General features: G+C 45.4%; 1 protein-coding gene across 2 annotated transcripts; it reads right to left on the bottom strand.

Annotated features, from left to right (window-relative positions):
- Positions 1–17,435: 17,435 nt before the first annotated feature.
- PRRX2 (paired related homeobox 2) lies at positions 17,436–66,320 on the bottom strand. 2 transcript variants are annotated; one of them, XM_088453471.1, is made up of 5 exons: positions 65,725–66,320; positions 25,212–25,399; positions 24,339–24,514; positions 20,495–20,559; positions 18,445–18,530 (listed from the first exon to the last, which is right to left on the bottom strand). In XM_088453471.1, exons 1-4 carry the CDS (start codon positions 65,957–65,959, stop codon positions 20,526–20,528), a joined length of 633 nt encoding a protein of 210 aa, XP_088309597.1. In that variant the 5' UTR covers positions 65,960–66,320; the 3' UTR covers positions 18,445–18,530; positions 20,495–20,525. The 2 variants fall into 2 exon arrangements, with proteins under 2 accessions (XP_088309596.1, XP_088309597.1); XM_088453470.1 differs by lacking the exon at positions 20,495–20,559 and having other exon boundaries at positions 17,436–18,530.
- Between the last annotated feature and the right edge of the window lie 5,769 nt (positions 66,321–72,089).

The raw sequence follows: 72,089 nt of genomic DNA, 5'->3' as shown, positions 1-72,089 counted from the left end.
AGTGTAAGACGGTGGGTGCTGCTGGAGTGTTGGTAGCAAATGAGGAGGGGGGTGTCTGGGCTGTGCGTTGGTGGTGAATGTGGGAGGGCAATTGGGTGCCGTTGGGGTGTTGTTGGTGAATGAGGAAGAAGGGGAGTCATTGGTGAATGAGGGGAGTGTCTGGGTGCTGCTGGGGTGTTGGTAATGCGTTGGTGGTGAATGTGGGAGGGCAATTGGGTGCCGTTGGGATGTTGTTGGTGAATGAGGAAGAAGGGGAGTCATTGGTGAATGAGGGGAGTGTCTGGGTGCTGCTGGGGTGTTGGTAATGAATTAATGTGCACGCTGGCTGGGGGGCACCAGCCACTATTTCGCCTCCATGAGCCTCTTATGAACTTACGCCTCTGACACTTGTCATCTCTTATTTAATCAGGAACAGAATGTCACCTCAAGCCAGTGCATTCGTTGCCTCTCTTCTCTGACAACTGTGCTGTGCTGCAACTGACCTATAGATTACTATGTAAGTACAGGTCCTATTTATACTTTGTGACAATCACAAATATATGCATGTTACACTGTCCTTTTGGTGTTGCAACATGTTAATATTCAGCAATAAAATGTGCATATGATTAACATGTTGAAGGTGACTGTGAGGCTTCCCAGCCATAGTTTCACACTCATATAGTTGAAACATATGGGTTACTTTGCAAGGTAATAAAATGACATTTGTGCTGCATTTGGCACCGTGTCCATGTTATATACAGTAAAGTATACACTATAAGAGAGACTGTTCATGCATTTGACTGGCAAGCTACCAAACAATCAGCCACATCAACATACATATACTGAGTAGTGTGACTGCAGAAGCGCTCTCTGACACTGACCGAGCCACCACTGTGAGGGAAGGAGGAGGATGATGAGGAAGAGGATGTGGCCGGCCCATGAGTGAAGGAAGATGATGGAGGAGAGAATGTGGTGGGGGTGTGAGGGAAGGTGGATGATAGAGGAAAGGATGTGGTCAGGATGTGAGGGAAGGAGGATGATGGAGGAGAGGATGTGGCCGGCCCATGAGTGAAGAATGATGGAGGAGAGGATGTGGCCGGGGTATGAGTGAAGGAGGATGATGGAGGAGAGGATGTGGCCGGCCCATGAGTGAAGAATGATGGAGAGAATGTGGCTGGCCCATGAGTGAAGGAGGATGATGGAGGAGAGGATGTGGCCAGGGTATGAGTGAAGGAGGATGATGGAGGAGAGGATGTGGCCGGGGTATGAGTGAAGGAGGATGATGGAGGAGAGGATGTGGCCGGGGTATGAGTGAAGGAGGATGATGGAGAAGAGGATGTGGCCAGGGTATGAGTGAAGGATGATGATGCAGGAGAGGATGTGGCCAGGGTATGAGTGAAGGAGGATGATGGAGGAGAGGATGTGGCCAGGGTATGAGTGAAGGAGGATGATGGAGGAGAGGATGTGGCCGGGGTATGAGTGAAGGAGGATGATGGAGGAAAGGATGTGGCCAGGGTATGAGTGAAGGAGGATGATGGAGGAGAGGATGTGGCCAGGGTATGAGTGAAGGAGGATGATGGAGGAGAGGATGTGGCCAGGGTATGAGTGAAGGAGGATGATGGAGGAGAGGATGTGGCCAGGGTATGAGTGAAGGAGGATGATGGAGGAGAGGATGTGGCTGGGGTATGAGTGAAGGAGGATGATGGAGGAGAGGATGTGGCCGGGGTATGAGTGAAGGAGGATGATGGAGGAGAGGATGTGGCCGGGGTATGAGTGAAGGAGGATGATGGAGGAGAGGATGTGGCCAGGGTATGAGTAAAGGAGGATGGAGGAGAGGCTGTGGTTGGGCTAAGAGGGAAGGAGGATGATGGAGGAGAGATATGATGGAAGGAGGATGATGAAGAAGAGGATGTGGCTGTGGTTTGAGGGAAGGAGGAAGATAGAGGAGAGGATGTGGTGGGGTGTGATAGAGGAGAGGATGTGGCCATGATAATAGGGATTGTGGATGATGGAGGAGAGGCTATGGGTGGGATATGAGGGTAGGAGGATGATGGAGGAGAGTTGTGGCTGGAGTATGTGGGAATATGGATGATAGAGAAGAGGATGTGACTGGGGTATGAGGGAAGGAGGATGAAGGACCTTGCCTCCTCCACAGACTCCACCCCCCCATTTAGGGCTGCTTCAGAAATTTCCTGGGCTGGTGTTCCATCCCAAACCACCCCTGGTGGCGCTAATAAAGAAACAACTGGGCATGAACAATTTATACATACTGGGAGAAGCTGTATGCTGACATATGAGAGCATGTGGTGCAAGACTATCAATGGTGGTAGAGGAAGATCGATGGTGAACCCCCATGCTCTATTTATATATGGACTCTCTGCAGAGAGCAAGACATGAGTAGGAGCAAAACTAACTCCTGCCCACAGTGCTGTCATCAGAATTTCAAAAAGAGTAGGAAAACCAGGAGAAAGAAAAACATTTGTATATAATTAGCAATAACCAATTTATAACAACAAAAAGTAAGTGTATGTGATGTATGCAGACAGACACGCATCTTGCAATTTTTGCTAATTTGTATTTACAAGCAATCGTGTTTATTTAGTTAACGCATTTTACCATTCGGAAATTGTGACGCAAAGGTGATATAACTCCTCATAGTGTTATACATTTATTGGTATTGATCAACATAAAACCGTAAGAAGTTGCTAATACTGTTCACAAGTTCTATTTCTTACTAAATGTAATTAAATCTTGTGTATCATAAGGTGCAATATACACCCCCTACCTTACATTACTATGGATATCAGAAGTCACCGCAGAGTTCTATGACCTGTATAATAGACTTGGCCGGCAACCCTGTACATCTATATGGTCACTCATCAACATAGATGGGCTTCCCAAAGGCAAAATCTGCAAATTTATCATCCGTAGGGTTTCAACTTCGAATTGAAGATGAAACCCTACGGATGATAAATATGCAAATTTTATTTGCATATCTCCCATTCCGGGAGAGAAAGGTAAGCAGGAGATATCTGTGATACTAGTGTATGGGGACAGCGGGCCATTCCGGGAGAGAAAGGTAAGCAGGAGATATCTGTGATACTAGTGTATGGGGACAGCGGGCCATTCCGGGAGACAAAGGTAAGCAGGAGATATCTGTGATACTAGTGTATGGGGACAGCGGGCCATTGCGGGAGAGAAAGGTAAGCAGGAGATATCTGTGATACTAGTGTATGGGGTGTATATCTGTGTATGGGGTGTATATCTGTGATATCACCTGCTTTACCTTCGTGATGAATGGCCCGATAACTTCATTTTTACAATTGCAGGTGAAAATGTTAATTATAACCTGCTTTTGTAAATATTAAGTGAAGATCACTAGGCCCCATGTGTGGCATAAAAACAGATAAAAGCAGCTAGTAAGAGGCCTGAGGGTCTGATTCAGACCCGCTCGCTAAAATGCATACTCTCACTGCTGCCGATGGTATGCATTGTGTGCATGCGGATACCTTAGTGAAAGTTCACAATGCATTCGCTCGCTGCACATAGACAGCCCAGCAGAGTGAGTGACAGGGGAAGCCGTTTATAGGTGGTATTAGGGGCTGGCCATTAAAAATGGGGGATTGAAGGTACAAACGCAGGCGTGCCTGAGCATCTCAACGGCGTGTTAGAGGTGTGCATAATTATAAGAGCATCATAGTACCCGTCACCTGGCTTGTTTTTACACTGAGGTCCTCGCACTGCTTGCGGCAGGGTATGGTCAACCTCAAGCGCTGCGATAGCATCCGATGTTACCCGATGGTTGCATACACTTCCTGGACATGACGTGCACAAGTGGGCTACTCCAGCCGACATGGGACTTCAGAGAGGTAAGTATTAAAAAGTATGTTTGCAGGGTGTGCCATGTGGGCCTACCCTGGACACAGGTGCCCGTGTGCACCGCACACCCTGCACCCATAATAAATACGCCCCTGCTCCATCCCTCCTTCCTTCTGCTCTGTCCAAGAGCCGGATTAAGTGTCTGATTCAGCAGAGGACGCTAATGCAATCTCAGCTGCGATTCCACATGCGATATGCTGCTGCGAAAATATGCTAATGCTTCCAAAGCTTACCCGAGCATAGGGACGCCCACTGCTGCCTTCCCATATCCGCCCAACGATGCGCAACAGCGTAAACATCTGTACCAGCATTTAAAACGGTGACACATCTGCGTTTTTCTAACCAACCCCATTACCACCCCCAAACGCTGACTACCTGTCACTCTCTTCGTGAATGGTTCTTATTTATGAATGTAATCACAATGCAATTGCTGCCCATGCACAGTGCAGTGTTCACACATGCGCAATAGCTAACAATCGCTCGGTCTGTGAAAATATCGACATTGCGTCTGCTATGGGGCGTTTCTAGAGAGTAGGGGGCCCATATGCAGTCTCCGACACGAGCCCCCTCCTCTTTATCCGGTGGCCAGCGCCACACTTATAGACTCTGGGCACTAGGGTGTGCTCAGAGACCATAGCCCATGCGCAGGTTACTGGGAAAAATGGCCGTGGCGGCAACTTTCCCTGTACTGCGCATGCACAAACGATGGAAAAATGGGCGTGGTGACCATTTCCAGCCGTTTTTATAGCCGCAGACAATGGGCCCATTTAGCATTGCATATTGGCGGATTAATCCCAGAAAACACCAGTTTTCAGGGGTGAATCACAAATATTAGGTTCCCCCAGATGTATAACAGAGGGACCGTGGCAGATATCTCCAAAACCTGCTGCAATCCCTCCATTCCCACTGGCAGCCGCATCCCTCATATCAGATTTACAAATTTACGGAATGTGATTGGGCCCCTGTTGTAGCCTATGGGCTACACTTCGCATAATTAGCCAGGAAAGGGTTCATGCGCAGTAGCCTCGTCTGCACTCCTTTCGCAGCCCCTGTCTCTGCTTGTGCTGGTTAATATATTCCACTGGTATGATCACATCTTGCAATGCGATCATGGGCCGTAATATCTTACCCAGATCACATTGCAAATGTGATTATTAATAAATGGCCCCGCTAGACACAAGGTAGCAGAAATGTATGGGAAATGTATGAGGCGTTACTGGGTGGTGACTGGGAGGTAACAGCAGGGAGATGTTGCATTCAATGGGAGTGTCACGGGTATGTCACTGACAGTGGTTGGCCCTATCCAGATGGATACTCTGCCCCTGCCATAGGGCTGGTGGAAGATCAATGGGGCGTCCAATGGTGCGACTAAGACACCTGAGGCATATAATTGAGTTCTGGAACCTGACACCTAGTGGAGGGGAATGGGTCCACAGGCAGTAGGGCCCACAGGAAGTAGGACCCACCGGATATTTCCCCTGTACCACTGTGGGCCAGTCCAACCCTGATCACAACAGAGACAGTAAACATATGCCTATATACACTGTATAGTAGCATAGACAATACCATATGCTACTATATATCACAGCAGGGACAATACCATAAGCTAGAGTCATTGAAACTAGGCCGTAACAGGGCTTTTCTGCACCCTGTGAAAATGTGGAGGGGGTGGGGCCGGCAGCCCTGGTCATCACAGCTCTGACTGGAGCATGGTCAGGATGTTCCGGGTGCACTGTAAGAGCTGCAGGGTGCCTGTCTGGAGCATCCAGAAGACACCCTGGTGGCACTGCAGTAGCGATTCTGGCTACAGGGTGCCATTCCTGGCAAATGCAGGGGCTGTGGGCATAGTTGCCTACCTTTAATACTCTCTTCCCGGGAGAAGCCCGGGTAAGAGAAGTAGCAGGGGGCCGACGGGGGCGGGGCTTGACGATTCACATCATTAAGCCCCGCCCCCTCGCAGTAAAATTGCCGTGATTGGGTACAATTTACATAGGGGGCGTGGCCAAATGCTGTGATTCATGCAGAATCACGGCTTAAGCCCCGCCCCCTTCACGGAGACCCACGATCGCCGCGGGTATTCTCCTCATCCTGCCCACTTCACTAGGAAGTGGGCAGAATGCGGGAGAAATGCCTACCCTTCCGGGGGTGCGGGGGGTTACCCGAAAAATCGGGAGCCTCCCGCGAAAACCGGGACGGTAGGCATGTATGGCTGTGGGTGAGTGGCACCGCTTGCACACCCCTATTTACTGCACTGGTGGCATCTATACAAATGTTAAATGTATGCATTTCCCCTACATGGGAGAATATAATAATTTGCCCACTTGCATCACTTCATTGTTTGTCCAGATGCAGGTTCTACCCTGTCACCCGGATATGCGTCTAACAGATGTGATTGGTTTCTATCCTGTGTGGTAATGAGGTCTCTGACTTTCTCACTTCTAGATCAGGGTGACCGACTCCAGCTACTTCACCACTATCTATGCGGGGGAAGACCTGCACATTGTAATTGACCCTACTTGCTCCTTCCACCAGGGGACGTACGCCTGTGAGATACTGGACGAGGACAAGGACATTATAGCCGTGACCTTTTATTATCTGAAAGGTAATAAAAAGAGCAAATACTTCTAAAAGTTACATAACTGTTAAGAAAGTTTTTCACTAATCCTCTTCCAAATTAAATTTGCAGATAAATCTACAAAATGTACCACTATTTAGATATATGGCAAAAAGTACATTGCAGTGAAAGAATGCATTTGCTGCAGTACAATTACCTAGCTTCACCTTATAGTTTAACACAAATAGTAATTATCATATATTTCAACCGGGATGCAGTCATGTGACCGGAGGCCGCAAGGCAGCTGGTCACAATCCCAACGACAGAATGCCGGCTAGGGATTATTGATAGGCGTCGAAATACCGACGTTTATCTTAATCCCGACTCCGGAATCTAGAATGACGCGGGACAGAATGATGTAAGTACGGTCCGCGTGTCCTCATAGCCGCAGGGTGGGGGAGGTTAGGTTTAGGGCATCCCAGGGGGATTTAGGGCTAGGCACCCCCCCCGGGATGGTTAGGCTAGGGGAAGGGCGTGTTGGGTTAGGCACCCCAGTGGGTTAGGCACCCCCCTCGGGAGGGTTAGGGTGCAGGGACTGGGGTTAGGTTAGGCACCCCAGGGGGAGGTTAGGGTTAGGCACTAAGGGGGAGGTTAGGGTTAGGCACCCCTAAAGGAGGGTTAGGGTTAGGGGGGGGAGGAGAGGGTTAGGTAGTTATTCACCTCCGTCGGGATCTCCGCAGTTTGGCCTGCCGGGGTCGGGATTTAGACCGCCATGCTCTCATCCGGCGATCATTCATACCGATCCCCTTTCAACCATGTGTTGTAAGATTCAATGGGAAATCCATTAAAGACTTAGTGCCCCATTTTATCAAATGATACATAACCCCTTTATCACTGGCTAACGGGGTTATGTCTTTCTTTCAATATTTAAAAAACAGCGACATTCTAAGATTAACACTGCATCGCTCTCGCCATCTTTAGACGACGAGAGCGATGCGGCTCCCATTCCCGGCAATGGGGACCGCAAAGCTGGAAATGCTGGGGACCCGCTGGGTGAAAGTGTGAAGCGCACAGGAACCAGTCACTGGCAGCAATAGATGGACGCTGGACAGATAAGTAATGATGAATACCAGCGGCATATACGTTAGTATCACTGTGATAATAAATAAAATATAATAAGTCCCTTAGTACCAGATTTACTCAGGATTCTAAAAGAGACAAGTTTTGGTGTTGAACATAGAAGTTAGCAGATTCTATTATTGTCTAGAATGCAATAGAGAAATGATAGACAGAGGGCCTGATTCAGAGCCGGACGCTATTTGCGGACGCTAGTTCTAAACAAGGGGCCGGATATTTAAATGGAGCGCTCGCTTTTTGCGGTGTGTTGACGCCTCTATGTCTGAGCGAGTGTCCGAAAAATGCGCTCGCAAACACATGACCGGTAGAGGGACACAAATACAAGATAATTGCCTTAGACAACATACAGATGTGTCCTCGTACATCTATCCCCAATACGCCACACATCGCGACATGCCCGGTTGTAAGTGAGCCGCCAAGTGCCATGCAGCTCTGCTAATGTCGGGCCGTTTTTGCTGTTTCGTAATGACAAATCGTATACATCGCTAAGTGTGTACCGGCGATTGAGCACTCCTGCGGTCGGTAGCGACGGACACTAGGTTTTATGTGCTGCACATGAAACCTAGCAATATCGCTAGCGACCTGTAGTAAGTGCATGCAGGATGGAACAGTGGGCCTGATTCAGACCCGGACGATATTTGCCGACGCTCGGTCTTAAAAAGGGGCGGGATATTTAAATTGAGCGCTCGCTCTTTGCGGTGTGTTGACGCCTCTATGTCTGAGCGAGCGTACGAAAAATGCGCTCGCTATTTTGTAAAGACGCCCCTTTGCCGTTCGCATCACACGTCATCTCCGGTATTTATTAATCGGAAACATCGATAGGCATCTGAACTGCTCGCAGTGCTTGTGGTAGGATTTTCTTCCCGCTATCACTGCAAGCAGTTCAGGCTAAAAGACAACCAAGTGACATGGTCGATGACGCTCCTTTACTAATTATGCACTCCCATTAAACGCCCTTTTGACCGTTAGGCATGCCTGCGTTCGGATCTCCACTCCCCCCGTTTTCAAGCACCTTCCCGTTACCACCCACAAACGGTACATTCTGTCAATCAAATTAGCAGCACCTCGCTGTTTTACGAGCGCACGATTTCCGACCGGAATGACTAGTTTGTGCATGCGCAGTTGTGCGAACATCGCTCAGAGCGAACAAGCGGCCGCTTACGAGCGGCTCTGAATTAGGCCCAGAATCTGATTGGTTGCTATATGGGTAACATCACCTCTTGCCTGGTTTAGAAGTTTTAGTAAATCTACCCCTTAGAGCCCTTTAGAATGGCAATGAAGGTGGGCAACCTATTATTTATAAGATAGATGTTCTCTAGCTGAAGACTGATCTGAGGTACAGTGTCAAATGCTTGTTGTTTTGAATTGCAGTATTTGCGAAGAAAGCAATCCTTCATTGCACTCCTAATTGTGCCATATTTTAAATGGGAGCTTATGTTGCCTAACGGATGACCCAGCAATATGTGGATTATTATATAACTTAGTTCCTGTGACTTTAGAACCAATGATTATCTTATTAGGTATCACGCCAAATATTTAGTCATAAGCATGTAAGGAAGTCATAGGATTTATGTTTTTACATTAACTTTCTTGTAACTGTCTTACAGAGATGGATTTCGCTATGCAACTGTTTATGGATAAAGAACATCTATAACATCAAAGCAGTTCTGGTCATTCATTCATTCTCAGTTGGAAAAGATACACCGCCAAAGTGGTGCCCCTACAACTTCACGCGGAATAACAACAAGGCGGAACCAGACCCCTCCAACCAACAGCCATGCCCCCAGTAATGGGGAGTAACATTTATCAAGGCTGATGCAAAAACCTAAATGTTAAAACATCCAAACATTCATCTACAACATTAAATCTCATATTTACATCAAACTAAAGCAACAATTCTGTCATTTTTTAGATTTAGAAATACTCATAAACCAGAACACAAACCGGTGGACGTCGACAGCTTCATCCTGTCAACAAACGAACAACTTCCAAGGCATACATGCCGACATGTTAATTCTCCTCTCTGTGAATAGACTGGACAGGAGATGCAGCTGGCCATTTATGGGATAGGGCTCTTTTTACCCCCGTTCTCTCTTCACAGACCTGTGATTCCCTGTATTATCTCCCCATCCTGCCCACTTCATTAGGAAGTGGGCAGGATGCGGGAGATCCACCCACATTTCTGGGAGTGCAGGGGAGATGTCAGAGAGAAACACGCTCGGATACCTCTTCGCAACCCTGGAAGGAGCGGGGCTACGAGAACAAGCGCCATCTGAAGAACTCCTTCCCATAGGAAAGAGCGGGGCTACGAGAACAAGCGCCATCTGAAGAACTCCTTCCCATAGGAAAGAGCAGGGCTACGAGAACAAACGCCATCTGAAGAACTCCTTCCCATAGGAAAGAGCAGGGCTACCAGAACAAACGCCATCTGAAGAACTCCTTCCCATAGGAAAGAGCAGGGCTACCAGAACAAACGCCATCTGAAGAACTCCTTCCCATAGGAAAGAGCGGGGCTACGAGAACAAACGCCATCTGAAGAACTCCTTCCCATAGGAAAGAGCGGGACTACGGGAACAAGCACCATCTGAAGAACTCCTTCCCGAGGAAGGAGCGGGGCTACGAGAACAAACGCCATCTGAAGAACTCCTTCCCATAGGAAAGAGCGGGGCTACGAGAACAAACGCCATCTGAAGAACTCCTTCCCATAGGAAAGAGCAGGGCTACGAGAACAAAGGCTTTCCCTATAGATTGTAAGCTTGCAAGCAGGGTACCTCTTACCTCTATGTCTGTCTGTTATTACCCTGTTTTGTTCTATCAATGTTTCCAATTGTGAAGCGCAATGGAATATGCTGCGCTATATAAGAAACTGTTAATAAATAAATAAAATAAATCTGAAGAACTCCTTCCCATAGGAAAGAGCGGGGCTACGAGAACAAACGCCATTTGAAGAACTCCTTCCCATAGGAAAGAGAGGGGCTACGGGAACAAGCGCCATCTGAAGAACTCCTTCCCATAGGAAAGAGAGGGGCTACGAGAACAAACGCCATCTGAAGAACTCCTTCCCATAGGAAAGAGCGGGGCTACGAGAGCAAGCGCCATCTGAAGAACTCCTTCCCGAGGAAGGAGCGGGGCTACGAGAACAAGCGCCATCTAAAGATGGCGTTTGTTCTAACGATCAAACATTGAAACCTTTACGTTTTCGGAGATTGCTAAATATATGATATCCCATTACACGCCCATGAGATGGACATTTTTTTGTGTTCACTTCTAGCCACCTCCCCGTCACCAGCCAGGAACACCCGTCACTCTGCCACCCCATGTCTCTTACTGTCTGTCCCTATTGCAGCAGTTCCTTTATGTATGTAACTCATGTAGTGTAGGGGTCTTCAGGACTTTCCGCACATGCACAGTTGCAAATAATCACTGGACTACATGAACATTGGTATTGTGTTCAAATTGTGTGCACCTCATCAGGCCTCATATGTGATGTGAATTTCCAGGGAGTTCTCAGTCCGTCACCCCCTACCTGACATACCTGGTTGGACAGGCAGCTGCAGAGCTGTCCTCTTCCCTCTGCTCCCCTTCCCTCTCAACCTGTCACTCCGCACTCAGGCAAGGAGGGAGGAGCTAAAACTCAATGGAGCCTGGTAAGTAGGGATGGGCATCGGTAGCCCACCATCAAATGATAGCTGGGTTTCAGCCATCGGAAAGCTGCCATCAAATGGTGGAAACACTACTATAGAAAGGAAAACATCAATGGTAGTGAGACATCGGAAGGCGATGTCCATCACTCTGGTAAGTAAAAGAATATGGCTACTCTCTGAGCTATATCTCAATATTTCCCTTTTGCATTTGCAGTCATTAAGTTTTATAATGAAAGTAATCTAAGAGCAGTTTTAAATAAATGTAAATAATTTACCCTAAAAGATGTAAAATAAAGAAGAGACTAGGACAGGACTATAACATGGCAATATATGGATGAATTATAATGAATAATAAATGACAATGAATAATGGTAGCGCAGCATTACACAAAAACAAACAAAAACATCTATACAAAACAAATCATTCAAACTTTGTAACTAAATACAATTACAAAAGTATAATGTTGATTCAGGCTCGGATGCATTTCCAAGGGTGGACACTTTCAGCTCTTGCGGGATATCTGCAGTCTGTGCGCACGCTGTAGAATGTAATCGCAGGCTGCTTATGCATCACATAATGCCAGCAAAGATGTGTAAGGTGTCATGGGGCAGATGTATGAAGCTCTGGAAAGTGATAAAGTGCAGAGTGATAAACGACCAACCAATCAGCTCCCAACTGTCATGTTACAGGCTGTGTTTGAAAAGTGACAGTTGGGAGCTGATTGGTTGGTCGTTTATCACTCTGCACTTTATCACTTTCCAGAGCATCATACATCTGCCCCATGTATATGGGTAAAAAACAATCATGGGACTTTGGCTGTGCCACCTGTTCCCATATGGTGTAATTCATCAGCTATTACCGCTAGTATATGGGTTATACCCATGTGGATAGAATATAACTAGTGGCGCACGCTGGGGGGAAAGGAGGTTGCTGAGTACTCAAAGAACCTCCTCCCCCACCAAACTAACAGTCTCTACTGTTTGCATGGAGCCCCACAGCCTTGAGCAGAGATTGACGGATCCATGGGGAGGGAGCAGACCTTACATGATGTGCCTGGTCTTCACGCCGCATCTCCCCCTTACAAATCCTGAATTTGCCCCATAGAACAGTAGCATATATATGTATTTTGCATTTAACAAATGGCTAGTGATGCACGTTACTGAATATATACAAAATACACAATGGTATCCGCATAGTTATAACTAATGTGTAACGTGTACCAATCCATTATTTTCAGCAATATTTATCAAACCATACATAATTCCGGGACCCTTCCTATTAAGAAACAGCTGTAATACACAAGAAAATAATCATACAATTAGTAATCCCTATTATTGTTTAATAAAACAAGTTGTGTTTGGAAACAATAAAAATGAATGTGGGAGCAGGAATATAATTTATGGATATACAGAATCATTCCTCACATGCATTGTCGGCAGCATTACCTCTCATAGAGGCCTATTCATTAATTTCTACAAGATCAGGTGAAAATGAACAATTGTAGAAATTAAGTTATCGGGCCATTCTTTAAGAAGGTAAAGCAGGAGATATCACAGATACAGTATCTCCTGGTTACCTTCCTCTGGCGGAATGGCCCGCTGTCCTCATACACTAGTATCACAGATATCTCCTGCTTACCTTCCTCTCGCTGAATGGCCCGCTGTCCCCATACACTAGTATCACAGATATCTCCTGCTTACCTTCCTCTCCCGGAATGGCCCGCTGTCCCCATACACTAGTATCACAGATATCTCCTGCTTACCTTCCTCTCGTGGAATGGCCTGCTGTCCCCATACACTAGTATCACAGATATCTCCTGCTTACCTTCCTCTCGTGGAATGGCCTGCTGTCCCCATACACTAGTATCACAGATATCTCCTGCTTACCTTCCTCTCGTGGAATGGCCCGCTGTCCCCATACACTAGTATCACAGATATCTCCTGCTTACCTTACTCTCGTGGAATGGCCTGCTGTCCTCATACACTAGTATCACAGATATCTCCTGCTTACCTTCCTCTTGTGGAATGGCCCGCTGTCCCCATACCCTAGTATCACAGATATCTCCTGCTTACCTTCCTCTCGTGGAATGGCCCGCTGTTCCCATACACTAGTATCACAGATATCTCCTACTTACCTTCCTCTTGTGGAATGGCCTGCTATCCCCATACACTAGTATCACAGATATCTCCTGCTTACCTTCCTCTCGTGGAATGGCCCGCTGTCCCCATACACTAGTATCACAGATATCTCCTACTTACCTTCCTCTTGTGGAATGGCCTGCTATCCCCATATACTAGTATCACAGATATCTCCTGCTTACCTTCCTCTCGTGGAATGGCTCGCTGTCCCCATACACTAGTAGGCGGACAGAATGCATCAAACTAAAATACAATATTTTCGGCGCTTGATTGCAGGAGCATACGCCATCTTCAGATGGCAAGTGCTCCCGCAAACCGCTCCTTCCCTTTCGGATTCCTCCGCCCCTGTCTGGCTCCTTCCGCCGGACATCGGTGCTCTTGTGCGCATGCTTGACCTGTAGGTCACGCATGCGCACTAGTGTCACTGCTTCCAAAGAAGCAGTGAAACACTTCGGGGAGACGGCTGATTTTCGGATCATGAATTGATGAATTGCTCAGACACTCGCATCGAGTTAGAATGTTAGTTATCAGGGTCCAAATAGACCCCATAATTAACATCATGAGTAGACCCCATAGTATTTCCATTTTGTAAAGATGCTACATATTTTTTTAATCAATCACTGGCCACAATTTTAGAAAGTTATTTACATTAAAGGGACATCTTGCTGAAACATCATTTTAAATATGAAATTATATAACACATTTTATTTTGTAAATCAGCCCAATCTCCATTATACAAGCAATCCTCCACTTAGTCTAACACTTATTGGTGGGTAACAGATTAGATAATTTGGGACATATTTGCCTGGGCTCTATGTGGGAGGAATTCAATTCTCGGCGTTGTCTCACTACAGTGGATATTCCCGAGAATTACAGTAGCCCAATATCGCTAATTGCCCTACACACCTCTATGGTGCGCGATTTATGTGGCGATGTCGGTGGCTGTGAGGTACCTGCGTTCCGACTAGGCATTTTGTGTCTGGCAGATTGGTTTTACCTACTGAGAAATCAATATGAGAGCTTCCACAGAAATATTTAATAAATGTAAATATGTAGGGAAATTAATGTTTATGTTCAAAATGACTTACTCTTATGTTTTCCTAAATATTTATACAAAAACATTAAAATAATCTAAAAATATAATTTATGTAGGATTCCGGTACTTGTGTACTTTACGGACTCATTGCAGAGAGAAGCCAATGAATGTTTTAAATGGTACTTGTGTACTTTACGCGTACACAAGTACCAAAAGTTGCCCCCACCTAAAGAAGAAAGTAGTCCCCTCGCAGGCTCGCTGCGCTCACCACGCTTCGGGCTCGGTGGCTCGCCACAAGGTTATATTCCCCCTCTATGCCCACTTGGATGGTAGGGAATGATGCTGGACACTGGGAATGACGCTGGACACTGGCTCATGACGTCAGGGTTCTCTCCGTGATGATAATCATAACCATGATTGATAATAACGAGTGTAGGACCCTTGGGTTCTCTCTGCAATGAGTCCGTAAAGAACACAAGTACCAGGATTTCCTTTCGGAATATGTGTTAAAAAATAATCAAGAATAAATTGGTAAACGCACATCCCACTAATACCATGTAGCATTGTTTAACATACCGAAATTATGGTTTTGTCAGATAATCTATTCACCAAAGCAGACAAATAGATTAGGGTTTATGTAATAACATTGCAGGATGTACACGTGTGCTGTAATTTATAGCACCCAATTAGATTGTAGCTGTTTATTGTCTAGCACAGGTGAGAGGGATGCAGTCATAGGGGTATATTTACTAAAGAGAAGGGGAGAAGTTACCCATAGCAACCAATTATATTCTACTTAACATTTATCTAGTATCTTCTAGAAAATAATAGCTACAATTTGATTGGTTGCTATGGGCAACATCTCCATTTCTAAAAACCCCCAATATAGTAAATATACCCCTCAATGTCAACACCAACGCAGGATCGCCGGTCCCAGAAGACACCGCTGGAGCTGCCGGAACAGGTAAGTCACCACTAGACCACCATCAACATTTGGTCTACATTCTAATCATGTCAACATTTCATTAGTGCCGATGTGCTCAATGTAGACATGCTACATGTCGACATTCTTAAATCGACATTACGAATAAATGTCAACATAATATGCTACACCCTGGTCAAGACTATTAAACTCACATAGGGCTGCGATCAGTTACAGAATAGTTGGCACATATGGGGCCATACTTGCCGACATTTCTGCAGGGGGATCCGGGAGGGGGATGGCAGGTCCGTCTAGCAGGGAGGGTGGGGGCAGTTCAAGTAGGCGGAGCGTGGGCGTTCCGACGCGATCGCATCATAGTGCCCCCCCCCGCTTTATAATGCCACTATTTCTGCCATTATAAGGCAGGGGGCGGGGCTACGATAACGCGATTCAGCACGAATCGCTTCATCGCACCCCCAGACCGCCCACTTTTGCGACTGGCGCGGGGGTTTGTGGGGTGACGGCAGCCAGTCCGAGGGATTTGCCCAGTCTTGCGGGGTGTCGGGAGCAGCACCCGAATTTCAGGAGGCTCCCGACAGTCCCAGGAGAGTAGGCATGTATGCTCTGAAGTGAATCAAATCATTAGAATTATACACTACTTCACATTTGAGAGGGAAAATAGTTTCCTGTATATCATCTGTATACTGTAATGAGAGCACAGTGGCATGGGAGCTGTACAAATGACACAATACCAAACAAGGCCAATGCTAAACTGCTAATTCAAAAGAGATTTGCAATTATTACCATCATACCCTTGAAATGGGACGCAATACAGTTTCAGTGCGAGTACCCTCACTGAAATCAATTTTTTAGAAAAACCCTTTAAACATTAATGTTTCTGTTGCAAAAATATATATTTTAAAAAATGTCAGTTATGATTGTAAACTTTGTTTATTTGCTTTGTTATATTTAAAAACACAACAACATTTTTTTTAGGAATGAAAAGTAATACCTAACAGTGTAGAAGATGTATAGAGTAGCCGTAAATATGTCAATGATTTTATGTATAATTTGTCACAGTAAAATCTCATTAAGTGCCTGATGATAAGGATTTGCTTTATATAGAAAGGGTTGGGTACGGGATGCCGGCACACGTGATCGCGGAGGTCAGTATCCAGATGCCGGCATCCAGACAGGGTTAGGATATCGACACCTGTGGGTAAGTTTCCTAAAACTCCCCTTACCCATATCCCTCCCTCCCCACTGCCTAAATCTAACCCTCATCCACTAGTGCCTAAACCTAACCACCCCCTCTGCAACCTAAACCTAACCTTCCCCCCCGCATCCTAAACCTAACCTCCCCCCTAGTTCCTAAACCTAACCTTCCCCCCAGCAGCCTAAACCTAACCTCCCCCCTAGTTCCTAAACCTAACCTCCCCCCGCAGCCTAAACCTAACCTTCCCCCCTAGTACCTAACCCTACCCCTCTCCCCTAGTGTCTAAACCTAACCTCCCCCCCGCAGGCTAAACCTAAACTCCCCCCCGCAGCCAAAACCTATCCTTCCTCCCTAGTAGCTAACCCTACCCTCCCCCTAGTGCCTAAACTTAATCTCCCCCTCCGCAGCCTAAACCTAACCTTCCCCCCTAGTGCCAAATCCTCCCCCCTAGTGCCTAACCTCTAACCCTCCCCCTAACCCCACTACTTTCTGTCGACGCCGGGATTCTGACTGGTGTTGGGATTCAGGCATCGGCATTCTGAGGGCTGGCATCTCAACAGCCGGGATTATGACTACATACCCTTAGAAAAGTTCTACTCCATTATTATGAAGTAATCAATTGTACCGATTGTATATTCGACTGACACGGCTCTCCCAAGGCCAAACGCTTAAATTATACCCACCAACTAAGCACAGTGCAGGCAGCCATTTTATATTCCAATCATATATTCAGAAGAATACTGCCAGCATGAGGCACCAAGTACACTAAAGTGTACCACTAAACGATATTCAGGATGTGCCTCATGTCTACCTGATGTTACTAGTTCCTAGTACATTAATTGTCTATATTCTCCTAAGCAGTGGTTGTGCTTACAAAATGGCGGATTTTTTTGAGCAGGGGTCACTGAAACACTTTAATGTGCAACCATAAACAAATATGAAAACATTTATTTTAATTCTCCATGTAAGAGTTAACGTGATAAATGATTAAAATAAAGAAACTTACATCAGTATATAAGTCCTAGTCACATAGACGGCTTGCCATAATGATTTGAGAAACAGTGGTATGTACTGTGCTGTATATATGAAGGGTCTAGATTAATAACAAAGTTCTGGTCTGATTCCCAATTGTGTAAAATGTATGTTCTGTAAACAGGTAAAATAGGTACATTACAACTTACAGCGTACATTGCTTCTAACAGGGCAGTAAGACAGTACAGTTTCCCTATTCTATAAAACATTATTCCTAAGATTTAGTTTAGAAATTGAACATAGGTCATATAATAATCATATTATTAGATTTTTTTTTTTTTTATCATCATTGCTGTCTGACTGCTGGAAAATGGGGAAAAGTACTTCTACCCAATCCAAATCTGCATACATTTCTGCCCCAAAGAGAGGGAGTATTGTATAAAAGGATATATTTACAAAGCACAGTATGTACATATATACAGTGCATACCGGTGACACAGAGACACGGGGGAAGCACAGATAAGTGATGAGAAAGGAAATGAGGACGGGCAGGACAAATTGGGTAAAACATACAGATTAATGATAAAAAAAGTCTAAGTACCAAATATCTACAGTCACAAAATATGTCTCCAGAGTCCCGTCCACTGGATCAATGTTCGGACCTTGGACGTTGCCCACCTCATACATATCATGTCCTGGCATGTCACCAGTTGGGGGCGACCATTTTGTGGCTGCATGCTCTGGACGCCTGTCCAATTGTCAGATACATCACAGCATCTTCTTGCAGTAAAAGGAGCTCGGAATTGGAGCCAGTTTTTTTTGCTGGTGGCCATGGGCTCACCTGTGGCGTGTCCAGCACACCCTGGCTTGAAATGAGTCTTCTTTTTTTGTTCAATCAGGGCTCAGTTAACAGTAGACACCTGGCTGTGGTGCAGGCTGAACTCCTTGGCTTTGAGGCGCAGGCTGGCGATACTGTCGGCCATGTTGACTCCCTGGGTGGGCAGCGTGTTAGGAGCAGAGGTGGTGTTTGGGTTATAAGGTGGCAAACTGGCGCTGTTGGAATGAGAAGAATGACAAGGTTCAGTCAGAATGTAGAAAATAATTTAATGTACCATCTGCATATTTTTATAATAATTTAATGAAGGACATGTCATGCCTAATGCTGGCCATACACTGTCAGATAAAATGTTTCTCAGACCGACAGACATTTTATCTGACAGCCTGAAATCAGCAGATAACGTGACCATACACTGTGAGATATCTCACAGTGTGTGGCACCCAATATTTGCTTTCCCCCCCCGGGGAGGAGACATTTCCCTGTTTCTCCCCAGTGAAGGAAATGGGGAGTGTTTTGGGCAGTCGGCCCGCGGCGGTTCATACATTGTCAGATACAGCTGGCTAATGAGTGGATCATTCGGGCATGTTCGAAGATTTTTCATGTCCAACTGTCCAATCATCGATGATTGGTCACAGCAGTACACTATGGAATTATCTGCCTGATCTGTCAATAGTGATGTAGTAAAGATGCCGGCGGTCTGGATGCCTGCAGTCGATATCCCGACAGCTGGCATCCCGAACATAAGTATAGCGGGGCGGGCTAGGTTTATGCTGCGGGGATGTTAGGTTTAGGCACCACCAGGAGGATTAGGGTTAGGCTGCGGGGGGGAGATTTAGGCACAAACGGGGGTGGGTTAGGGTTTGGCACTAAGGGGTGGTGGATCCGGGCCCCCGCTGGGCTATACTTATGTATGTACTGTAAGTTGTATCAGTACCCGCCCCCCTCTCGGCAACCCTTAGAATAAGTAAATAGGTACAGGCAACGAGAGGTGCTACTAAATGTTATAAATGGGTCATTTACACAAACAGCATAGTAACTTACCACAGAAAGCTCTAAAACAAATGGCAAACTGAAATGATGATAAATCTAGGGCTATGGACCTAGAATGTGGTAAATACTATTCTTATTGCACATTAAATGTAATACAATTGGGGAGAACTGCAGTGCAAATGGATTTAGTGATACTAGTGGACAGACACAGTGCAAAGCAAAGGCTGCAAAGGTGAATTCATTGCTGGCTTATATAAGAAATACTTGCGATGCAAACCATTCATAATCCATTGCATAGATCACTAGCCAGGACACATGTTGAATGTGTAGTACAGCTTTGATATAGTACATACAAGTGTGGAACCTCATTAAAAAATGGAATGTACTAGCTAAATGATAAAGAGGGTTTACAACAACTACTGTAGGCCCAGGTGACCCAAGCAATATGTTATCACCTACCCTCCAACCTGACCCGATCCACCAGGTACACAATGCTCTGCTCCTGGACTTCCCACCTGATTTATGATTGCAGACACCTGTGTGGAACTATGTAATTGATGAGAAGTCTATTTCAACACAGGTGTCTGCAATCATAAATTAGGTGGGAAGCCCAGGAGCAGAGCATTGTGTACCTGGTGGAACGGGTCATGTTGGAGGGTCTGTTATCACAAAGAATTGTCTGATCATCTTTTCATACCAAAGACAATACAGAGGGAACATGGAGCCATCAGCTGTGAATGGTGGTCGAATGGTGGAATTCATTAACACATGAGGTGTCCATAGCAGAGTCACTATCAGAATGTAATAATGGATGGATTGGATGTCTCCTACTGGAAATGGTTTCTGTAGCACTGTTAGTAGAGGATATTATGGGGGGATTGATGCAGGGAACGTATCTGATTTGTGAGGTCAGGGAGGATTTGCTTTCCTGCTGTGAAGCTACATTGGTAACTGGGGTTTTGCTTTTACCTTCCTCAGAATCAACACAGAATTATGAAAGGATAAACTACTGAGGACAGAGCACTGTATTTCATGTGTGTACGTATTTAGCTGGGCAGTAACAATACCAGCAGGTGTTAAGATCCAATGCGCAAGTCACCTGACAGAGGAATATAATTATATGTGAATCTAAATGAAAACACAGATGTAAAATTATTTTATAGTTGAAATAAGCATTTTTTTACATTACATTTACGGCTCAGGAGTTTTCCGTCACAGTGTTAGTCAGGAGGGAAGGGGGAGGGGTGGAGTATTCTAAAAAAATAAAAAGAAATAAAAAGAAATGCAAGAAATGCAAGAGTGCATATCTACCAAACCATTATTCCTACAGTACGTGTCATATTAAAAATCCACATGAATATAAATATTCTGGAATATGGATTGCACCTGTGTTGGCTGATTCCAGCTCAGCTGGGAAGCAGATTTTCTTTCATTTTTCAAACAAAAAATTATCTTCAAGCTCCCTCTAAAACATGGATTACAGTTCAGCGCCAGAACCGCGGCCCCAGTGCACATAAATCACTATACAGCACTGAATGACCGCACACAATATTATTCCAGCAATGACCCCAAGACATTTTTAAAGCAATGACAACCAGGAAATGACGCCAGCAGTGCCCCCACAAACACTATTCTGGTGCTATATTATGCAGCTCAGTCGCCCCTGCCGCGATCGGAGCTCAGCTCTGATCGCGGCAGGGGTGACTTGGCCACATAATATTTGTGTTTAAACTTGGAACGCTGGTCTCTGAAGTGATCAGAGAAGCCTATGATCGCTTCAGAGGCCAGCGTTCCCAGTGACGCAGTTCGTGGGTGCGAGGGTGACGTCATGATGTCACCCGCGATGTGAGCGGCCTGCCCTGCTGGATCTAGTTAGATCCAGTGAGCGGCAGGCGTCTACGCGGGAGCGGTGCCCAGCGGCCAGCGTGAAGAGAGGTAAGTAAGAGAGAGGTAAGTGGGGCCTGTTCTATACTGGGAGTGGGCACAGCATAAGGGGCATTACTGGGGGCACTACCAGGGACATTACTGGGGGCACAACATAAGAGGTAATAAATCAGTAGTGATAACTTCTTGGCGCTCAAAACAATCATATAGTAACAACATAGAAAAAATGTATTCACTTCAAAAAATGATAATTAAAAGCATTTTATTAAAACATTAAAAAAGATAAAATACAAATAAAAATACATGAAAACCGAATACTGTATGGCAGTATAAAGTGCTAGATGGTATAATATTGCACAAAAAATCCAAATACTGTGTGGCAGTATAAAGTGCTAGATGGTAAATATTGCACAAAAAATGGAAAAGGGGAGGAATATGGAGCCACAGGATGTTGAAAATACAGGGTAAATCCGGATTACCCTGTATAGGCCTATTTCATGATCCATCAGCGAACTCAAGGGGTCTCTTGTAAATAGTGCAGGTACATCCATACCAGTTTCAATCTATTTGAACTTCACCTGTGGGACGACCTTGCCTATTTGGAGAACAACCGAAATATAACAAAGAAAAGATATCGACTGCGCACACCAGATGATGCAGCCAATAAGGGGAAAACAAAGACTCTTCACAAATCTTAATGGTCAGAAACTAATAGTACAAATATCCCCTCAAAATATGGCGCTTCACCATATAAATAAGGTAAAACACAAAAAATCCTTACATCAATTATTTTCCAGTTATTTTCCGTTCATAAAATATCTCATCCGTTCATGTTGGATGAGATATAGCTATTCTTTCACCGATTAATACCACTGTGTGGTGATATGCTCATTTAATCCTTTTAAATGTGAGTTTGAAATCCTAATAAAATTCGTGTATTTCTTTGTGTGACAATATCACACTATGTATTTTTGTTTATTTTGAGTGACTGAAGATTATACCCTTGGACAAGTGGATTCCATCTCTACATATGCTTGAGACAGTATAATTGTATATGGAAAAGACTATCCTATTAAAGGAACGGAAAATAACTGGAAAATAATTGATGTAAGGATTTTTTGTGTTTTACCTTATTTATATGGTGAAGCGCCATATTTTGAGGGGATATTTGTACTATTAGTATTTGGAGAATAAGCTTTGTGGAGCCTATACAGGGTAATCCGGATTTATCCTGTATTTTCAAAATCCTGTGGCTCCATATTGTCTATTTGGTAGGATCCTCCTCTTTTCCATTTTTTTATTTGTATTTTACCTTTTTCAATGTTTTAATAAAATGCTTTTAACTAGCATTTTTTGAAGTGAATAAATTTTTTCTACATTACTATATGATTGTTTTGAGCGCCTAGAAGTAATCACTACTGTTTTATTGCTATTTTCACGTTGGGGAGATCAGGGACTCTCATTTGTGTTTAACTTCACGGCAGACTCTAAACTTATTTTGCGCTTAGAGGGTTTCTACACATTTGTATACAATATAAGGGGTATTACTGGGGGCACTACTAGGGACATTACTGGGGGCACAACATAAGGAGCATTACTGGGGGCATAGCATAAGGGGCACTACTAGGGGCACTGCATAAGGCGCACTACTGGGTGCACTGCATAATGGGCACTACTGGGGGTACTGCCAAAGGGACTCTAATACAGGGGGCATTGCATAAGGGGCTCTTATGCAGGGGGTACTGCATAATGGACACTACTAGTGGCACTGCGTAAGGGGCTCTAATAAAGGAGGCATTGAATAAAGGGCACTACTGGTGGCACTGCATAAGGGGCATTCCTTGGGGTACTGCATAAGGGACCCTACTGGGGGGAAAGCATAATGGACACTACTGAGGGCACTGCGTAAGGGGCTCTAATACAGGGGGCATTGCATAAGGAGCTCTTATAAAGGGGGCATTTTATAAGGGGTTCTTATACTACAGTGGCATTGCATACGGGGTTCTCAAATACAGGGGGCATTGCATAAGGGGCACTACTACAGGGGGCATTGCATAAGAGGCACTACTACAGTGGGCACTGCACTGGTTTGTATTAATAATAACCCTTTCAAAATTGCATATAAGACTTTTTTTATTCTTGCGGCCTACCACTCTTCGACCTTGAATATTCAGCCCGGTTGGTATTGTTTGACATGCCTGATCTACACTAATCACATCCACTGCTTATCAGCAGCATGCTCCTTCCTCATCAGTCACAATGAGCTTTGAGTGGCCAATCGAATCTCAGCTCATATTTCTGAGATATGATTGGCTGAGCAGTCGTTTAGTGTGAATGACGAGGAAAAAGAGTGGTCTTAATATTGAGTCAGGGCAGCATATGTGTTATACAGTCGGTGTGCGGAGAGGCAGACTGTGCAAATGTGTTACAGCAAAGTCAAACAATATGAGTTTGGAACAAGCCCTTTCATTAAATAAAGTCATTCAATAAAGTGTTCTGTCTCCTAAAACACCACATGTTTTGCCTAATATATACTTAGATGAAATACCATAGTGAAGGGACACTGGGACTGTCTTTATTACATGTGCCACAATTGCATATAGGTCGCACTTAGAAACGCGTTTCTCCGCTGAAGCAAAACTAGAAGGCGAGAAAGACTTCTCATTATGAAAGTACTGGCCGAGTCCAGATCTCTGTCACCATTTAGTGATCTATACGCACTTCCGCACAACAAGGGAGGCCCCTAAAATGTCTCTCTCTCATAATCATATGAAGTTATAATTATGATATTTAGTATTTGCAAGAGTTGTCATCTTTGGATGCTTAGGGCATACTAAGCAAGGATCACCCTTGCTCTGCCAACTCCTCCTATCGCCCGCTGGCAACCTCTGTTCCTCCATAAACCCCATCAGCTATCTCTGCATTATTACACAAGTGGGTGTAATAATACAGATTCTAGTGTAGGTAAACCATCTGCACTGTGGACAGCTCCCCCATACATGTCCTTCAATTCAACACAAGTACATAAATCTTAACAAACAACTTGTGTACAGGACAAATAAAAACCTTTGGGATGGAACAAGGTGTCGTTTTTCACAATACCTTTCATTTTAAAACCACAAAGAAAGAATAAATAAGAATTATGTTACCTGTAGCTGTTAGAATTCCAGGACAAAAATTCAGGTGCCAGACTGGTTGGTCGGGGGCTGATCTGTTGTTCAACAATAGGGTCTTGGCTGTAAGATTTTAGTAGGGAAGATGACCGACTGGCAAGCATGGCTCTCTCATTCCTCCGGAACTTGGCTCGCCTGTTCTGAAACCAGACCTGGAAAGGGGTTGCAAACAGTTAGGACATGTGACGTCTGTGTCCTGCATCAGTTTTAGCAATTCCTGCAATAGAATATAGTGCAATAGACATGTATATAATAATAACGTATAATATTGAATACATAGGAATTGTTTTTGAGCGCCCGATAGCCCGCCTGAACTGATATTCAATTGTTGCAGGTTTTCATGCATGTCGCGCTCAAATAGACAAGGTTTAGATACGTAAAGCGGCTAAACCCATCTAAAGCGGTAATTTGGGGGCAAAAACATGGACTTTTTGCCAATTTCCGCTTGCCACCTCAGGAGGGTGTGAGCAGAAGCCACGCATTCGCACCTGTCGGTAGAAACAATTGAATAGCTCCGAAGGGCGTGCGGAAAAAAACCGGGGTGCGCAAAATAAATTGAATTTTTCACTTTGAGATCTACATCTAAAATAATTTCCCTACAACGCGCTGAACAAGTAATTGTGTACAAAAGGGAACGTTGTCCACAGCAACCAATCAGATTCTGTCATTTTTTTAGTTTTTAGTACAATTTAGTAAATGAACGCGCACACACCGGATTGGTTGCTTTGGATAGCCACCATTTCTATGCAGTGACCTGTGGAACAGCTTTCATACATGTCTCTCATTTCATTTCTGCATTTAATTCTCTCACAATCTGTGAGGTTGTAAAACCCCGTGACAAGGACTGACCTGTACTCTGGCTTCACTCAGATTAACCCTCCTCGCCAAATCTTCTCGTACAAAAGCGTCAGGGTAGTGGGTTCTCTCAAACACCCTCTCCAGGGCCTGGAGCTGGCTGCTGTTGAATGTCGTTCTGTTCCTCCTCTGCTTCTTTTTAATCCTTGCACTTTTGGTGCAGCCGGAGATGGAGCTCTCACCTAAGGCACAAACAGAGGCTGTAACACTCCTCACTGACAAGATTCTACTGTATGTCATATGTACAAAGAATGGTGCAGTTACCCTAGAAGTGGTTTAACCTTATCTCGCTCTAAGCTCTGGCTCCAGCATGCAGACAAGGTACTGTATACACTTTCCTCATGCCCTGGCCACTTCATGTGCCCACCATTCCCCTTGTTCCAGACCTCTCTCTGGCCCACGCTTACTTCAGGCCCTTTTAGTGAACTACGCGCTGTTTGTCACCACTAAAGTTACTTAAGTTTAATACAAAGGAAAAATTGCCTGGCCGGTCTAACTCAATGCATGTCCCACAGAGGGTTGTTTAACCTGTCATCTGAGGGGGTGCAGACACTTTTGGGTTACACCAATATTAATTACAAGCAACTTAGAAAATACTGCCTGTGAAGTATTTCGACAATATCACCGAATCTTAGTGAATTGATTGGCTGCCATTCTTCTGAAAGTTAGTTCAGATCACAAAATGGCTACCTGACTAGAACTATGGCAAGTGGGTTGGCAAATCTTTTTTTATTTTATTGTTCATCAAAAGTTATAGACACTAATAACACAGTAACTGGCAGATTGAATACAGGTTCATCTCTCTTTACTGTGGGGCTTATTCAGAGTTATATGCAAACCCGATGGTCTGTTTCCAACTCCGATATTGGGAGATCTATGCATGCTCAGGATCTGTACTGCGCATTTGGAGATCGCCTTCAGTGAGATCCCTTGCAGTGCCCAGACGCTGCAGTCTGATTGACAGGCTGTGGCCATTGGGGGGCGGCGTCAGGCAGCGTGCCTGAAAACTGGGGCATACTGAAGCCAGCGGCTAAAGGTTACTCAGATGACCAATGGTCACGCAGAGTAATCCGGTGCTGAGTCCTCGGATGCAGCATCGGATCACAGAAGCCAGCAGGAGGCATCAATTTACACAAGGTGCATCCTGCGGCATTAGCAGGGGCATATCTATAATGGGTGCAGGGTGTGTGGTGCACATGGGCCCTTGAGTTCAGTTAGGGGCCACACCGCACACCCTGCACCCATATTTTTAAAACTCATCTCTCCGGAGTCCCACGATGGCGGTAGCAGCACCGCACAATTTGCCTGGAAAATGGCTGTAACAGACAATTTTTCTGACATTTTGCGCATGTGCAGTAGGGAAATTGCCTGGAAAATGACTGCCGCGCTATTTCCCTGGTGATCTGCGGTGGACTCTGCGCACCACAGTCTACTGCGGCGATCAGTGCGCTGCCAGGCCACCAGGGAGAGCAGAGGGGGCCCCGGACAGAGGCCCTGATTCAGAGACGGACGCTGAATCTGGGCGTTTTTTTTTGACCACCCACAGCTATAGCAAGCGGCCAGGGTGATGGTCGCGATGGTCTAGACCATCGCAACCATCGGGCTTGCGACGAAACCCTTGTGGTAGGGTCTCGTGGCCACAAGCCCCAGAGAGCTTCTGGCTCTAATAGAGCCGGAAGCTCTCCCACTGACATCACTGGTGATGTCAGTAGGGCCACCCCCAAACGGCAGGCGTTTGGCCATCCCCCCCCCCCTGCCCGCCTACCAAACGGGGCGAGCTGTCAATCACCATCGACAGCTCGCCCCCTTTGGTGCGAGACCCGGAGCGACAGAGCACCCGTCGCTAGCCGGGTCTCGCGCATGCGCACAACGGAGCCGGCTCCGTCGTGCGCATGCCCAGTGGACAAACATCGACCCGGTTACGAGCGCTCAGCGCTTGCGGCCGGGTCTGAATCAGGCCCAGAGACTGGGCATTAGCAAATTTTAGCACAGCAGCTACAGCCAAAGACAACTCTGAATCAATTTTATAATGAATTGTATTGCTATAAAGCAATCTTACTACCTCTGATTTCCTCAATGAAATTATAGAGTTGTTATTAAAATTAAAAAGTTAGACTTGAGGGGTTCCTATGATTATATCCTGGGAATATATGTATATACCATCGGTAAAAAAAATAAAAATAAAAAATGATTGACAGTCAGTAATAAAAATATATATCACTCAGTAAGTCCGTGAAATCCTACTTGACATTACTTAGCCGCACAAAAAATGTGCTAGAGCAGTTTTCCGTACACTTACTTTATGTTACATCGTTGATGCTTTTAACATTTTTTCATTTCATGCAACCAGTCGTTATTGTTAAAGACTGATTGTGAAAAAAGAATATTTTCAGATGGCCGGGTGTCTCCCTTATCTTGATGAAACTGCAGATAGCCCCTGAGAGGAATATACGTTAGGAGAAAACCCGACAGTTCCTATTTGTCATGAGAGAGGGGAGGAAGCCATGTTCTGTGAGACACACAACATAGCTTTACAGACCTTTCATGTTAAATAAACTAGAATACATCAACCTGATATAAACATGTTACCAAACGCGTTCGCACAATTCTACATCTACAACACAAATTGTGTTCTTATTAGGGAAAAAAACAATTTCCTTTATACCAGGAGAGGGCAGCAGTCCTGCCTCAGCATTAGGCCTCAATACTATTTTTATATTACAAAGCTGGATCTTCTTTGTTTCACAAATGCAAAAAAAAAATAAAGAGGAAACGAAGACAACCCAAGTACATTATTGTTTCTGCAATAGAACATTTATCTACTTACAAAGCAATATAGATATTTTAAAGTACACTCAAATTGCGTGATGTTGTCTTTTGCATAGTCTTAAGCTGGGTACACACCTAAACAATGGTGTGACCCAGCGTCAGGGGCATATCTATAATGGGTGCAGGGTGCACACGGGCCCCTGGGTCCAGGGGGGCCCGCACCGCACACCCTGCACCCATACTTTTTTTTATATACTTACCTCTCCGATGTCCCACAGAGTAGTGCTACAGAAAACGCCTGGAAAATGGCCACCGTGGCCATTTTCCGGGCGTTTTGGGCATGCGCAGTAGGAAATCACACTCGAGTGCCCGGAGTCTACCACTGCTGTCAGTTCGCTGATGGCAGCGGGGGAGAGAGGAGGGGGCCCCGGACGGTGAGTGAGCACGGGACCCCTCCTCTCTTAATACGCCCCTGGCATACACACTATACGATGTCTACGCTATATTTTGATCCGATCTGCGTCAGAACAATATATCGGACGATAGGTCAAATAGTGTGTACCCAGCTCTAATCCTAATGATCCCTCCCTCAGTTCCTCGATACTTGCTTTTTGATCATGTCCCTTACTCAGCTCTTTATTACTCAGCCCCTTTTGCCACCTTAGAGACCTTGGTAGGTGCTGAAACACAGATGCCATGCCAGTGTGTGCCCATCTCTTATTATGGAAGTACACAGAGCAGCGGCTTTGGAGAGTACTCAATGAAAGATTCTACACATGGGATTTTTCAACTAGTGGTAGAAACAAATCTGGTGCACACACATCCTGAACCATTGTAATACGTCTACACAATCCCTCCCTCTGGAATCAAGGGATGGATTGCAAAACTGCCCAGCCCCAGACTCCTGAACATCTTGTTATCTCACGGTTACAGGAGGTTCGTGCAAAGCTGTGTCAGTTATGTGCACTTAACACATGTGATACATATTATTCACGGATGCAGAGAGGGGAATAACAGCATGACAACCAGAGCTCCATATCCAACACAAATGCATGAGGTTCAGTTTGGGGGTAACATCCCGACATCGGGGAACTTCCACTGATAAACCCGGTTTCAGTAGAGAGAGAGAATCAATCCTTTATGCTAGATAACATTGCTCTATATGTTATACTTTGAGCAGAATAATGCTATGAAAGTCATTGACTACTTTAGTAATTGTCTGTGTATCAGAGTTTAAAAAACTCAGCAAAACTTTTTTTTAACACAAAACTTTATTTAACAAAGAGTATAAAATAAAAGTTCAACAAATAAATGTATCAGTAACCTAGAGGTCTAAAGGGCATATTTATTAATTATCAGGGTTTTAATCCCGAATTATAATTTCTTATTGCAGCAATAAGAAATTAAAGAATGCACAAATTTGATGACAAACACATGCAGGGACTGTGGCTCCGATGTGCTAAAAGTTATTACTGCACTTCCCAAGTTTACCAATGATTTTAATGTTTTGTTAGGCGAAAGCTGAATAGGCTGGAGAATAGATAAGAGTCCTGGGTTTTTTGATGATTGGCTGGCTCGACAGCCTTGTTACTAGGTAGATTAGCTGGATATTTGGGTCATGTGTTGGTTTATCTGACCAATGAGTGTGTTGGGTGTGTGTTTAAGTTGGCTGCATGGGTTCAGCCTCTTTTAATTTCTGGAGCCCACCCTCCATGCCCAAAGCCTTTTTTCTTATGTTGGTCGCTTTTCTAACATTTTCTTCCTGATTTAGGGAAGGCGCAGCATGGACGGGAGAACGCTGCATCTCAGTGGCTTTATTGTGGCGTTAGAGAGTGTTGTGATGGCGCTGGCCCTCGATTTATATGGCGAGTTTGTCCTTCTCTGTGCGAGGGGACCTGGGCGCTTTTATACGGAAGCGTTCGGACTAGGCCCAGGAGGGAGGCGAGACCTTCACAGTGTAAGTGCATCTCTAGGGGGGATATTTCAGTCGTCCCCTGAGCATGTCTAATTCTAAAAGGCTAGAACTGAGTATGCAGCGTCTCCTGGCCACCTTTGTTAGGTGAAATTGAATTAATTTGTTTAAATAAAAGCTGTGACCTTTTAGCCAAGCTGATATGTGTCCATCTCTTTATTTATTAGTTAAGTTATAGGGAGTAAACTTACTAAAGTGAGAGTTTTTAGAATTGGAGATGTTGCCCACAGCAACCAATCAGATTCTAGCTATTATCTTCTAGAAGGAGCTAGTTAAATGTTAAATAGAATCTGATTGGTTGCTATGGGCAACATCTCCACTTCTAAAAACTCTCACTTTAGTAAATATACCCCATAGTGTTAAGTTACTAAGGTTGTGTTAGGGGTAATCAGCAATAAACCAATGGAGGTCTTAAGGTGCATATCCACTTGCCGATAGAGGAACGACAGTACGATTACAACGATGTAATCGTACAGTCGTTCCTCATCCTGTATAGTGCCTACACTGATCGATATGTCGTTCAGTTACAGGCACCCTCCCTCATCCCCAAACATGCACAATCTGTCGTTATCAGCAGACTGACCGGCATGTTCAGGTCGATGATTGATGTCGAAAATGACCAGAGGGAGCGCGCATCGCTGGTCGTTGTCGAAATTATACTGCATGACTACTGAGCGATTGAACGATTACGATGTCGTAATCGTTCAATCGCTCACTTTAATCGTCAAGTGGATACGGACCTTAACACTAACACTGACCAATAATGCACTGATACAGCAAGCAACGCAAGTGAGAGAACGAATGGTGCGAGCTGATGTTTGCAATCTGTGCATGCGGTAAGGGCTCTCTCAGAGTATGCAGGGAGCCCGCAGAGACCTTCGATGTTGATTGACAGGAAGTGCCGTTTGTGGGTGGTGACAGGGGGGTGGTTGGTCGAAGTCAGGTGCGCCTGTGCGTTCGCACGCTGTTACAGGGGCGTGCATAAATTACTCTCAGCGGCGCCACACACAGCCAGGCGCCTCCCTGCGTGCAGGAATCGCTGAAGTCTTGCGGCAGTGTCAGATCTACCCTTAGCTTCCACGCAGCATCGATGGCACTCCATGTTCCCGATGTTTATGCTGTCAATCACAACATAGGTGGGTGGCTTTGTTATTCTGGGTGTCTGCTTCTTGTGCTGCGGTCTCCGTGCGTATGCATTGATTAGCATATTCTCGCAGCGGCTTGGTGTGTGCATCTGCTAACGTGCATTCCTTGCTGAATCAGTCCCTCAGGCCTTTCAGTTCTTACATGTTTCCTCTCAAAGTGTTTCGGTTATTGAGACGCACTATAAAGATGTTTCCAAGTCTCTCTAATATTTGCTGGAGATGCAATCGGAATCCAGGCTCTCCATTACATATTTGGTGGCTCTGCCCTTCTTTGGCTCCCTTTTGGAACCAAATTATTCAAGTTGCAAAAGATATTGTGGGAGAGGAGGTCCCTGAAGGACCAGACTTCTGGATGCTGAATGTTATTTCTTAGCCCATTTCTAAACACAAAAAGTCCCTCTTGCGTCATATGAACAGTGCAGCCAAGGCGATTATACCCATCAAATGGAGATCAACGTCCCCTCCTTCTATTAAAGAGTGGTTAATCTGTTTAGACTTGTATATGACCATGGAAGAAATTGTTCTGTCTGCAACGGATCACTTTTCTACATGTACTGTATCATAACATGGTCTCACTGGCTGGACTTTAAGGAATCTGATAAATTTAAGGCCTTAATGGCCTTATCTAACTTAGGGCCTGATTCAGAGCCGCTCGTAAGCGGCTGCTCGTTCGCTCCGAGCGATGTTTGCACATCTGCACATGCGTATGGGTCGTAATGCGCATGCGCCAACCAGTCATTGCGGTCGGAAATCGAGCGCTCGCAAAATAGCGAGTGCCTGCTAATTTGAGTGACAGGATGAGGCGTTTGTGGGTGGTAACAGGGGAAGGTGCTTGAAAACGGGGAGCGGAGATCCGAACGCAGGCGTGCCAAACGGTCAAAACGGGCGTTTTAAGGGTGTGCATAATTAACAAAGCAGCGTCATCGACCACGTCACTTGGTTGTTTCTTAGCCTGAACTGTTCGCATGATTGCGGTAGGATAAACCTACCATAAGCACTGCGAGCAGTTCAGATGCCTTTCGATGTACTCGATTAATCAAATAAATAGCGGAGATGACGTATGATGCGAGCGGCCAGGGGGCGTCTTTACAAAATAGCGAGCGCATGTTTCGTTCGCTCGCTCAGACATAGAGGCGTCAACAGACCGCAAAGAGCGAGCGCTCAATTTAAATAGCCGGACCCTTTTTCTGAACGAGCGAGCGCAAATAGCGTCCAGCTCTGAATCAGGCCCTTAGTACTGTCCCACATTGCTTTAATTTGGGATTTGTATAGTTGAATGGAGACCTAGGAGGCCCTCTCCTCCCCCTTCCTCCTCCCCCGTTTGTCTTTGTAACTGTTTGTTTATTATCACTTTATATATAGATGCATTTGTATTATGTGTGTAGCTGATTGTGTATATTCAAGTTGCCTTTATTGTACCTGTTTTTTTGCATCTCTAAATAGAAAAACATATATATATATAAAAAAGAGTTGGGTATGAAATACTGACAGTCGGGATGCCTGCTGTCAAAATGCCGACGGCGGCATCCCGATGCTCGGTATCCCAACAGGGGTCGGGTAAGTATGCTAACCCTACCCCCTTCTCACCCAAACCCTCCCCACCCCACCCAAACCCTCCCCCTTAGTGCCTAACCCTAACCCTCCCCCAGTGGTGCCTAACCCTAAAAAGCCTAACCTTAACCCCCCCCCGTGGTGCCTAAACCTAATCCCCTCCCTTCCCCCACAGCTATTAGCTAAGACGCCCCGATGTACCTTTGTTCGAGATGGCGGCTGTCAAGATATCGGCGTTGGGATATAGACTGGCGTCGGGATTTCGATGACTATCTTTAGTTCCGGGTTGGGCTTCATCAGTGATCATCAATGCAATCACTTTGTTTCTCCTTGGGGACCAAGCATGTGCGAGCGCCCATTGTCGAATCCTACAGATCCCTCTCCCGATAACTACTGCAGCTTGTAAACCAATGGAAGAGTAGGCAGTCCTACCACATCCTTCCCACTCCCTAGCGAAGCTGGCACTATGGGTGGGATGTTATTGCCGTGAATCGCCGGTAAATTGGGAAAATCACTTCATATTTCTCCTGCCCTCTCTCTCGAGCAACCCTCGATTTACAGCATTCCCCGTGAGGGGGGGGGCCTGTTGACGTGTAATGCTGGGCCCTGCCACCACCTCCAGTTAGCTACACTTCTTCTCTGGGCTTCTGCCAGTGAAGAGACTACAAAAGTCGGTAAGTATGGGTTACAATGGCTAAATCCATCTGAAGATGGTGTTAGATACTGGGGCCAAGCTCCGAAATGCTTTGCATTCTGAAGCTTGGTAAATTCAGCAATTATGTAGTCCCTATAGAAACCTATGTGAGCTGCTGTTTCGTTCGAAAAAAGGGGAGACCGATATCTGCTGTTAAATTTGCTTTTAAGAGTCAAAGAAATGGGAAAAATAAGTAGCTTGCAGAACTAGGCAAACACAATCTACCTGAGACAATAATAAAACCTCTATTGTAATGGTTTCAGTAAATAAATATGTTAATAAATATTAAAGTTTAAAGCTCGCTGTCTAAGAACCCAGTGATAATTGCATCAAGTATAAAGGACACATATACGAGGGCTGCTTGAAAAGTAATGAGACTGCCTCTGTTTTTCTGTCCCATAGATAGACGTGGCAACGCTATGCTGGTTATTTTGAAGCTCATACATCGATCTGCCTGTACCTGCGGTTGGACTGCTGTAGTCTTCTTTGTTTGGTCACAGCGAGTGGAAGATCTTCGTACGTTTCGTCATGGCGTATGAGGAAGACGTGTCTGTGAGATTACATCAGAGATGTGTCCTTGAATTTTGTGTTAAACTTGGAAAAAGCGGAAATGAAATGTTACGGCAAGCATATGGTGGAGAAACAATTCGGTTGTGGAAACACTTCAAAGAGGGTAATACCTGAGTGACTGACGAAGCACGTTCTGGGAGACCATCCACCGCGGTTACAGATGTCAACTTCTGTCATTTTACAGAATTAATGGCACTATACTGGAAACTACTGAAGAGGAAGGAGATCTAGGGGCCTCAATCAGACTCACTCGCGAGCGGCTGTCCGCTCGCAAGTGGGTCGATGGTGCGCATGCGCGAGACGCGACGAGCGAAGGACTTTCCTTCGCTCGTTGTGTCTGATCAAAGGGGGCGTGCTGTCGATGTTGATTGACAGCACGCCCCCTTTGGTGGGCGTGTCGGGGGCGTGCCTGCCAGACGGAGGCGTTCCCAAGGGAACGCCTACCGTCAGAAGCCGGCCCCACTGACATCACTAGTGATGTCAGAGCCAAAATCACTCCAGGCCTTGCGGTTGAGAAACTCAACCGCAGGCTTCTGTTCGCACTGGCGATGGTCAAGACCATCGCGACCATCATCCTGCACGCTCGTATAGGCTGTGGGTGGTGACCCACAGCTATACGAGCGTCCAGGAGGACGCTCCATATTTATGGAGGTGGGCCCTGATTCAGAGCGAGCGCTCTGGTCAGAGCGTCCGGCTCTGAATCAGGGCCAAGGAGTCACTATTTCAGGTGACTTAAAGGCAAGCAAACATTGTAACACAGCAATGAGGAAGGCAAGTCAGATGCTTGGTTGCCTAGGGAGAGGAATCAGTAGCAGAAAGAAAGAAGTGATAATACCACTGTATAGGTCATTGGTATGTCCTCATCTCGAATACTGTGTTCAGTTCTGGAGGCCATATGTCCAGAAGGATATTAATACATTAGCGACTGTACAAAGAAGGGCAACTAAAATGGTGCAAAGTCTACACCACAAAACATACCAGGAAAGACTAAAAGATCTTACTATGTATAGTTTGGAGCAGAGAAGGGAAAGGGGGGACATGATAGAAACGTTCAAATATATAAAGGGTTTTAACCAGGTAAAGGAAGGAGACATTCTTCAAAGAAAGAGACGTATTAGAACAAGAGGACATATTCTGTAACTGGAGGGTGGTAGGTTCAGGGGAAATATGAGGAAAAATTACTTCACAGAAAGGGTAGTGGACAAGTAGAATAGCCTCCCATCAGAGGTGGTAGAGGCTAAGACAGTAGAGCAATTTAAACATGCATGGGATAGACATAAGGATATCCTTCAGAAGAAGTAAGGATCAATAAGGGTTGAGGTAACAATATGTTTAAAAATGGGGCAGACTAGATGGGCCAAGTGGTTCTTATCTGCCGTCAAATTCTATGTTTCTATGTTTACAACATCTCCGCAGCTTTGGCAATGTTGACATGTGTAACTGCGGTGGATGGTCTCCTAGAACATGCTTCATCAGTCACTCGCGTATTACCCTCTTTTAAGTGCTCCCACCACCGAAATACTGCAGCACGGCCAATTGTTTCTCCACCATATGCTTGCCGTAACATTTCATGGGTTTAATTTCGAAGTTTAACACAAAATTCAAGCACACATCTCTGATGTAATCTCGCAGACACGTCTTCCTCATCCGCCATGATGAAACGTAGGCAGATCTTCCACTCGCTGTGACCAAACAAAGACTACGGCAGTCCAACCGCAGGTTCAGTCACATTGATGTATGAGCTTCACAATAACCAGCATAGCGTTGCCACGTCTATCTATGGGACAGAAAAACAGAGGCAGTCTAAATACTTTTCAATCAGTCCTCGTATAATTCACTACTGTATTTCAATATAGATTATTAAATTTGATATCTGTTCAATGAGATCAGCCACTCGAGGGCTATTTTACTGAGCAATGCTGCAGGCGACGTGGAAAGCAACACAAAGTAAACACTTGTCGGGAAGAGTATTTGCACGGGTCCTTACAGTTACATAATTTTTTTGTAGTATCAGCCTCTATGAGAACTTAATAGGCTTTGAGAACGCATATTAAATGCTTTAAATAACGTCCGTGTGCAGGGAGCGTAAAGGCTAAATAAATATATAGGAAGTTTTCATTGTTCTACTTTGTCAGTAAAACACCAATCAGAAGGAAAATCTCCTTGAATTACTGACATGACTGCCCATCTGTGAGTGTACTGTACTTACTTATACTGCACAGCTGTAAATACAAGTTCAGGTTATAGAAACATTACGAGTCAGGGAGCAAGAGTGTTTTTTTTTTTTATTTATTTTAAAGAGAACAATTAGTACCAAAAAAAAACAAAAACAAACGGCCACAAAAATGCAGCCGTGCTGCAAAAAAAAATATACATTTATATCTGTGGGCTAGTTCCCATTGTTCTCAATGGTTACCACATATTGTGTCTGTTATCATTATTGTAACTTAAGCGTGTTCCTGGCGAGTTTGGCTAATGTTTTAAAGGGGCAATCATTTTAAAAGGCAAAACCGAGCTGGTTTTGCCATTTAAATGATTGCCCCTTTAAAGAATTGGTCAGTTTTGGCAGGAACTCGCTGAAGCCTGCAAGTCGAAGGTAATTATTTTATTTATTTATTACCAGCTACTTTAATAGCGCACACATATTCTGCAGCGCTTTACAGAGAATATTTGACCTTTCACATCAGTCCCTGCTACAGTGGAGCTTACACTCTATATTCCCTATCAGATGCTCACACACTTAAGGTGCCTACACACTTACCGAAGTGTCCAATTTATAAACGATCTATCGTGCATCCAGACTTTTTCCAGTGCATTTGTGTCCCAGATTGGCAGATCTTCCCTATAGCACGGCAGATCTGACAATGCGATGTGCGACCAGCGGGTACCCGCATCGCATCGTGATCGTGAGTGGGGACTCACGATTCGGTCATTTTTTACACGATCTGTCTTTCCGATGCATCGGAATCGGCCAGATCGTGTAAAAAATCAGTAAGTGTGTAGGCACCTTTAGGCTGGGTACACACTAAACCATACTTGCCAACTCTCCCTGTTTGTCAGGGAGACTCCCTGAAATAGTAGCAATCTCCCTGACTCCCTGAAGAGTCTAGCAATCTCCCTGATTGTGTATTACCCTCATTATGTACTTGTTATATACCCAGTGCCATTTCCGTGCATTGGTTATAAGGCACAATGGGCTTGATTCAATTGAACGTGAATAAAATAGCGCCAGGAGGGAGCTCTTGGACCTATTCAACTCAGCGCGCTGTTAAGGATTTCTGCTCGCACCCCTCCAGGGGTGCGAGCAGAAATCCGACAAAATTACAGACGTGATGTGTTTCTGCCCTTAGCGCCGCGGAAACACAATCGTGTGGGGGAGTTTAGTTGGAGAATGCCCGTTCTTGCGACTAAACACCCTGTTTAAGGCACGAGGGGCGTGAGAACGGGCATTCTCCGACCTAACAGCGCCCTGAATTGAATAGCTCCGGGAGCTCAGTCCCGGCGCTATTTCATTTGCATTCAATTGAATCGAGCCCAATGATCCCTATAACTACATGCATTTTCTTATAAGGTTTCTCTTGGCCACTTTTATGGAACCCCTTGTAAAACACAATACATGAGCTAGCCCTGAAAAGTATCAGTGAACTTACTAACTGCTTTGGGGCTCGTTTACATTTGGAAGCAAGTCAATTTTGTTATAAAAACCTCTCAGATGTAGCAGTACAAGTCCACTTTACCACCGCGTTCATAGGTGTTGTGTAGGAGGGGGCGGGTACCCGCTGGCCGGGGGGTGGGTCCGCCCTCCCCACTGCGGCTGCCGCTGCAGACCGTCCGTATACATTTCTGTCCATCGGCTGTGTAGCACAGCCAATTCGATATGTCTGAACGACGTTGTTCACAAACATATCACGGGTACACACAGGCCAATGGGCAGAAGATATATTTGCCGATCAATCGATCGGCCAATTTATCTGTCAGTGTGTACCCAGCTTAACACACTATAGTTAATTTTGTTGGGAGACAATTAACCTGCCAGTATATTTTTGGACTATGGGAGGAAACCAGAGTACCCAGAGGAAACCCACGCAAGCACAGGGAGAATGTACAAACTCCACACAGTTAGGGCCGTAGTGGGAATCAAACCCATGACCTCAGTGCTGTGAGGCAGTAATGCTAACCATTATACCATCTGTGCTGCCTTATTACATGTACCATAAAGTACAAATTTTTATAGCATAACAGTAAAGGTGCATATCCACTAGCAGATAGTGGAACGTCAGTATGATTACAACATTGTACTCGTACAATCGTTCCTCATCCCCTGAAGAGCCTACACTGAACAATATGTCGTTCAGTGCAGACACCCTCCCTCATCCCCGAACATGCCCAATCTGTCGTTATAGGCAGATTGACCGGCATGTTCAGGCGATGATTGATGTTGGAAGCGACCAGCGGAAGCGCGCATCGCTGGTCGTTTCCAACATTATACAGCACGATTTAGGCACAATTAATGAGCGACTGAACGATAATAATTTTGTTATCGTTCAATCGCTCATTTATATCGGCAAGTGGATAAGCGGCATTAGTTATCATATTATCAATTATTTACAATTTATATAGTAAAACTTCCTGGATGCACCTGCATTAAACTTTATTGAAGGCATCTAGTTAGTGATGATAAGCATGAGATACAGGCTTTCCGATCGTCTATACGGCACACCGTAACCCCAAACTTGCACCTCATAGAGGTGCGCAGGAAAATCTTCACTGTTACCGTGTCGCAATTATCAGTGATATGTGCAGCCGTCCGTGGCCGATAATTGAATACCCCTTTAGGTGCCACAATGTCCTGATGGTGCTTTTAACAGAAAAAGGAATACCGAAATATACTTTAACCTTGACATGGTTATTCAAATGTAACCAAGTAGGAAATTCAGCTGAAATTAAAACTGAAATGACTTTAAATCCATTTAGTTATTATTTTAGTAAACTGTAACAATGTTCAATGTACAATAGACTGTGAATGGCCTTTACCCTATTAGTACTCTACCGTCGCTCTTTAAGGCCAGCCAATTGGGCCTCATCCCGATCAAAACTTTTGTGGGCTCTCTTTTCTTCTGTTTGGAAGTTCCTAACAAATACTGAGATTACATTTTTCTATCCCTCTGTTATAAAAGCCCGCAGCTTACTGTGTGACTCTCAGCCAATCAAAAAGGTTTTTACAGGAACTAGCAGGGTTAATACTGGGGGCACCGCAAGGCTTTCCATACCTGTATAGCACTATGGGGAAATTCAGCGTGAGAGAATTTGCTGTATAAAACGGTAATGCCTTGAAAGTGTAGCTATTCAACGAGGCTATGTTAACACTTCAACTCTATAAATAATAGCTAATCCTTTGGAATTATCGCTTCAGTACAACACCCCTGTGAGGCGGCCTGTAGAATAACTGTGACACTGAGTCCCTGTACAGGGGCCGGGGGCAATGCAAAAATGGCAGAACGGGTTACACATACTATTTACAGCTCTTTAATGCACATTTTTTGTCATCTGTGGAAGGGTCCTGAGAGAGGAAAAAAAAACCTATAAATCTTCCCCAAATATATAAATAAACAGGGTCCGGGCTGAGCTATGGGAGTGTATTTCATTGTTTATTATTCTCTGGGAGGTGATGAGGATATAATGCATCCTTTCGGTAGCCCCCCACCTCTTTCCCCATCACCAGATCCGCCGTTTCATTAATTAACAGCTCCGCTGGAAAATAAACTGGAAATTCGATAGTGGACGCTGACAGGTGAGGAAAAATAAGCTAATTCGAATCCTTCTCTCCATGGATATTACAAATTAACGCTGCCCGAGCTCAGATGGGGAGGTGGAGAGGGATCGGAGTGGTGGCCAAGTCATCTTATCGGCACCACTCAGGAATAATATGGATGCGGAGGGGTCTCAAAGTACAATAAAAGCTAATATGATGGAAAAAGTGTATATGGATGCACCAAAGCAAAATAAAATAAATAAAAAAAAAAAGAAAATATTACAAAATGTACTTCTCATGTGAGCAACGGAAATGATGTGATTTTAACCATTACTATCAAAGGTTTTTTGTTTTATTTTAACTTATCCGGCTAAGTTCTCCTCCTTGTGCTTTTGTCCCTGGCGCATGCGTTCTAGAATGCCGGCAGTGATGTCGGTGGTCACAGGGGGGGGGGGGGGGGCAACGGATGAGCAGGAGCAAATCTGTTCTGCACATGGGCAGTATGGATTTCGTTCTTAGAAGCCTGGGGATGCAGCGGCACGACATGGTCGCATGGGATACGACCACGCCAGTTAAGTGGTTAAATTGATATTATAAGGAAAATCTTTAAAAAATGGGTTACAGCTGCAGTCCACATCTTTTTTATTTGTTAAACCACCAAGGAGCATATTTATCTTAATATGGGGTAAAGCCCCCAATAAGTATAATTTCTTTTTGCTACTTATAGCAATTAGCAACAGTAAAGGTGCATACACACGCAACGATTTTTTGAACGATTATCGTTAACGATATCGTTCAATTGTTGTAAAAATCGTTCACTTTCTAAGTTAAAACGATGAACAATTATCGTTCATGCGCGTTCACGTTTGTAGTTCAGTCAGACTGACCAACTCGACGATTTTCATTAAGGGAATATGCAAAAATCATTTGTAGTTCAAAAAAATCATTCATTACACTTTAAAAAATCTGGCAGATAATCTGACAGAAAATCGTTCAGAAAATCGTTGGTAACAAAATCGTTTTGTGTGTATGGAGCTTTAGAAATTAATTATCGGACAATGCAGCTTTTCTCTGTGTAATGTAAAAAGTATAGTGATTGCTTACGTGATCATTCAACTCTGGGTTTGGCCTTCGCGATGGAGGGACTTCTGGGTCTATCACCCAGAATCCCCTCTGGCGTCGTTCTGCGCATGAGTAGAAGGAAGCACGCGCCGCGGGGGGTACTGGGAGGGATTGGATCCCTCTCTCAGCACTCTCCCAATAGAAGCCCATAGGCTTCTGTGGGTAATGGCATCAGGAAGATGGCGTTATCCACCGCATCCAAGTCCCAGGGTGCATCACATTCGGGGGCTTGGTGCAGATGAGAAATGAGGTCAAACCTGCATTATGGGGGTCTGACTGCTTTTCTCAGGTGGCTGCATCCCACCCAGTGTTAGCTATTGGGGCCAAGTTCTGAAAAAGTGTTGCTTTCTTGGGCAACTTAAAGACCAATATACCGTAGAAACCTATAGAGTCTGCTGCGGTCACCCCCTCATTATACATTTGGAGGATACTTAATATTTGAGAGAATTATCTGAAAAATTTCTGTTTTACAGAAGAGTTCCCGCAAAATACTGTTAATATAACATATATGCCCCTTAATGAGAGAACTGACACATGCAGTGTGGATGCAGCGTTTGAACTCATTTGTGTAAAAAAGAAATGTAAAAGACGTTCACAAAAAAAAAAGTTATGCAAATTGCAAGATGTGTGTAGCTCTGGGCCAGTAGCATATGCCGCAGGTTACATCAGACAAGTGTCACTTAGACCGGCTACAATCTTGCATGTCCGGCAATCGTGCCTATTGAGGGGGTGATTTCTCTTCGCCCCTTGTCCAAATGAAATTACCGGTACACACTTAAAAGATTTAATGAACAACAAAACAATCACTTTTCCGTCCTTCATTAATATGTACAGCTTCGCTTGCGATATTGTGTGATTGGCTGTGCAGCTCCGCCAATCACATGACATTGCATGTGACACGCAGAAGCGTGTAGTCGGGCATACACACTGCATGATATGTTGTCGTTTCGATTTACCCAAATCGGGCTGACATTGCGCAAGTGTGTACCCACTCTTACATCCAATTTGTCACTTTTATTTCTACAGCATGAAAAAAAACCTTGCTAAATTATGACTATAAAAAAACAAATATTATATACACAAGCTACATATAAATCACCTATCATCATCAAAGGTGAATCAGCCAATCAGGAGCGGCTAGCCAGTGCGGGCGACCTACATTATTCATCAGTGTGTATTTGCACGGGCCCTCAGGATGCCTGCAATTTATACAGCTACTAACAGATGGATATCCGTCTCTGGGCGGGTATGCATCTATTCGAAATTACATGGCCATGACTGTATTAGCTCTAAGGGCCTGATTCATAGATGGACGCTAATGCCACGCAGTCGCAGGCAGAGACACGCGCCAAAAACGGTCACGACGCACCTGCATTTGAGTCGCCACCCCCCGTTGCCGCCCACAAACGGTCCCTGCCTGTCAATCACTTTGCGAATAAATCCTCGCTGCGTCCCGCTTCTCAGGTCAAACGTCAGCAAATCTACATACGCTGTAACGAGCGTGGCTTGTTTTTCGTACTGTGCTCTACACAAATGAGCGCACGTCCAGCTAAGCGTCGCACCACTGTTTGTGATGTATCATTGATAAAACCTGAAACAAGAGTTTGTGTAAAACTAAAAACTAAAAGAATATTTTGGCAAAATGATTTCACTTTCACTATACCAAGTACATTTTAGTCCGCCCTGTACTGTAAAATACAAAGGGTATGAGGAGACATCTTTATATAGTTATGGAATTCCTCAGAAACGTCTATGGGCCTGATTCAGACCCACTCGCAAGCGGCTGTCCGCTCGCAAGTGGGTCGATGGTGTGCACTGCGCATGCGCACGACGGCGGGAGCTCCGTCGTGCGCATGCGCCAGACGCGATGAGCGAAGGACTTTCCTTCGCTTGTTGTGTCTGATCAAAGGGGGCGTGCTGTCGATGTTGATTGACAGCACGCTCCCTTTGGTGGGCATGCCGGGGGCGTGCCTCCCTGACGGGGGCGTTCCCATGGGAACGCCTACCGTCAGAAGCCGGCCCACTGACATCACAAGTGATGTCAGTGGGAGTGATTTTGGCTCTGATAGAGCCAAAATCACTCCGGGCCTTGCGGTTGAGAAACTCAACCGCAGGCTCCGGCTCGCAGTGGCGATGGTCGCGATGGTCAAGACCATCGCGGCCATCAACCTGCACGCTCGTATAGGCTGTGGGTGGTGACCCACAGCTATACGAGCGTCCAGGAGGACGCTCCATAATTATGGAGGACGGCCCTCATTCAGAGCGTGCGCTCTGCTCAGAGCGTACGGCTCTGAATGAGGGCCTATATCCCTAATTATAATAATAATTTATAATAATTATAATACATTTTTATTTATATAGCGCTTTTCTCCCGTAGGGCTCAGTGTCGCTTTACAGACATCAGAAAACATGGTGCGTTAGTAAATTCTTCCATTTTAATAAACCTCTCTGGTAGTGATGTCAGGGAAAAGAATGCATTTCTGCACTATAGATATACTTCACATATAATATACTGCACAATGTAATAAGAGGACATATAAAACAAAGCTGCTCAATCTTCCTGAGAAGGAGGGTGTAATAAGCCTACAGAACCGTGCTGGTCTATTAGTCAGCTGGGTGCTGAAGGAGATGTATCAAGCCTTGGAGAGAGATAAAGTGGGCAAGTTACCCAAAGCAACCAATCAGCTTCTGTCATTTACAATCTTTGAGGTGACAGTTAGAAGTTCATTGGTTGCTATGGGCAACATCTCCGCTTTATCGCTCTCCAAGGGGGAGATGTATCAAGCCTTGGGGAGAGATAAGGTAGCAACAAATCAGCTTCTGTAATTTTTTCTAGCACAGGCTGTAAAATGACAGTGAGCAGCTGATTGGTTGGTACTTTGGGCCTGATTCATAGTTGCTTCTTTGTACGCAGCGGCTGTTCAATACTGTACAGCTAATATGCTAATGCCGCAGGTCTTAGGAAAAATAGACGCCTACAGGCGTCGTATATCCGAGTGCCGCGTCCCAAGACGCAGCGGCGGATCACCATCATGTCCATCGGTCGTCATGGCCGCAGCGATCGGCCATCTGAGTACGCTTGCTCAGACTGGCCGCCGGAACTGCACAGCCGGGCCAGGAAATCTGCGTCATGAGGACGCAGACCCTGTCCTCAGCACGCCTACAAAGTACAGGTGACCAGCCCCCCATTGTGTGAAAAGGACAACGTCACCCCTGCCCGCCTCCAAACTTGGGGGCACTGTGAGCGATCTAGTAGACACTGATCGGCACATGCGCCAATCAGTAACCAATGGAGATGTACCCAAACCATCCGGATTGCCTTCATCTCTGAATCAGGACTCAGCTTGATACATCTCCCCACAAATGTGTAATCAATTGTCAGAAACAGCCTACTATATTACTCATCTGTGTGCTGGGCCTTACTAGGAAAAGACAGAATCAGCCTGCTCCATTTTAAAGCTGGAAGTTACAGGTCTTTTTGGGACAAAAGGTGTAAGAAACTGACAGAACTTGATTCAGCGAGGAACGCAGTTGCTAACACGCCCGCAATTGGCCGATTATTGCGTACTGCGCATGCTTAAGCATCGCAGTGCGTGAACCAGTCACTGCGATCGGGACTGCGATCGCAGTGACTACGCAGACCCATGGCAGAGTGATTGACAGGAAGTACCGTTGTTGTGGGAGGAGATAGGTGGTCGGCCGAACGCAGGCGTGCCAGTGTATTTGAACGTCGCTGCAGAGGCGTGCATAAATTAGCCACTGCGATGCCGTACGCAGCCTGAGGACTCATAGTGTGCGCTGAAGTTAGCAGTTCCTGAGTAAGGTCAGGGCTTGTGCAAGTGTGCGTGAGGCTGCGATGGTACCCGATTGCACCGATGTGTTCGCAGTCTTGCTAAATGTTACGGATGTGCGTAAGGTAAAGTGGGCGTCCTTATGTAGTGAGGCGGCGGCATACTGCGTGCATAATCGCTATTGCATTCGCAGTTGTGTTCTGTAGTGAATCAGGCCCTATATTAATGAGATGGGTGCTGCAGTCCTTCCTGTGACAAAAGCTGTCATACACTGACAGATCAGCCTGCTCCATTATTCAGCTGGGTGCTGCGTTCTTCTAGGGATGGAAGGTATAACAACCTGACAGAACCAGCCTGCTATATTAATGAGCTGGGTGCTGTGAGCTTTCCTGGGACCAAAGGTGTAATAATAAGCCAACAGAACCAGCCTGCCCCATTTATCAGCTGGGAGCTGCAGGCCTATCTGCGACCAAAGGTGTAATAATAAACCAACAGAACCTGCCTGCTATATTAATGAGCTGGGTGCTGTGAGAGTTCCTGGGACCAAAGGTGTAATAATAAACCAACAGAACCTGCCTGCTATATTAATGAGCTGGGTGCTGTGAGCTTTCCTGGGACCAAAGGTGTAATAATAAGCCAACAGAACCTGCCTGCTATATTAATGAGCTGGGTGCTGTGAGCTTTCCTGGGACCACAGGTGTAATAATAAGCCAACAGAACTAGCCTGCCCCATTAATCAGCTGGGTGCTGCGGGCCTACCTGCGACCAAAGGTGTAATAATAAACCAACAGAACCTGCCTGCTATATTAATGAGCTGTGTACTGTGAGCCTTCCTGGGACCAAAGGTGTAATAATAAGCCAACAGAACCAGCCTGCCCCATTAATCAGCTGGGTGCTGTGAGCCTTCCTGGGATGGAAGGGGTTAGGCCCGCAGACTAGTGAATCAGAAAGGAAGGGGATGTGGGTTAGTGATCATGTTGCACAAAAATGTTCTCATGGATTTTTCACCTCTTTAGCTGTTAGGGGAATGGAGCCGCTGACAGGAATGAATGCCCTCCCCGCTAAAACCTTTGCTGCCACCACATCTGCTCTAAGGGAAACACAGCTTTTATTATACCTGGACCGCAACTGATGCCTGTAATACACTTGATGATAATTGGTTTTGCTGGAACTAGTCTCCAATTAGCAAAGGCAACATTTACAGTGCTTTCTTCCCCCCCCTTTTTAATAAGAAAGTGGGCAGCTATGAATCGCGGCGGAGGTGGCGGTCGCCCGGGCTCTACAACACAGGGGTTCTGTACTAGGCAGCAAGTAAGTGCACAGCCGTCAATGCTATTTTTAAACTGAAACGGTAACAAAAAAAGAGGTCCTGCTGAAACGTACTGTATAGAGCGTCTGCAGGCATCATGTGGTCATACCTGTACCTGAATCTTACAAGTGCTGCTCAGGTGAGTGGAAATTACTAAATGTAATATGTTGTAACCGACAGAAACTATTCAGAGCTTTGATTGGTCTAGAGCAGGTCAGAACACTATAGCAGCGTCTCATTGGAGGTCACATGTGAATAGGATTATCAGACAAAAAAAATAAAAAATGGATGCACATTACAAATACAACATGGGTCACAGATTCACTGCAATAATATGCCCGTATGACACTAATGTGAATTGATTGCAGTACACCCATGCAGTATACATTCGCAATGCAGATAACCCAGATTAGGTCCTAATTCCCAGCTGGACGCAAACTGAACGCAATGGCGATTTTGGAGGAGTTGAGCGATTATGTGCTATTGCGCATGCACGAAAAATAATGAACCCCCCCCCCAATGGTGCATGCGTTCCACTGACTGTACGCTGTTGCATACGGGATCGCTGGCATTAGGAACGGCGTGGAAAACCATTGGCAAACCTGGGTGGTGACTGGGAGGTGGCCTGAAGTGTGCGCAATAAAAGTCCATCTCCGGCGTGTTATAGGAGTGTCATGGACGTGTCAGCGATGCGGCTGTGTTCTCAGGTGCAGAGCCGCAGCCAAGCAGGACAGGATTATACAGGGTTGAAATAGAGACACTGCGCTTACCGATTGTGGATTTTACAGAACCTCCACCTCTCTGGCGCTCGATGGTACACAAGGGGAACGGCTGAAACTAGCAATTACAATTTTACTGCCGCTGCGACTGACAGTTGTTGTAATTGCGGCTGCATTAGCGTGCATATGTGAATTAGGCCCTTATAGTGCAGTATGAATACCACCTTTATAGGCAGCTGATCATATAATACAAACAACCTCCTTCACATTCAGAGATAAGGAAGGTTTGGCAGAGTAACTTCCAAAGTGTGCCTGATAACTGATAATTAGTAGTAGGCGAATTTAGTAATAAAGGACCTTATTCAGGGTGAGACGTCAACATGATTTACGACTGTTTTTGACAGCAAGTTGCTTTTTTGTGTGTGTGTGTGACCTGAGTTTAAGGGGCCCATTTATCAAAGTGTACTTGAGGTAAAATCCCCGAAATCACCCGATTTTGGGGGTTTACCTCAAATACTAAGTTTTCCCCATATGTATGAAGGAGGGACTATGGACCTCATTCAGAGCCGCTCGTAAGCGGCAGTACGCTCGTTCCGAGCGATGTTCGCACATCTGCGCATGCGTACGGTTTTTAATACGCATACGCGAACCAGTCAGTGCGGCCGAAAATCGTTTGTTCGCTATATAGCGAGTGCCTGCTATTTTGAGTGACAGAAGGAGGCGTATGTGGGTGGTAACGGGAAGGTGCTTGAAAACGGGGAGTGGAGATCAGAACGCAGGCGTGCTTAAAGGTCAAAACGGGCGTTTTATGGGTGTGCATAATTAATACAGCAGCGTCATTGACCACGTCACTGGGTTATTTTATAGTCAGAACTGCTCGCAAGATTGTGGTAGCAAAAACCAGCCACATGAATAGCGAGCAGTTCATACGCTGGTCGATGTACTCGATTAATCTAATAAATAGCGAACATGACGTAGGATGCGAGCGGCCAGGGGGCGTTTTTATCAAATAAACGACCGCACATTTTGTTCGCTCGTTCAGACATGGAGGCGTGAACAGACTGCAAGGAGCGTACGGTTCATTTGAATAGCCACCCCCTTTTTCTGAACGAGCGAGCGCTAATTGCGATACCTATAGCAGGTATCTCCGGTACCTGCTGTGATCCCTCCATTGCCGCCTCCTGCATAGGTTTCTATGGGGGAAGCGATGCTGCCAAATTTACCAGTATCCGGAATGCGAAGCATTTAGGAGCCTGTGTCCCTGCATGTCCCGGATTACACATCCGTCGAAGAGATCGCTTTTTGCAAAGTGATCAGGGCGTTACTGGCATGCCCTGATCGCATTGCAAAAGCGATCTGGGCCCCTAAGTAGGGACAGGGGGCTAGACTGGGTATGCGGACGTGGGCAGCAGGCGTGCTGATGTGGCCAAAGTACATTATGGATGTGGTGTGGGCATGTAGTTGTGATGTGTGATTAAAATGGCCAGCGAAAAGTCAGAAATGTAGATGCCCGGAGGGTTAGTTGTGGGTGCTCTCACCCTGCTGTAAGTGTAACACTGCTGAAGTGCTGTCATTAAAAATAAATCCTATTTGTGTCTGCTTTGTTTTGCGTTTTTAGGATCTAATACACTTGGATCTAATATTTTAATACTATTTTAATAATTTTTAGGATTGAATACCTTATCTGCCCTTCACTGTAACAATTTTTAGGATAAGTTGAGGAATCACAGTGACACCGCGTCTTCAATCGTACTGCAGCCGCGTCAGACCCAGGTACATCAAGGGGAGGGAGCCGCCGCTACGGACTTGCGATTGCGACCAACTCTGAATACAGTAGGTGGCAAAGATGCAAAAAATGTTTTGTGGACACAGGGCCTGATTCAGAGCCGGACGCTATTTGCAGACGCTCGTTCTGAAAAAGAGGCTGGCTATTTAAATTGAGCGCTCGCTCTTTGCGGTCTGTTGACGCCTCTATGTCTGAGTGAACGTCCGAAACATGCGCTCGCTATTTTGTAAAGACGCCCCTTGGCCGCTCGCATCATACGTCATCTCCGTTATTTATTAGATTAATCGAGTACATCGAAAGGCGTCTGAACTGCTCGCTATTCTTGTGGTAGCATTTTCCTACCGCAATCATGCGAGCAGTTCAGGCTAAGAGACAACCAAGTGACGTGGTCGATGACGCTGCTGTATTAATTATGCACACCCTTAAAACGCCCGTTTTGACCGTTTGGCACGCCTGCATTCGGATCTCCACTCCCCGTTTTCAAGCACCTTCCCCTGTTACCACCCACAAACGCCTCATCCTGTCACTCAAATTAGCAGGCACTCGCTATTTTGCGAGCACACGATTTTGGACCGCACTGACTGGTTCGCGCATGCGTATTACAACCCCTACGCATGCGCAGATGTGCGAACATCGCTCGGAACGAACGAGCGGCCGCTTACGAGTGGCTCTGAATGAGGTCCACATTTTGTTATTCCCTTTACTTGCACTGTAACTATGAATAAGGCCCACAATGTGATGCATTATGCAGCTGTATCATTAAGGAACACTAGGCTGGTGCTATCAACATTTGGCACTTTTGATAAGGTGTTCAAACAACTGGTGGCAAGATATTCTAAAGCTACAGGTCCCATCATCTGGTCTGATTCAGAGCAAATGGAGCGATTTTTTTGCCACTGCGCATGCGTCAAGGTACATTACCGTAGGCGCATGCTGCAAGTCTTTATTCAAAGTGTGATTGACAGGCAGGGAGCGCTTGGGAGAGGCAACACAGGTGTCTCGACCGTTTTTGGAGGCGTGTCACATCCTGCACCTGCGATCCCGTACGATGGAAACATGGCTCCAGCGGCCATTCTGAATGACCCATAGACTCACACAGGGAGTCGATGTTTGCATGATCTGCCTCAGATGCTGCATTGGTGTACACAGTTGCAGACAGCTGCGATGGCACATGTGAGAGTCTCTTTACTAGTCCTGGCCGTTGTTCCATTAGCAAATTCACAGATACGAAATCGCAGCTGAATCCGGCCCATTGTCTGCTAACCTAACTAAAACTGCTTTCACCAACTGATGGTCATCCCTGTTCTTTAACTTACTGGCTCGTGGGCCACTCAGAACCAGGGGTGGGGCTTCACGAGTGTCAGGGGCGGAGCTATGCCCCATGTCCCAGCACCTTGCAAAAAAAAAAAATCAGTTATGCTTTACCATCGATGGAGGGAAACCATCTGGTTCTCCCCCATCGATGGTAAAATCATTCAACATTGGCCATAAACCATCGATGATTATGAATCATCAATGGACGATGGCCATCCCTAGGGTGGGGCAATCATATCATCAAGCCTCCCCCACTTCAGTAAACTATGTGCTAGGTGTAGGGCCAGACAGTTGTCGTTATCACACCAATACCATTTGGTGCTTAAAGGGCCTTTGAGACATCCACGGGGCCTGGATACTGAGTGGGCGTGGTCGAATAGGGAAGGCATGGCAACATTCCCCCGGGCAAAAAACCCCCCCAAAACAATGTAAAATACAATGCGTGGAGCTGCGCATGTAACGAGGGACAATTGTCCCCTCAGCAGTTGGCCTTGTGCAGCAGGTAAGTGCTTTCCGGCACAACCATCTACTCTTTTGTCAGTACGGATGGTTAATTCAGGTGTCTTTTTCTGACATTTCGGAGGAGTAGCAACGATGAGTTACTTACACATATGAGGCAGTCCTGCTTCTAGGTGTAACACGCAATTACTGAGAATGTTACGCATTTCCATTATTTACAAGTTTGATGTATGAACTTTACCTCACACAGAGGTGAATTTGACACTACTATCCTTCCTCATCTGTTTCACAGGAGCCGCGCATTACTACTCTGCGCGGTTATTATTATTCATGTGATCAGATCGTCTGACACCTCACCCTTTCCCTCACCAAACATGGCTCCACATGGACAGTCAGGAGGTGGCTGAGCTGTTGCTTTTAAAATGTTGCTCTGACTGGAGTTCTGGGAATGGGATTGAAATACCGGCAGCTGAACAGTGAAAACCAGACGGTAGGAGATCCCCACGGGCGGTGGTAAGTATCCTAACCTTCCCCTCTCCCCCCCTAACCCTCCTTTAGGGGTGCCTAACCCTAACCTCCCCTCCCCACAATCTAAACCTAACCTTCCCGGGGGGGTACCTGACCCTAATCTCTCCCTAGTGGCGCCTAACCCTAACCCCCCCCCTTCCCCTAGCCTAACCTTTCCGGGGGGGGGGTGCCTAACCCTAAGCCCCCCGGAGGTCCCTAAACCTAACCGCACCCATCCCCAGGCTAAGTGTTATACTTAGCCGTCAGACGACGTTCAGGAGAGGGGTGCAGGCACCAGCATCAATGATCCCAATTCTTTCTACTATATATTCGGCAAGAGTTAAATGCGCGCATTGGACGTGACTCAGAGGTACACGCTATTTCAGCGATGAGTGCACCATTGGCCGCAGCACAATTGCATCTTTGTCCTGATGCCACAGCTACTGTTCTTCATACTGATATGCCCACCGCTAATCTGCCGCTGGACATATTAAAACGCCACCATCGGTGGCGCCATCAGAGATTGCACCTACCCAACCCTATGCAATTTCTCAGTTTAAACATGGCCATGACATCTTTGGATGGAGTCGCTGAACCACGACATCCCTGCTCCTGGCTAGCCACTCCTGCTATCTCCCTGCGACGCCCACCAAAATGGCATCTCAGATCTGCGCTTTAGAGGGAGAAGCACCGGAAGACATGTGCAGGGCGCTCGGACGCATGCGCACGCTTTGCAATTACGGGTGACGCAGACTCACACGTATTACAGTCACATCTCCATTTGTGTCTGAAGGGGCATCACCGGCCTGTAACAAGGTCTTCTCACCTAGGCAGTAGTTGAGCGAATGCATGACAAGGACGTGCGGACTATGCAGAGATGGACCTAAGCGCACGTATAGATGGGTGCAAGTACGCACTGTTGATGGTGGTTGTCAAACCAAGCATACAGATAGGGGCGGGCGGCTAAGATATTTGCATACGGGCAAATATACACTTTTTTTTCCCATGCAGGCAACAAGGGGACATCTAAGGCCATTCTGCATTCATCCAGGCATCAGGCCCAAAGTAAGACATTTTTTTACTAAATGCTAATTAACGGTCTGCACAAGTCCTAAGTGTTTAAATGATAGCGGTAACATTTTCATGAGACAGTGTAAACACTTATTTAGCCTTGCCATAACTTCAAAGTGGTGCATTATCGCTGGCAAGGCCATGCAATTGGCCAGGAATTACCGAGTGTGTAGCCACAAAATGACCACGTTCCCTGAAATCATCCTATTGGAACTGACAGTGTAACGATCAGGGATGATGGTAAATGAGGCTTAGGGATGACAGTATGTGTAGTCATTACTGGCTGCACTAACAGTGTCTCGAGTGACGCCGGACGTTTCCCAGCTGTTTGACCCTAATGCCAAACAACTGGAACTTGCCAAATCTGACCACCCATGAGTTTGCCCAAATGTTACAGTGATACGTTGTTAGAATCACAGAGGTTTTAGTATAATGTTTCCGTTAGCTCCGTTATAGCGCACCACCCATTATGCATCATAACAAACATAGAATTGTCTACACAAAATGACCCACATAGGTGAAGAGATAGAAAACCTTCACTCCCACTAATGACAAGTTGTTTAGTAGGTTTGAAATACCGTATGACATTATGATTCCGAGTTGCACACAAACTCGATGGTTTGCGTACAACCAGGGGCGTTTCTAGAGAGGAGGGGGCCCGTGTGCAGTCTCCGACACGGGCCCCCTCCTCTCCGTCTGGCTGCGCACTGAGCGGTGCGCAGCCAGCGCCGCACTTATAGACTCTGGGCACTAGAGACTATAGCACATGCACAGCCTCTGCGGCGGTCATTTTCCCTGTACTATGCATGCGCAAACGACGTGAAAATGGCCACGGCAGCCATTTTTACAGGCACAGACACTGGTGCCGACGCGGGACTGCGGAGAGGTAAGTTTTATGGGTGCAGGGTGTGCGGCAAGTGCCCCGCACACCCTGCACCCATTATAAATATGCCCCTGCGTACAACTCTGAATGTTTGAAGTTCTTCAAATGATCTGCTCTGATCTGCGCAGATCTCCTTCTGCGAGATCACTCGCAGTGCCCAGACGCCGCAGCCTGATTGACGTCTTCTGGGCGTGCTGAAGCCAGTGGCGTCTTTGCGGCTTCAGCTGCATGAAAACACCGGCCATCCCGAATAACCTGAAGGTTACGCAAATGACCGATGGTCACGCAGAGTAAACCGATCCTGCGTCCTCGGACGCAACAGTGGATCACAGAGGCCGGCAGGAGGCGTCTATTTACACAAGACGCCTCCTGTGGCTTTAGCATATGTCAGCATCTCTGCTGCATCCAAAGACGCGGCTGTTGTGTCGGCTCCAGAGGTGAGGGTGCAGCGCAGTCCAAAAAAGTCAAGTAGGCGAGCCACACCAACTGCCACCCCAAACATCGCCGGACTGGCAGTTGGTGTGGTTCCCCTTTTTGAATTTTGAACTGAGCTGCAGCCCTCACCTCTGGAGCTGCCACTGCACAGCAGCGATGCTAAACGGGTGCAATTCTGAATAATGCCCTATGTACATGGGCTGAGACATTAAACAAATGAGAAGAATACTTCTAAATTCATAAAATGTTTCCAACGTTTAGATATGCAAGAGGGTTCTCGTATAAAGACGTATTTGTCATCTATTGATTTTGTCATACAATTTCCCCAGGAGACACATATTCAGCATGAATAATGTCATGTTGGAAGTGCAAACATATGACCGGTAGAGGGACACAAATACAAGATAATTGCCTTAGACAACATACAGATGTGTCCTCCTACATCTATCCCCAATACGCCAAACAGGCGCGACATGCCCGGTTGTCAGTGAGCCGCCAAGTGCCATGCAGCTCTACTAATGTCGGGCCGTTTTTGCTGTTTCGTAATGACAAATCGTATACATCGCTAAGTGTGTACCGGCGATTGAGCACTCCTGCGGTTGGTAGCGACGGACACTAGGTTTTACCTGCTGCACATCAAACCTAGCAATATCGCTAGCGACCTGTAGTAAGTGCATGCAGGATGGAACAGTGGGCCTGATTCAGACCCGGACGCTATTTGCGGGTTGTGGTAGGATTTTCTTCCCGCTATCACTGCGAGCAGTTCAGGCTGAAAGACAACCAAGTGACGTGGTCGATGACGCTCCTTTACTAATTATGCACTCCCATTAAACGCCCTTTTGACCATTAGGCACGCCTGCGTTCGGATCTCCACTCCCCCGTTTTCAAACCCCTTCCCGTTACCACCCACAAACGGTACATTCTGTCAATCACATTAGCAGCCCCTTGCTGTTTTATGAGCGCACGATTTCCGACCGCAATGACTGTTTTGCGCATGCGCAGTTGTGCGAACATCGCTCATAACGAACGAGCGGCCGCTTACGAGCGGCTCTGAATCAGGCCCAGTGATCGTTCTGTCGTTCATTAACTCGTTCCAGTGTGTATGGGCAATCCCCGTTCAGGGGCATTCGATGTCTGAACAAATGCCCTTCGCTCAAGTTTGTATCCAGCTTAAGTCGCACTGTGATGCAACTAGGACGCACCACGAGACAATGCTAATTAATTTCATATGTGACAAAAATCTGTGTGCGACTGAATCTGTAAACGGAACTTGGTGTGGAAAAAAAGGGTTGGGTATGAAATACCGACGGCTGAATAGCGGGTTAGTGCAAGCCTGAAGGTGGAGAATCCCGACGGCAGTAGTAAGTAACCTAACCCTATACCTACCCTAACCCTCTCTAATGGTGGGTACACACTGGGCGATATTACTGAGCGACTGCACGATTACGACATCGTAATTATGCAGTCGCTCAGTAATCGTGCACAAATCGTGCACTTTTATGTCGGAAACGACCAGCAATGCGCACTCCCGCTGGTCGTTTCCGACATTGTCCATCGCCTGAACATGCAGCCCAATCTGACGATAACGACAGATTTGCATGTTCAGGAATAATGGAGGGTGCCTACACTGAACGACTGATCGTTCAGTGCAGACACTACAGGGGATCAAGAACAACGGTACGATTACAATGTCGTAATCGTACTGTCTTTCCTGATCGCCTAGTGTGTACGCACCTTTAGTGGTGTCTAACCCTAACCTCCCTGGGGTGTGCTTAACCTTAACCTCCCCCTGGTGGTGCCTAAACCCCCCCCCCCCCCGCAGCCTATCCCTCCCCAGGGAGGGGGTGCCTAACCCTAACTCCCCCCCCCGGTGGTGTCTATCCTTAACCCCCCCCTTCCCACACCCTAAACCTAACCCTCCCAGGGGGGTGCCTAACCCTAATCTCCCCCCGGTGGTGCCTAATCCTAACCCCCCACCCCGCAGCCTAACCCTAACCTTTCCCAGGGGGGGTACCTTACTCTAATTTCTCCCCGGGGACCCCTAAACCTAGCCCCCCATCCATCATTCAGGATTCCGGCATTCAAGATGCCGATGCCGGTATCCTGATCCCCTTCAGGATAGTGACGCCAGCTTTTTCCTGTCTGGCGGGATTCTGGCGTCGGTATATCGACGGCCGGCATCCCGTCCGCCGGTATACCCACTACATCCCGAAAAAAGCTTTGGCTGCTGCACCGTAGCACTTCTCATGCTGACTGAGAGACGCGGACGCACACAGATATATAAGTGCTGCATACCAGAGTAATCATCAAAGTCTCCTGGTGTGTCCTAGTCACGTAGCGCCCAGATGCATTTTTGGCATAAGAAGAAGTGAAAAGGATGCCCGCCGCTAACAGAGTCTCAAGGGACCTGGCACGCCGAAAGGGGCTGTTTGGCGCGACTTCAGCAAAGACGTGCGAGGGCACATCTGTAGTTACATTTATAACAACAGAAAGGATATAGGGCCCCATTTACAAACGAAATATAACCCCTTTAGCGCTCGCTAAAGGTTATACCTTCTTGCTGTATTTAGTAAACAGCGGTAATCTTAGATTACCGCTGTTTGTACAGCATCGCTCTCGCCATCTAAAAGATGGCGAGAGCGATGCGGGCCCCATTGCCGGCAATGGAGACCCGGCGGTGCCTTTCCGGCTTCAACGAAGCCTTCCAGGCACTGCCAGGTCTCCCTGTCATGCACATGCGCAGACGGACCGTCGCGCATGCGCATGACCCTGGAGCCCCGTCGCTGGCATCGTTAGGCTGCTAGCAGCCCAGAAGAGGACCTCGTCGAGGACGAGGATTCCGCTGGACTTCGCGGCACCTCCCCGGAGGGGTATTACTAAATACCAGTGGAATTTTCGTTTGTATCACAGTGATACTGAACGCAAATTCCCGCTGGTATTTCCCTTCGTTTGTAAATGGGGCCCATAGTCATTGATAGTCGTCTATTGTCTACGTTGCAGCTGTCATCACAAACTTATTAATGCTGAGCACCACTTAGCAAGCAGGGGCCTGCGGTGTGCAGGCGTCTATACAGTTTGTGGTGAAGCCGTTTTTCCCAGTAATGGAAATTATGTTGTTAACTTGTGCTCAAAAGAACATAATTTTTTTCTAACCATGCAGTTATCCTATAATTCCATACACTGACCTAGCTGGACCTCCTCAAAAGCTGTTCTCGGTGATCATCACGGCACCCGCTGACCTCATATCACCATCTCTCTCATCCTCTAACCAACACTTCAATGTGGTTACAATTAGTGTCCTGGTGCCTTCGCTAATCCGGACTTTTTTTTTTTTCCCTTTCCTTGGATCGCAGCCTTTCAGTCTATCCTAAACTCTGTCTCTTGCCCCTCTATGTAAACTTCCATCTCCCACTTCCATGATCTGTACTTTGCCAGCTACCCATGTCTACGAAACTATTTACCAAGCGTTTCTCACTTCTTAGATATTGGTTTCAGCCGCCCCCTCTTCCTTCCTCTTACGCTCATGTCAGATCCCCCGTTTTAAAGCCCCGGTACCACTTCTCTAGTTACGGCTCCCCACTCTTTATTCCTGCCTGCAGGCAGACTGTATACAAGCCCCTCCTGTGCAGCTCTCATGCCCATGTGGCTGCACTTTCCTTGCGTGTGAGCGGCACCTCCCAACATCTGGTTTAATGTCAGATGCTGGCGCCTTACTCAGCCACAGGCTCCATCGCAGACAAAGGCTGTAAGAGCCTCTCTCTCCCCTGCCTAGACTGAAAAAGGAATTGCTGCAACATCCCGAAAAAAAAAAAAATCCCCTTCAATTCCCATATGAAGAAAATTTCCAAAAACAGCAGGTTGTGTGACAGTCCAAGAAAGGAGTTGGGGGTGGTATAACTCAGGGGTGCTGCAAACTGCACAGACTGGTGGCATAATACCTGGCACTCCCTGCTGGCTAGCTGCCCCCTGAATTACATTTTATTTATGAACATTTAAATGGTGATTGCAGTGTACATTTCCATGTTCACTAGTACAGCCAGCACACAGAGGGTCTCATTCAGACCAGGTCGCAAGCGCTGATGCGCACGCAACCGGGTCGATGGTTAGCCCTGCACACACGCAGTGGCCGCACTGCGCGTGCGCAAGCCCCGGAGCGAGAGAGAAACTCTCTCGCTCCGGAGCTCTCTACAAAAGGGGCGGCTGTCGATGTTGATCGACAGCTTGCCCCGTTTTGTAGGCGGGCCGGGGGGTGGTTTAAAAAACGGAGGTGTTCCTGCCGTTTTGTGGGTGGCCGCACTGACATCATCAGTGATGTCAGTGGGGAGCTTCCTGCTCGATCAGAGCAGGAAGCTCCCTGGGGCTTGCGGTTGCCGAGACCCAACCTTAGGGTCTCGTCGCAAGCCCCGATGGTCGCGATGGTGTTCACCATCGCGACCATCAGCCTGGTCGGTCGCTAAGCTGTGGGTGGTAACCCACAGCTTAGCTAGCGACCAGGAGGCCGCACTAAAAAAAAGGAAGCAGCCGCCCACATTCAGAGAGAGCGATCGCTTCTTGCGACCGCCTCTGAATGAGGGCCACAGTGTGGAAGAATCAGTCAGTTTATGTTTCAGTAAATTGGTTTAATCATCCCTCTAGTTACCCTATGTACTCTAATTCTCTAGCATTTTTGTGTGTGTGTGTGTGTGTGTGTCGGTAAGGGGGTGGGGGGTTGCTGTTTTCACCATATCCTCCGCATTTCATCTTTCAATTTAGCACTCCTCCCCTATGGATCTGGCATGTGTCATGATGAAGGCAAGCACACGTCAATTTTTTTGTGAAAAGACACCAAACTGCACACGGAAAAATAAATTACAGACTATCTTGCTGTTCTTTCACTGCTGAAATGGGAGTACTCTCATTGAAAGGAGGAGCAGCTTTCAAATTGCAACGGAGAGATTCATTCAATTACTCTTAATGTTATGAGTATGGATGGAGAGCTGTAGTCAGCAACCAGATGTGTACAATGCACAAAAAATAACAAGTTTGCTGGGAAACAAATACATAATGCTAGCGTTCAGCCAAACTAAAACAAAAAAAGCATCAAGTAAGGGAAAACAAAAACATTCTGTATGGTTAAACCTTCTGAATAGGGCACCTTCCCGGCAATGAGATCATCTTCACTTGACACTGGTAAAATGTCAGTGAACCTTTACAAAAACAAGTCTGTTTAAGTAGTCTCTTTTCCCTATACATAATTGTATAATGCATCTGAATGTACAGATGTGTGATCTCTTACCGAGAAACTCATTATCTAGATCAGAGGTTCCCAAACTTTTTGGAATCACGGTGCCCTAGTGCATCAGTATTGTTTTCTCTGCACCCCTAAGCCAAAAGTCTGTTATTGAGAACTTCAGAATAAAATGTAGTAAAGTGAAGTAAATTGTGCTACCTGTCATTCTTAAGTTCAGTTATGTGATGGGGGACAGTTTTGCGTTTCTGTTTCTTTACATCTTTACATTACATTGACAATAAAGATTTTTTTTGTTTGTGCTAGACCACCAACCTGGGGCACGCCTGCAAGTGTCCCAAGGCACCCCAGGGTGCTGCGGCGCACAGTTTGGGAACCACTGATCTAGATAGTTCAATAATATGAAAGGGAAAAACAATAAATATTGTTTATTTTGTCATATACACAGACCTGAGCACCAAAAATGCATACACAACGATTTTAGTAAATGATATTCGTTCATATTTTCAAGGGAAAAATGAACGAAATTCGTTTACTAAAATCGTTCATTTACTAAATTTAATAAACGATTTTTTTTTAACTACAAACGATATTTGCATATTCCCTTACTGAAAATCGTTGAGTTGGTCAGTCTGACTGAACTACAAACTGCAAATGTGAACGCGCATGAACGATAATTGTTCATCGTTTTAACTCAGAAAGTGAACAATTTTTTCAACGATTGAACGATATCGTTATCGGTAATCGTTCAAAAAATCGTTGTGTGTGTATGCACCTCAAGAGTTCGATCCCATTTGCCACAAATCGGCTTGCGGCACTATATGCTGCACTTACGGTACCGCCGGACTCGTGGATGGGGTTGCCTACAAAAATCTACGAGTTCCGAGGCGGGTTGCGGTGCCATTGTCGGAGCTTCCACTCCACGCCATTGCAACGGAAACTCGCCCCCCTTGCATCTAACAGGATTGAGCTCACAGTGTCTTATCCTATAGTTACTATGAGGAGCGCTGCTAAACAGTTTCATGAGAAGGGGAAGGTATGTGACAGAATGGGGGGATGACAGTGGTCATTGTTAAATGCAATTTAGTACATTTTAGGCAAATTGCGGACAGCCCCCTTATCTGGAAAGCCTTGGTCCAAACATTCCAGATAATAACTCCCCTACCTATGGTAATAGAACAGGAGGCCTGGCCGGTTTTGCTGTAGTGTCCCTAGAACCCTCCTTATCGGCTCTGTGCCTTCCTTTATCTCTCATCCCCTCTGCAGGAGCCATGGGCCTGTGTTCAGCAGGGTGGAGATGCAAAAACAACATTAACAGCAGCCAGGGAAAATAAAGTCCAAAGCAGAAAAGCAAAAAATAAACTAAGTGCAAAAGACAGTTACAAATCGCAGGCCCTGAGCCATTTGTAGCCCTGCAGTGTTTGTTCTTTGGCATTATAAAACCTATCTATGAAACGGAACCCATGGCCAGGAACACAAAAAGTTAGGCTTAATTAGCCCTAAGTAACGTGTCATTTCTCCAGCCCCCTGCCTCTTTGATGTGCCTGGCTGCAGACCTGCAGGTCACTGGTTACTTGTAACGTGTTGTATAAACAGGGAAATAGTGGAAACCTAATCTCTTTTATGATAACAGGGCTTGTGATGTGTTTTATAAACAGGGACATCAATTATATCGACTATTTTCCTGTTTATACGCCGCTATGCAATTAATGAGCTACCTCGGTTGAGGTCTGCCGTCAAACAAAATGTCAGCTCTCTGTATCAATGCTGCAGATTAAGGGAAAAGTGTCAGGTATTCACTAAGAATATACGGTCTCCCCTAAACTGTTTACATCATTATTTTGTTTTATTGAAAAGGTCTTTATGCAGGAAAATAACTATATTTTAATGCTACAAGCGTTTTAGAGGGTAAAGGCTTATTTATTTTTTTTTTTTAAAAAGAAGCATTATACAATTTTATCATGATGATTTGGACACTAGGGGCCTCATTCAGAGTTAGGACGGAGCAACTAAAATAGGAGCCAACAAGAAACAGTAAGCTCCTGGAACAAACCATATTGCAATATAAGGGGTGCAAATGCATTTATTTATTTTATTTGCATGCAGGGAAAATACCACTGCTTTAGCATCTAGCAAACAAATAGTTGTCAGCTTGGTTTTTACACTGAAATTTAGAATTAGCTTGGTTACACACTTTCCAACTCTAGGGGTACATTTTACAAAGATTGATTATAATTTAATCGACTTTTCAATTCAATTCATATTGATCTAAATCGATGTTGTGTTTCAGGGGCTGACATTTAAAAATCAGTATAAAAATTGTCTGTTAGTAAATGTGTGATTTAGCCCCTAAAACACATCGATTTAGATCAAATTAAAATTGATCGAAATCGATTAAAATCAACCTTCAGCAAATTTTCCCTTAAATCTCTCTGCATATTTTAATCTGTCCCACCAGCAGTATAACATGGTTCTACCAAGGGATGTATATTGCTCCTTGTTTGGTTTGTTCCTAACTGTAGTCCAGGCCCTATAAAGGTACAGATTCACTGCGGCCTGTGCATTATAGCCACTAGCTCTACCCATGAAAACAAATAAGTCAGCCATCGTCTGTACAATGCAATTCTGTAGATGAATGGGAGGTGTCCTGCATTAGGCACATTCATGTTATTGATGTTCCAAAAATAATATGTGGACTTAAGGTGCGTGCACACGGTACGATTAAACAGGACGATATGAACGATAACGTTATCGATCATATCGTCCTGTTTTTGGGCCCTTCCAACCCCCAAACGACGGTCGATGCACGGATGGTCGATATCGACCAGGTTAGCCTGGTTACTATTGTCGATCGCGGGTCGTTATAGTTGCTTGGGGGTTGGTGCATGTGCTGGATGTTCGATATTGAACATCCAGCACATGCAGGACAATCAGACAACGATATCGGATCGTTGTCTGATCGCTCCGTGTGTACGGAGCTTTAGGGTCTGATTCTGAGCGATCAGCCCCTAAGTCCACATAACAAAAAGTAACTTTGCAACTTGGCAATACCGTGTTCTACAGCAGGTGGGGCAGATTTAAGATGTGCAGAGGGATTTAGGTGTGGGAGTGGCATGTCCAAAATCACATCTAAATTGCAGTGTAATAACAAAGCTGTCCAGTATCTGTGGGCTACATGCAGAAGCAGACAGTATTTACCCTGCATCCAAAATTAATAAATGTATTTGCCCCCCTTGTATTGCAGCATGGTTTGTCCAGGTGCAAAGTTACTTACTTTTTAAGGTTTGCTCCCAACTCACAATCAGACCCTAAAGGTGCAAACACACACAACGATTATTTGAACGATTATCGATAACGATATCGTTCAATTGTTGAAAAAATCGTTCACTTTCTGAGTTAAAACGATGAACGATTATCGTTCATGCGCGTTCAGGTTTGTAGTTCAGTCAGACTGACCAACTCAACGATTTTCAGTAAGGGAATATGCAAAAATCGTTTGTAGTTCAAAAAAAAATCGTTCATTACATTTAGTAAATGAACTATTTTAGTAAACGATTTTCGTTCATTTTTCCCTTGAAAAAATTAACGAAAATCGTTTACTAAAATCGTTCATTTACTAAATCGTTGTGTGTGTATGCAGCTTTAATATTTCTTTCTGTGCGTGCGGCCAATGGTGCCTCTACAAGAGTCTTGCACAGCAGCTAATCTCACTTTATGAAATCTCTTGCTCCAGGCTCAGGCTGCCTAGGCTATATATAAGGAATAGTATTAGTAATAAATGATTTTGCTAGGTACATCATATTCACATAACAACAAAGTGAAAATGAAGTCTATGTGCAAACATTTTTCTTTTTTTTTTTCACAAAAAAATATCCCAACAATTTAGGTTATACAGGTTTGACGATGGCAACCCTCTAACAAGATTCTAAGGTAACTTTTTTTTTTTTCAACAAAAACTAATGATGGAAAAGATGGCCTAACGTGTGTTAAGAACCTCATTTGTAGTCTATGTTAAATTGATGAGTTTATTATAATTGATCTGATTTTCAGTATTCTTAGTGCTTAGAGTGTGCACCTGCATCTTCTTTTTTTGTGTGGTACTACAAGTCTTAGCATGGTAGCACCTCTTTTTATGCTTAGAAATGGGGTGTGCAGTCTAAAGCCCCCCCAAACCCCACAAAGACAAAAAAAATCTAAATCATTAAATTTGAAATGGAAGACTGAACTAGTGACTGACTCCCATATTGTTGTTGTTACATGTTATATACAATCAGTTTGGTGTGATTTGGGTTCACATCTAAATGGAAATTCAGCAGCCCACCGGCCAGATCCAGCGGGAAAAGCCGCCACAGCAGTCTCGGTGACAAAAACATTTTTAATGACAGCTCCTTAAATGTTTTCATGTTGCCACTTTCTAACTGTTAATGACTGGTAATTAGAAAAAGGGAAACACTGCCATGGAAACACATTGAGGTCACACAACACGTGTGCCAATAGACTGTGTGTTTCCATATTTACCTACCCGCTTTGCTAAACAGCTAGAACTGCTTGGGTTAATGATCCCTCTTTTCCGCCACCTATACAATTTTAGGGTATCTCAGATACTTCGGAATAAATATGGGTAGACTTTGAGCAGTTGAATGTCATTGATTGGCTGCAGACTTTTGTGATGTCAGTGCAGTCCTGTAGACAAGAGCTTACTTCAGTCAACTGGTTCCTAAAGGAGGGTCTCGCAGCTTTATAGTAATTAATAAAACACATTCATACTCACCTCGCGCACATGTGATTGGCCAGTACGCAGCGGTGCACCCCTTCTAACATCAATCATTACATTTAAAGTGGCAGATGTGTAGAATTAGCAAAAGAATTAGACAGAAGATCTATTGTCCAAGATGCCCGGGATTAAGGCATAATTTAAAGCACCTAAAATAAACTTAATTACGTATAATGCTTCCCCTGGCGTACATTAGTAAATAGTACAAGTGTTCCCCGTAGTGACCATAGTGACGGACATGTCTATGTGTGTGACATGCAAGCAACAGCAAATATTTGATTTTGTTTTTTCCCCCATTCTAGTTTTTGGAACTTCAACTGGTTAACGCTGATTATAGTTTATCCTTCTACTTATGCACCTTTGTTTTTTTTCAGTTATGTCCGGTGACCTGTTCCTTGTGGCACCAGAAAAACGGGCACGTATACGTGTAATTCATAAAGCACGCAAAGCGCAAGCCTTTCTCAAAATGAGGCCAAGTTGTTAGCGCCAAGTCTGTAGCAAAATGACTTTTCACATCTTATTCGTAAGACTGAGCAAAATTCCCGTTATACATTTCCAAATTCACAATATCTCCTCTCTATTGTACTGCAAAAGTAGTACACTGTCACTTTATTGCATGTAGGTTCAGTCCTGCAAACTGTGATGAGTATATCCTCTTATATTAATAAAAAAAAACCATTGTGTACTGTATCATCCAATTTACCAAAAGAAGGGGCCTTAGTGTCTTCAAAGATCGCAGGGATTGCTAGTCTTTAATCCAGCACGTTTAAAATCATTATTGTGACTTGTTGCATTTAATATTAATAGTGCTTTATCATCTCAAGAAGTATCTGATACTTTACAAGCTATATACTCTTTTCTTTTATCACCGAATGTGTATTTTACATTTCTTGAATAGCTAATACAGTTTCTCTTTTTTTTTAATTCTCTTTTTTTAACCAAGTTATGGGATTAATTAGAATGTGAATTTCAAATTATATAATCAAATATAACTTAATATACACACATGAAACGCCTTCATGTATCGGGGACATTAATTAATAGAATTGAAAATTGCCCCCCAGGGGCTTTGAGTGCCGGGAAAGGGGCGTTAAGATTGCATAAGATAAGATTTGACAGATTCAAAGAAAAAAAATATATATATATACAGAAACAAAATTTTTAATGATTGAAATACAAGTTTTTGTACAGTCTATATGAAAGTCTGTATTCTCCGCGCAATGCTCAATTTTTTTCATATCATCAATGCAAATTGCAGCTTTATTTTTACATTTGTCTAAACATTTCCCCCAATCCTATATGCCATTTATTTATGTACTATAGTAAGAAAGTTTATCCTGCCAGGTTTGCATCAGGTAACATACAAAGTATTTATTTCAGAACTAATGTTTTGCTCTAATGACAGAATTCTCTCTTATATAATATGGCATTTTAGACTATAAAACACCCTAAACTTGGGCCATCTTTGTTTGCTGGGTACGGCGTTGGGTGTTCTCACCCGTTCTCATTACAGTTTATCCTCAGGCTACATAAAACAGCTAATTAAGGGCGCAGGGATCATGTGTGACTTTTGGGACAATGTCCATTTAGCTAACAGAATTAATGGATGATCAGATTTCAGCCGCTTTAAGGAATCAAAACCTACTTGTTAAAAAAAATGTAAATAAATAATATGTAATTAAAAAAAAAAAAAACTCCAAACGCATCGTAGTGTTGTGATATTTGTAGAATGACTATTACGGAGAAGGCAAATTGGTTATAGCTTTGATTAACGTTGGAGAACACTACTTTACTGCATATACAGTGATTATGGGAATGAAATGTGACTTCATTTGTAACAGGCAGATAAGTGAATGGTATTCTTCATGGCCTATAGTACCACAGGCTGACAAGGATATAGCTGCAGCCATTCTCAAGGGCTGCTTACTCTGGTAGAGATTTATTGCCAAAATATATCAAGTTTAAGAGCATTCTCTCTTTCAGCTAAAATATGCAAAGATTGCCATATATATATAAGAGATTTCAACACGTCCCCCGGCTTCAACTCTTATGTAATGTGTCATATGCTACTGTAGCTACTAAGAGATACAAACAGCTCCATAAAATACAATTTACCCTTCTGGACTGTATAAACTCTACAGCTTTGTGCTGCAGGGACAGTAGTATTGTCGTTTGTCAGCAAAGATCTCACGACATAAGAGCAGTTTAGTCATTGCCCCTATTTCCGCTTAGCAGTATCCTCTCCGATGAGGTGCATCTGAGGCAGTGGTGCCAGCTTTATCTGTCTGGTCACCTCCATGCCCCTGGAATGAATGAGGCACGGACATCTTCTGACAGAAGAAATGTGCCGGCAGCATGGACGGACAACATGTGCATTCCTACAGCAGAAAACCTTTTTATGTTTTCTCAGGAGTGTGGTCCCATGAGCTTGCATCTCGTTCCCGGCCCCCAGATCATGCCTCATCCTAAACTAACGTTTGCCAGCTCTGCTTATCTCCGCAGCAATGAGGCAGAAAAATATTTCTTAATTTGAACAATTATCCAGACATCAGATTCACACACACCCCCTTTGAAGAGTGCTGACCCCTCCCCATATTTGTGAAGCATCTCATGGGTGCAGCCCAGATGTCCCCAACGCCGGCATGGGGGAGACTTACCTTCCTGTACTGTCACTTCGCTATCGCTGCTGCCCCCTGTCATAGGATCCTTGTCCTCTTCCTCGTTGGGTGGCCGCAGATCTCGGGAGCTGTGCATCCCTGCAGCCGCTGCCTCCTCCAGGTCCAAGAGGTGGCTGACACTGAAGTTCTTCCTGCTGTGGGGAAGTTCTGGAGTTTCCAAAATCCGCATAGTGTTAGGGGGTCCTGACTTATCCAGGCCAAGATCCCTGTCCATGCCCCTTGCCCTGCTCCCGTCACCTTCTGTTTTTCCTTTCCCCCTCCTGAAATTATGACTTATACTCACTTATTAAGACTATTCCTCCTGTTCTATAGAAGCTTCTTCAAAAACCTTCTAGATCCTCTAATTACCCTTCCAGTGATTTTTCCCCCCCACCTTGTCCTTTTTGTGGATCTTGTTCTTCTTTCTCTATTGCTAGCTGTGGATAATCTGTGTTCTCTCTCTAAACTGACTTTTTCTTCCCCCCACTCTCAGACTTTCTTTTACTGTCTCCTATCTTGTTTCCTTCCCACTCTTCTCCCCTTAACTCTCCCTGTCTCCTCTCCCCCTCTAGGGCAGGGACCAACTCTCACTCACATGCACTTTCAGCCAAGTGACCAAAAAACGCCTTTTGCTGACGTCTAGAAGAAAACAGAACCTTTTTTTTTTTTTTTTTCCTTCCCTTTTTTCTTTTCTCTCTAGTTCTTGGATAAATCTTTCCACACGCCCCCTCCTTCTCTCCGTGCTGACCCTTGACCCCCCTTCCCTTTTTTTTTTTCTCCCCCTAGTAGAGAGAAAGAAAAAGGGAAAATTAGATGGTCAGCGTGTTTTTCTTTCAGCTCTTCAAGATCTGTCTGTAGTGGTTCAAAACATGAGGTTAAGTGCTTCTATCAACAAGTGTCCACATGAAGAGGGGTATTCTGAGAGCTAAGGGGTTACTGTGGGATCCTGGGGTGGATCCGCAAATTCCGACACTGAATTAAATGGCCTTACAAGAGGAAAACAACACCGAAAGGAGATATGAAAACAAATATATATATATACATATATATATATATACATACACAGTTTTTGGATTAGGCCACTCGCTCCCTGGGAATCAACCTTTGTCGCTTAAATGGAACGCTCTCTTTTTCTAAAGGCTTGGCATGCTAAGCAATTATACGTAAGCAATCAGACTTCGGCGCATAAATGCGTTGGGGCGAAGTCTAACGTGTTCCTGTGCAGCCCAGGCAATTATCCATAGACTGTCATTATTATTTATTTATAAAATGCCAACATAGTATGCAGCGCTGTATAGAGCAAGTCATGCATACAGGGCATTAGAACAATAAGATGACTTTAGCAGTTACTCAGACATGAGACAACAGGAATGAGAATCCTTTTTTCAGAAAGGCTATAATCTAATGCACAGTTTAAAAGAAAATATAGATAATATTCAGCTGCGCTGTAAAGTTGAATACATTCTGATTGGCCAAGTGGTTTTGGTGCCATAGTGTCACACTAGTTCATCCATTTGAACAGGGCTGTATGAAAATGTCAGAATGAGGCATTAAGGTCTGTAGAATTAAATATGAGTGTTTCGGAAATTAGTGGTACATGTATGTCATATATTACGATAATACTAAAAGCACGGATAGTAGCCGTCACAGATTTAGTTTTTTTGTTTTTATAACAGAAAAACGTAATGACACGTTAATGTAAATTATACACAGGTAGAGAATTCTATAACGGATTGCTGTAATATACATCTTTGTGTGGTGTGCACATTTATGAAGGGGGGGGGGACTGGCTGGATGAGGGGTCTGCAGTGTGCAAGGCTTGTGCAACAGGCAAAAGCTTCAGAGGCTCAATCAGATCCTGGCCGCCTAAGTGACTCCTCCACTGAGCTCCAGGTCAGGACCCTTGGGAAAACAGATCTACTCTTAATGAGGTAATTAGGCCCCTCTCTGCAGTTACAAACGCCACGGTATGCATCCAGTGTGGAGACTTCTTAATGAAAACCAGCCGTACACAGGGGGGAAAAAAACAGGAGCCTTCAATCTCTTGTCAGACTGTGTAGGTGAAGGGATAGATGAGTTTGGTTTAGGGATCAGCTTGAATAAGTCAGATTATGATGCCTGCGATAGACTAAGAGTATACTTGTAATCAAAAGCGTGTTTTCTAATTTAAGTCAACCCCGCTTTAATGTCAGTAGACACACAGTTTGGGCGAGATGTATTTTTCTCCTTGCTCATTACTGTTTGTAAAGACACTTCCTAGAAACCAAACGAAAAACCGTGTAATATTAATAAGAATAATCACCACGTAAGGAGTTTGTTAGGAAATCAAAAGTTTATTTGTGAGCCGTTAGTCTTTTTTTTCTTTCTAACAGCTTTATACGTATCAATTTTCAGGTGGCGCTTACGTGTCCAGTGTAATTTGTGGTGTCAGGACAAATGTTCATGAGGTGACTGGCTTCTGTACACAAGCAACAAAACTGTTTGCTGCATGATCTCAAAAAATAAATTCTCAGAACACAAATCTATGTAAAAAAAAAATACATTGACACCTAAGTTGTCCTGTCAGTCAGAAAACTATATATATATTTTTTAATAGAGGCCATATACCAATACTAAACAGCATCCCTAACCAACAAAGCCCTCCTAGAGAGCGCATACATGGTTGAAACAGTTTTCTAAAAATGGTAAAGAAAACTTGTAGATGGAGTTTCACTAGGATGTTGAAAAACGTTGCGGGTTCTTTATCAAACCAAAAAAGCAAAGACATATTTGGCATCTGGGAACATAATGTACGGGCAATGAGAGGCTACTATGAGTAAATGAAGGAATAAATAAAATATTGGTTCTCACAAACTAAATCGTTTGGGGGAACCAAATTTGTTTTTATCGTGTCACAACTTCACGGATGGTTCCCTAGAGGTCCTCCTATAGGTTTTGTGCCAAGTGGAGGACTCTCCCATTTTGGAATGCCTAAAGATTAACTTGAGCTGGCGGCCATCTTTTTATGCACGTCAAGGGAAGTGGGGAGTGCTGGGATCTGTAACACATACTGTACATGTCTCTCGTATGGTTCAGACATAGCTGGCAGGGAGGCTACGCAGCTATTCACCAAATCTCAACAATGATTAATAAACTCCACTTTCCATGGCAGCAATAATACCTCCTGCCTAGGTGCACTCCCATCAGGACTGCGGTGTGCTCGCCCCATATAAAAGCAGTGGAGGGGCTGAGGGCAGTATTATTTTAACACTGCGACTACTTGCTCCAGTAATACGATGGTATGTATACACAGAGCCTCACAAAACAGACATTGCACGGCAGGGAGTCGTAACAGGAAAGCACACTATGGCATAAGGAATTCCTACCCAGAAGTGCTTATAAAATATCTTCAAAGTTGCTTTTAAGAGCGCAGATCCCATGTAGAGAAAGCTCAGCCTGTCCAGGTGACAAATGGACAGAACATTACATGGTTTTACTGAAATTTGATTCCCAGCTGAAGGCTCGTTCCTTTCCTTGGGCCCAGCGTATAAAATGAATTTAACAGCAGGCTTACTCCTGACAGGATCCCCAACACCATTACAGGCATGAGGCTGGGGATGCGGGGGCATGCAGTAATTTCTACCAGAAAGAAAAACCGGAGGTCGATGGAAAAAATGCATGAAAAATGCGCTTACAATGAAGTAATTTTGATAAAAGATTTCAGTATACGGTGTCATGAGTCGCCGGGGATAGTCTGTGGTGGGAATCCTCTGACTCAATGGCATCCTGCTACTTGTAAAGCCAGGTACACAGTAGCCGAACACCCGACGACGATACTGTAGCCGACCGTGGCGACGACTGATGGTCAGGGGCGTTTCTAAAGAGGAGGGGGCCCGTGTGCAGTCTTCGTCACAGGCCCCCTCCTCTCCGTCCGGCAGCGCACTGAGCGGTCTTATAGATGCCGGGCACCAGAGTGTGCCCAGAGTTTAAAGCGCATGCGAAGGTCACTGGGAAAATGGCCGTGGGGGCCATTTTCCATGTGATGTTCATGCGCAAACGACAGTAAAATGGGCGCGGCGGCCATTTTTCAGTCATTTTTTTTTACAGTGCAGACACCGGCGCCGATTTGGGCGATTTCAGAGAGGTAAGTATAATATGGGTGCAGGGTGTGCGGTGCGGGCCCCTCCTGGACCCAGGGGCCCGTGTGCCCCACACACCCTGCTGATGGTGCAGATGAACGATATATCGGGCGGTTGGTACACACTGCAACCAGTGACCGCCCGCCCAACATGTCGTTCACTGCCACCATTGACCTTGCCGGCATCGGCAGCAGGGTCGTTCTGGCAAAGATGCCAGAACGGCCTGATGTCAGGCAGCGGGGGCACCCATAGTGGGCAGAACACTAGATGATGTGCCCAATATGTCAGCCCGATCCGCGGGATTGGGCCGATGTATCGTCTAGTGTGTACCCGGCATTAGGATGTGACATCTGATTCTGCCGAACAATTAAAAACAAACATAACCGCAATTTGCAACTTGCTTTTCAAGCTACAGTGAGTCGCTCTACACTGTATACTCCATTCCTCCTGCCTTTGGTTATATCACTGTTATTCTATGTTTAATCTCTGTACAGCGCTGCAGACACTTTGTGGAACAATATACTGTAAATAGGTAATAATGATCATTCACATCAGTCTCTGCCGCATTGAAGCATTCATTCTAAGGGGACTAATTATCAATATCACAAGGGCCCCAGAGCTTCATCTACTTTTGCCAGAGATTTGGCTTCTTCCTATTTATCGAGCCCCACAGTTGACGATGACAATCACCGGCTCCAGCAGACAGCGCTGGATCTCTCCTACAATGGCTTGTGCATACACGGTACGGGGAAGCTAGTTACAGCATATATAACAAGGACAGCGGCAGTATTATTATTTTCCTACTTTTTACCAATTTAAGGGAGCAGGAACTGGCTGGAGGAGTAGTAAGTCACTGTTGCTGCCTGCGTTGCCGGGGAAATGAATATTGCTCAGCTGCCCTGGTTCATTTTTATCGATAAATGGGGCACAAAAAAAGATTTTCTGTCTTTGCGAGAAGCGGCGATAGGGAATCGTTGTTATCGGGCTCACGATGAGAAAGAGATCCGTCATTTCCATAGCACCGAAATACATACATACATACAGAAAACTAGGGACCTCATTCAGACCCAGTCGCCAGCACTGAGTGCTCGCAACCGGGTCGATGTTTAGGCCCTGCTCACGTGCAGCGGCCGCACTGCGTGTGCGCAAGCCCCGGAGCGAGAGAGAAATTCTCTCGATCCGGAGTTCACTACAAAAGGGGCGGCTGAAGATGGTGATCAACGGCTCGACCCATTCTGTAGGCGTGGCAGGGGGGTGGTTTCACAAACGGAGGCGTTCCTGCCGTTTTGTGGGCGGCCGCACTGACATCAGCAGTGATGTCAGTGGGGAGCTTCCTGCTTGATCAGAGCAGGAAGCTCCCTGGGGCTTGCGGTTGCCGAGACCCAACCTTAGGGTCTCATCGCAAACCCGACGGTCGCGATGGTCTTGACCATCGTGACCATCAACCTGGTCGGTCGCTAAAGCTGTGGGTGTTAACCCACAGCTTAGCTAGCGACCAGGAGGCCGCACTTGATTAGACAAGCGCCCGCCCTCATTCAGAGCGAGCGCTCACTTCTTGCGACCGCCTCTGAATGAGGGCCTATGTTTTTGTCAGCAGCCAATTGCCCTACCAGTATGCTTCTGGCGCTGTAGAAAACGACAGAAATATAATGAGAACATACAAACTACACAAACATACGACCCTGGCTCGAATCAAGCCCATTGTTTTATCTCAAGATAACTTCTCAACTCACCTACTTTCAAAGTAAATTAAGGTGTCTATCTACTAAACCTTTTCACCCCGATATTTATGTGGAAATGTTATTACATGAATAACTCACATCTTGGTGCCAGGGGAGTTTTAACACAGCATATAATGCAGATAGCTCCTGTTTCACACCCATGCACTGCTGAAAACTGCTGTCGCCTTAGTCCTGCATGGGAAACACAAGCTCCTAAAAGTCTCCTATAACCAACGCTATTCTATGATGGTATTATCAGGCTCCTTCCAATGAAGAGAGCTATCGGAGTGGGAAGAGGAATGTCTTACGATTCCTTTGTTCCCTTCCGAATACCGACGCCAAGATCCAGACAGACGCCATCTCGAATGAGGTAAGCCTGGGTGTCTTAGCTGTTAGCCGCAGGGGGGGGGGTGTTAGGTTTAGGCAGCATTTCGGGGTTAGGGTTAGGTTTTGGGGGGGTGGGGAGTTTAGGGTTAGGCACCACTGGGGGTGGGGTTAGGGTTAGGTACTAAGGGGAGAGAGTTAG

Source organism: Taudactylus pleione, unplaced genomic scaffold (assembly GCF_031769625.1).
Source record: "Taudactylus pleione unplaced genomic scaffold, aTauple2 ptg000579l, whole genome shotgun sequence".
NCBI classification, from domain to species: Eukaryota; Metazoa; Chordata; class Amphibia; order Anura; family Myobatrachidae; genus Taudactylus; species Taudactylus pleione.
This window is presented reverse-complemented; position numbering and strand designations above follow the sequence as displayed.

Excerpts from the sequence above, each read along its gene's own strand:
- PRRX2 (XM_088453470.1), bottom strand. The coding sequence starts at position 65,959 with ATGGACAGGGATCTTGGCCTGGATAAGTCAGGACCCCCTAACACTATG. Across the intron at positions 25,400-65,724 it reads CGAAGTGACAGTACAGGAAG|GTGAGAGCTCCATCTCCGGC; the intron begins GTAAGTCTCCCC and ends TTTGTGCCTTAG. Across the intron at positions 24,515-25,211 it reads TGAGTGAAGCCAGAGTACAG|GTCTGGTTTCAGAACAGGCG; the intron begins GTCAGTCCTTGT and ends ACCCCTTTCCAG.